Raw genomic sequence first — 72,089 nt, 5'->3', positions numbered from 1 at the left:
TAGTTGTACATAATCTCTTTTTTCCAAATAATGTAATATGCAGGTAACAAAAATGCATTGTTTTGCCAAGTTGTTTAACTCTTTTGTATTTAATTCTGAATTATTTCAAACTAAGTCTCCTAATTGAGTTCACATAATTCCATGTTTTATTATGATTAATTCAAATTTATAAATAAATTGGCATTTACTTTACCTAGGTTCCTAAAGAAGAAGGGAAAAACCATTGCCTAATCCATTAAAGAGACATCAGTTGGTGTGATTTGCTAATTTTAGGCTTTGTTATACAACATATTATCTATCTGTTTATTATACTACTCATACAACTAAAACAAAAAACACATTTCACCTCAATTATTAAAGTGCATTAGATAACTATATATATATATATGTATATATATGCATTTGTCATATTGAAAATGTATGTACAATTCCATTTGGCATTGTCTTTTAAGGAATATTAAAGAATGTACTAGTAGCAAAATGAACTTCTATCAGGGCAGACTGGTACATACACATATACACATATGTTTGAACTATTTGAAGATTAACATTGTTGCCATACCTATAGACATATCTTAATGACTGGATCAGGGTAAAATTTTTATTATTCTTTTCCTTTTTGATTAATAGTCATTTTTTAAAATATCAAAATTAAAAACAAAATGAAAGAACAAAGAAGCATGTATGTAAGACATGATATACATACTCAACTAATAACAAATTAACTAAATGGTAGAAAAACCTTCCCAATCAAATTTCATCAGATCAATGTCAGACATTCTTGAAACTGTTTAATACCAAGAGAAACACATACACATATACATATGCTTCATTTCTATATCATTTTATGTTATGGGTCTATTGAATTTGTTCCTATATTCACTTTTAAGTCCAGAGAAACACTAAAGAGTGGTTTTTGGAATTAGGTGGAAAAAGTTACAAAATTATTTATAATCTTTGATTCAGAGAGTCGATTAATTGCATAAAAACAAATATATGAAATTATTCATAGCAGAAATATTTATACGAGCAAAAACCTGGCAATAAAATATGTGGTTACTATTTGGTGAGAGGCTGAACAAAATTTTTACATGTGAACATAGTGAAATATCTTTGTACCAAAAGAAACTAGGAATAATAAAAATTCAGAAACATATGAGAAGATTTGAATGAAGTAATGCAAAGTGAAAGAAACCATGCCAAATGATTTTTGATTATATCTATTAATTCTTTGATTTAGGTTACACCAAGTAAGGAATCTCTTTCTTCAAATGCATAGAAGCATTGTGCATACTCTGGGCATTGAGAAGTCAAATGGCATGGCCAGAATCACAGATAATGTGTGTCAGAAAATAAATTTGAATTTGGGTCTTCCTGATTATGAGGCCATATTGACCAGTCCATATTGACTCTGACTTATAAAGACAAGAAGAATGTAAATAACAAAAGGCAACAAAATGTGGGTGAGATACAATGATAGATGTTGGTCCAAGATTATTAAAGTTAAACCCCACAATTGGCCTTTCTGAGAACAAATAATAAACTTAAAAAAGGAAAAAGTAGCCTTGTACTATTTGCTGCTCTCTATTAGGGTATTTTCTTAGCTATTGTGGGGAAATTGCATTATGGAGTACTTGATAGGAAGTACTTTTTGTGCCAAAAACCAAAATGTATCAGAAAAATTAACCTTAAAATAAGAACATTTTTCTTACCAGAGTCAGCCACCTATATAGTTACCTGCTCTATGAAACTGGATATTGATGTAGGTACATAAGTGAATGTGTTCTTAGGGCTAAAATTCCATATCAGGAAAAATTTTTCATTTAGTGGCAACACAAAAGGGTCAGAGAACTTAAAAAATACATTTTCTTCAAATGGCCCTGAAAGGTCTGATCCATATGCACAATTCTAGAGTTTTCAGTACTAGTAGCATTTTAAATATAACTATCAAGTCATAATTCCTAGTAACTGAGAAAATGAGATATTTCCTCACTTCATAGATAGATAATTACTTAACAAGAATTTTCAAACTTATGAAGTCAGATTAGAGTTTTCAGTAATCTTATTAAAAATCAAATTCACAACATCAACAGATCCTTCCTGTGCTGTGTAATTACTTTACAGACACTTAATTGAAATGAACTAGAAATGAAACTTGGCCTAGTACAGACATGTTCTGATGACTAAGACTCAGCAGGGAGGTGCAAGCTTACAAAAGACCTTACTCATCTATATACTTACAAGATTGAAAAATTGCCTCAAGGACAGAGTTTAACAACACACATACACAAATAAGTACATATCTACAGGTGTCCATACATGTACCTCTAATATATGTTTTTATTCACATTTTATGTGTGTATATATTTGTGAGTCTAACAATTTTTTCTTCAAGGTTTACAGAAATCAAAGTCTGTGGATAGGAACAAAAAAACCTATCTATTTAATATAAATTATTTAAAGAAATAAAAACATTAATATAAATTCACACAAAATTACACATTGCAATAATTTCTGAATCATGTCATACAACTAATAGCTGTAGTGTTTAATAGTTATTATATCTATAAGCAATGTTTTGTCTCGCTGAGATTACCTTTCAATAGCAGCTTAAGCATCTCTGCCAAAAATAGGAGTTCACAGCTTGAAGATCAGAGATTCTGTAAGTACTTTGAATACTTTGAGTGTAAACTTAGGAGTTGTCCACTCAAGACCATTCGAAGATGTTCTACCTTCTCTTTCAATATAGGGAGTAGTCTAAAATAAAATCATGCTGAGGTGAACTGACTCAATCAAGCATAGCTAAGACAAATGAACCAATCATATTAAAAGGTAAGGTGAAGCAAAAAAGAATTGAATGCACATTTATGTGTTGCATATAGATATATTTTTGGATGAAGTACAAATAAGATCAGAGATAATCTCCAAAGACAATTTTTTCACAAATGTCCTATGTTATTTTTTAATCTGGAAACCTGGAAAAAACGGTATAATTTGTGGAGGTATGATGATCTAGCAAAGGAAGAGAAGAAGTAGAAGTCTTCTAGGATAGAGGTCCTTTTTATAGGCAGAGTAACATGGGCTGAAAAGAGAGGCTGCAACAGCAGGTCATGAAGGGCAACACTGAAGAAGAAAAGGAAAGGGCAGTGGTGAATGAATCTCTAATATATTTATAAATTATCTTCTGAGATCAGCAATTCTAACAACAAAACTAGAAATGGATCTATTGCATAGAGATGAGATAGTAAAATTAGATTGGGAATATTAATAATAATATCTACGATTTATGTGGTACTCAGTATATACCAGGTACTATGCTAAGGTACCTTATAACTATCTTGGGAGATAGGTGCTATGGTTAGTCCCATTTTAAAGATGAGGAAACAGAGGCAAACAGAAGTTAAATGATTTGTTCAGAGCCACACAGCTAAGAAGCATGAGTAGCTATATTTGAATTCTGGTTTTCCTTACTCTAGTCCCAGGGCTCTGTCCATTGCACTATCTAGCTGACCCATAGCTTGGCTGGATGGACCAAAATTAATGAAAGGCAATAGTATAAGATAAGGTTGGAAAGGCAGGGTAGAGTGAGACTGTGATTGAGCTTGAATGCTAAGGTGAGTGGTATGCATTTTATTCAGGTCATAATAGGGAGCCTCAGAAGATTTTGGAGTAAGGTTACAACAGTAAACTATGCATCAGTGTAAAAAGTGGGGTAGAAACTGAGGGAAAAGAGATCAATTAGGTCAGGAAGACAATTAAAGGAGCAAGTTCTAAGGTAAAGTATAATCACTGTAGCCTTCTAAAAGAACAGTCATTTCGTCAATAATAAGCTCAGTCATACATGTAATAGAAATTCATGTTATTTCCTTGTAGAGTGTAATTGTTATTGTTGGAGAAAGCGCCTTCATTTGTCTTTACTGAATCCTCAGGAAGCCATTGACTGAACCTTGAGAATTCATTCTTCTAATTTAAGGTTTTGGTCATTGTTTTTTTAATCTATTATTTTAATACTTTTTGATTGAGGAAAAAGGGAGAGAAGGTGGGGGAATGGTACTGGAGAAGATAGAAGAAATAAACGCTACTGACTAGAATTGGACAAATCCATACTACTCCTAAGCAAAGTCCCCATTCCATTCTCCCTATGTAGGGATCAACCCTTTTTTTCCCATGATAAAAGGAATAGTTTCTTGAAATTTGCCTGTTTTCCACTAAAATAACTAATTGTTCTACATTTTTAATATTTCAAATTCTCACAATTCCATTCCTCTTAATTTGGAAACTGGGAAAGTTATTCTGAAAATCTAGCAAAGTTTTTTTTTTTTTAATAGAAGCTGCCAATGAGAAATTTTACCTTTAAATAAAATACACTTTATTTCTATAAGCATATATTATTTGGATCAAGACCTAGAAATCATTAAGGAGTGATAAACTTTAAAACTGATCTTGTCCTTGCTTGAGTTGAGAAAAATCCATAATGACCCTTCCTTTATTTATTGTTATACTTAATTTTATGTCTCATTTTGAATAAATTCAAGTAGCATACTAGTCAGTTTTAAATTTTTATTTACCTTTTCATTTTCCACTTACAGTCTGTACATCAAAAATACATTTTTGTATTTTGTAATCAGTATTTTCATTTCAGTACAAATTGGTAATATATTTGGAACATTAGTAGGAAACCCACAAAGCTAATCTTTAACATTTATAGCCATTAAACTTTGACTATCCAAAAACTTCATCCAATTTAAATGTTAAGCATTATATCTCTACATGAAATGAATAGGCCATTGAGTTTATCCTGAAGGACTAAGTGAAATATGTTTTCCAGTTCAGAGTTTTTAATCAGATAGTCATGGGCTTCTTCAGTTTAGAGTAAATATTTTAATCCCTTTTGAAGGAATTTTGTGGGAACAATTTTGACAGAAATACTATTGATATTAAAATTTCCTTTTGGTGGAAGTAAGTTTTACTACATTTCAATAATGGATATAAATATATACTATTCATATAAATATGTTTATGCAATTCAATTAAATAAGCACTAAGTTTATTAATATGAACATGGTTATCTTATTTACCAGGTCAGTCATCAGATGATTTTTAAGTGCATGTACCAGTGAGTGAAAGGGAGAGATTTTGTGGTAAGGGGTTGGGGGTTGTTACAACTCATGAAACTCTATTAAGGTATAAGAACATTTTACTGGAGTCTTCATAATAAAACTGAAGATCACTGGATTTGGAAACAGAATGTGTTCATGTTCAGATGTTCAGATGTTTTCAGTTGTGTGCGACTCTTTGTGATCCCATTTGGGGTTTTCTTGGCAATGGGGTGATTTGCCATTTCCTTCTGCAATTCGTTTTTCAGAAGAGTTGAATGACAGAGTTAAATGACTTAAGGATAACACAGCTAGTGAGTATCTGAGGCTGGATATGAACTTAGGTAGAAGTTTTCTTGACTATGCAATGCAGAACACCTGAGATCAAATTGGAACCCAAATACTGTGTGACCTTAGGCAAATTACCCTTCATGCCTCACTTCTTTTTTCCATAAAATAATGGAGCTGGAATAAATAATCATTATATCTATGATCAGCATTGGTGAAGAGAGTTTGACACCCATGGAATTTCACATCTATTACTGTGAATCACAATCTTCATTATTAGTTAGTATTTTTTAATGCTAGAACTGACTTAGAAGAAAGGAACTGCATAGAATCTGAAAAGGAGATAATCTTTTTTTTTTTTTTTCAATTGATTGGTCACTTGGCTGTCATTAAATCTTTATTTTGTGCCAAGTACTATCCAAGCCTAGAAATGCCAGTACAAGTAGAAAGTTCTTCACCTTTGGAAGTTTACATTCCAATGGGAAAGACAACACATAAAAAGAGAATTTAAAGGAAGTTTGAAGGAAAGAAACATTTAGAATTGGGTTTGTTAGAGAAAATCCAGAAAGAAAATAATACATTTTAATAGCCTAATCTTGGGCTTTACATGTATCTGTAATTTACAGATAGCCAACAATTACTTCATTGACTAGTTTCTGGAAGAAACATAGGCAGTATTTATTTACAAGTTGTAGGAACACCTGTCTATCTATCTATTTATCATCTATCATCTGTTGATATTTTTTCTGTATTGACATATAATGTGTGAGAGAAATCTTAGGGTTGGGGCAACAGGCTTTAACTTTCTTTCTTTTATTTAGTAAAATTTTAGAAACAATAGAGAACATGCTCCAGGGTATAATTTGATGTAATAAAAACATTTCTGCACTGGGAACTGAGAATGTATTGAAAAATTGAATACAATTATATAATCATATTTTCCTCTTTCTCTATTGGAATTTTAAGTACCCAAAATGTATCTTATAATTTGAAGAAAGTTTTTTTTTTTTTAATTTGTTCAACAACTTTTACAAAAAGTATCTGCTTGAATTTGGGCCTTTAAATATTTAGACATTAAATAAGAATACTTGGCACGTATTTGTCATTGTGACTTCTTTTAGGCTGACTATGGGAGTTGACTTCTCAGCACTGCCCCTGAAGAAGACCCTTGGCTGCAATCTGTGACATTAGAACTCTCTGCAGTCTTTATCCTGGACCTCTGAGACTCCAAGCTGCCAAATGATGTGAATTATGGTCAGTTAGATACCGAGCACTTCAATTCACCAGGGAGAGTGCTAGGACTGGGTAACTTGCTGTACTTCTGACCATTAATAGCCATCTTGACATGAGCTGTTCATCTTTTTCTTTTATTTTAATTGATGAGCCCTTATTGGGTCTCCAGAGAACCACAAGTGACTGAGACTAGTTGGTTTGGAGTAGTAGATTTTTATCATTAAATCTTAGTCTTTTATTTAGTTTTTTTTTTTTTTTTTCCTCTTGGCTATTAAAGTGTAACTTGAGCAGCATGAACTGCATAATACTTATTTTCAGCTTGCTGGCTTTTTTATATAGGGGGAAGGGATATTCAGTAGCAGAGTGATTTTATTCTTAATTGGATAAATAATCTGAATTGATAGGCAAATCTTAATACTTTTTCAGACATGAAATAAAGTTGGAATTCCTTTGATCCTCTGTCCACTAGAGTAGCATAGAGATTGTGGATTTGGATTGAAAAGAGCATTTGGGGGATGAAATATGACACCTGACATTTATAGAAGTTCAACAATTCTACAGATTTAAAGCAATTTTAAAAGTTTTGACTATAAGAACTTATAGAGCTAAATGAAATATTACATATTTGTGATACAAGAACTATTTTATTATGTTAAAAATTTTTGTTTCAGATGTTATGTAATTATTTTAAATGATTTTATAACTACTCTCTATCATAGTCAAGATTTGACAGCTATTTAGTTACTTGGCAGAAATGAACTGGTGGCTTCATCCTGTTCTCCAAGAAGCAGCCTACTTCACAAAAAGCATTGTAATAATGGGCTTTTATCAGACAAACTCAGAAGAAGAGGACTGAGAGAGATGGGCTTCAGTGATTGAATTAATGTTTCCATTCTTGAAATGATCCCTCTGGGCCAGTGTTAGGACATATCGGTGTCCTTAACAATATGCATATACTGCTCTCAAGGCTATTTGTTGTAGAATAAGGAAAAAAAAACTGCTAGAGAGTTTGAAATGTTATCAATCATGTTAGCTTTTTTTTTTTTACTCTAATGCATTAAATTTTATATATAATGCAAAATTTCATTCCTTAGATGTTGTCAAATATAAAACAATTAAATGAAAAATGAGCAGCATATATTTACATTAAGACAAACAAGCCCCCAGATTAAAAAAAATTAATAAAATCTTTGTTTTATTACTAAACATCTGTGGATCAGATCCTGCAATGCAACTTAGTTGAGATAGTAAGTCCTGATAAGTTTTAGTGAATAAAATGGTTTATTTACATAAACCTTAAGACTGAATACATGTATATGTGTGTATATATTGTGATGTGTTTATATATTTACATATATATGTACATATATACATATACATGTAAACATATCACACATCCACATATAAACACTATATTTTTTGTCAAGGAAAAAAGAATACCTTTATTGACTTACAGAAATGCAAGCAAATTGTTCTCAAATCCTTTGCCTATTTTTCAAGTGCCTTAAAGCCAAAGACTTGGTACAAGTGGATGGAATAAGCAGATCTTTTTTTAAAAAATGGGAAAAACTTTCTTAAAGAAATACTAAGGAAATTTCAGATGTGAAATCAGAATTACAACAAGAAGTATATCTGTATCATTTGATGGCTAATAAGTACTGGCGAAGGAGTAGTGGTAAAATTTCACTCTGGATGGGCTAGTTGCCTATTTTCCTACCAATACTTAAATATTCATCAGTTCTTTCACAATGATTAGAACAATATAGTGTATATTAGATGCTTAATAGAAGCCTGTTGGTTTAATAAAAACATGTTAAAAAAAAAAAGAGCCAGCTGATGTAATTGGGCTCTAGATTTATCTTGCTACATCTGTCAGTTACTTTCATCCATTATTCAAGTAACATTTTGCTAAGGACTTTCATGTAAAAGAATAAGAAAGAATGTTAAAGGAAAGACCAATTTGCAAAGATAAACTTAGGGAAAAAAAAAGATGGAAATGTTTTTGAGATAAGTAAAGAAAAATGAGCAAAATACAAGAATAAATGTAAAGAAAAACAAGGCACAAACTTCAGGAGGGAAGGGGAAAAAACCCTATTCAAGACAACATCCACAGAAGATAGACTTGACTGACTTCAAGAGTCCTTTGAGTACTTTAAGCACAGTAAAAGTTTAGACACCATAGCAATCAAACAAATAATGTCCACATCCTTCCTTACTATTAACAAATGATAAACTACCACAGCAGAAAGTTATTTAGTTGTAAACACTCTTTTAGGTAGTTTTGTTCAACTCTTTGTTAAGGAATGCACTTTGTGGAAAGCTGGCATGTGCTCAAGGGAATATATTTGTTGATTCAAAACAAAAATATATTGAAATAAAAAAGTGAAATCTATAATAAATGTCAAAATGTTTTATAAACTCAAGCTATTTGGTAGGCATTGTAATGATGTGATGGTAGTATCAAATGAAGAAGCTGCAGTAATATGTTATATATCCTTTTGAGTTTTGATATTCTTTCCCTTCCATTGAGATGATGGATAGATTTTGATACATCCAAATTTATTTGCTTAGTGTATACATAGTGACCAAAGGGACATATTTATATCCCAGAAAATTTTTCTTTGTATATGTGTTTAATATATAATACACACATATGTATTACATATATACGTCTTGTATACATGTTAGTATATATCATCTATCTACTTATCTGCCTGTGTGTATACATGTATAAAAATGCTTATAAATGTATATTATATAATATAGAATGTATATATAATGTATTATACATATACTATAATAATAAATTATATATGACATAATATATATAATAAATAATATATAATATAATATATAATGTATGTAAAATGTATAAAATATATAAAAATTAAGTATGTTTATGTGTATGAGTATAATTATTTATATATTGACATGTGTGGGTTTATATATTAGAGGTCAGATATATTTATATATTTGTGTGTGTTAAGATCCACATCTATGCATGTATATACTTATTTATATACAAAATATACACACACATACACATTTTTATGTGTGTGTACATACTCTGCAGAAACACAGTTGGAGCAAATACACTGTTTTTAACAGTAACAACAGATGAAAGAGAAAAGTCTTAGATCTCTAGCTGCTTTTCTTTGTAGGTCAGCTGTTCCTCAAGCCTACATTGAATCCTTCTTTAGGTAGTGCAAAGAGTGAATTTTGAGAGGCTCCAATAAGGGGAAGTATTTCTTTCTTCAGTTCTTTCTACTTTGTGTTCTTATACCAAATAAAAATGATTATGCTTTAACATTTATTTTTAGTTTTAACAATAACAGCCAGCATTCATATAATGCTTACTGTGTACTATACACTGTGCTAAGTATTTTAGAAATATTATAATTTTTGATCCCACAACATTCTACAGTTAAGAAAGTTAAGACAAAGAGAGATTAAGTAGCTTGCCCAGGTCATAAGTAAATGTGTGAGACTGGATTTGGATTCAAATCTTCTTGACTTCATTAATTCATTCATTTCATTCATTAAAATTAATTAATTTCAAGATTCCTCACACCCAGTTCCCTATTCTTTCCATTTCACTTTGCTGTCTCAATAATCTTAGTACTGTTTTCTGGTCTTTAGCAATCTTATAAACAGAACTCCATAGTTCCTTTACAGTGAATTTGTTCTAATGATCTTTTATCTCCAAAGTCACCCTTTTATCTCTTCAGATAAGTAGAATTTTCCACAAAGACCACTGCAGATTACCAGTATCTCTCAAGTAGCATCATGAGTCCCATTTTCCATCCCTGAGCATATGTGCTCCCAAAGTATAAGAAATATAGATTACTATATGCTCTATTAGGCACCTTATCTGATTAGATTTGATTTATCCTAAACTAATTTTATACGTTAATAGCAAGTTGCACATGTGCAATCATCTTTTTTTCATCCTATTCTACTACATTATGGAAATGCTTTTTTATTTCTTGATTTTAGAAGAAAAAAGTCTAAACTGAATTCAAAATATTTCATCCATCCCTCGGAGCTCAAAAAATCTGAAATGCTAGAGATCAATTATTAAAACACAAGTGGCTCCAAATTGTTGAAAAAACATATGAATCTAACATAATCTCTTAATTCCAATTTTGTTTGATAAGACGAAGACCATGCATCTTCTCATACTAAAATCTTCCCCCCTTGACCTCAATATCTGAACATTTTCTCCCAAGTTGCCCTTTAGATTAATCTAGAATGTCTGAAGTCATTGACTTCTGTTCCTAGTATCTATTCCCTAATTCTCTTCAATCAGCTCTTCTAACAGCCAGCATTCTCTTATTCCCATTGACTATTCCTATAAAGTAAATATGCTCCAAAGACTCCTATAATAAACCATTCATTTCCCACATAGAGCCAACTCCTCCTCAGGCACATGCCACAATGCCCTTTGAAATCTGTAGCACTAATTGTATTGATTTAAAAAAAAAAATTCTGCCAGTGCCTTTACCTTGCATATCTAAAGCATTTCAGAAGAATAGTGCCTTGAAGCAGACAGACTGATGAGAAGGATCTGGAAATAACCTCTTCATATAGTAAGAATGAGGTTTGGCCCTTATAGCGATATATTGAAAATGAAAGAGGCAACCCATAAAAAGCTCTTGGTGTTCAGGGAAAAGGCAATATCTATTTAATGTGAAATATTGTGGCATTATGGTGTAGGGGGTAGCTGTGGGAATCACAAAAGTAGTAGTGGTGGGATGAGAGACCCTCCCCAACTCTAATCAGCTGCACTGGCAGCTAAGGATCAATGTATGTCATTCCTGCCAGGTATTGATGCCCTCTGGAGTCTGAAGCCAGAAACTATAATTCCTGTGCCATAGTTTTTGACTTTTATAGTTATGGATACAACATCTGTTGTGGGGCAGTCCCCTACAGATGCTATGATGTTGCCTAGTTAACAATGTCATCTGATTACTACTACTAATTGTCCTTAGATGTTAAGTTCCTAGAATGGAAGGGCTTAAATGATCCCTGTTTTGTTTTTGCTCTTTTGTTCTAATATTTGGAATGTGTCATGGGGGACTAGACAATGGGAGTCCAGCATTCATAAGTAAGTATGTTGAACTCAGTTCCCACACAAACATCAAAGCATACTCAGATAGTCTATGACTATTTCCTAGTCCATTTACATTATGGTGAGGGAATGATTTTAAATTTCCTTCTAAGCTTGGAACTAAGCAATATTTGGTGACTCAAACTTACTGTTAGGGTACACCTGACTCAAGTCAGCATCCTGTTAGGTTTAGGTTTGATGTTGGAAGAAATGATCCCCTCCTACATCTTTCATTGGTTAACAATAATCAATTGATAGAAAAATATTTATTAAGTTCCTACTATGTGTCAGGTACTGTAGAAAATACTTAGCACGCAAATAAATAAAATAAATAAATAAAATAAAAGGAAGAGTCTGGACCCAATCTCACAAGGAAAGAAAATGCAGAAAAGGCAGAAAAGGAGTGGGGAGCCGAACAGGGGGTGAAGGTGTACAAGAATGGGGCATGGTACAAAAGTCAGAGAATTCCCATAATAATGCAATCAAATGAGAAATGAGGAGATGTTTAAGCTGAGCTCCCCCTTTCAGAGGGAGTTTTGAATCTCACTACCTAATCTTCCAATCAAACATTTGTTTCAGTCATGTCCTACTCTTCATGACCCCATTGGGGATTTTCTTGGTGAAATACTAGAGTGGCTTACCATTTCCTCTTCCAGCTCATTTTTATATATGAGAAAATTAAGGCAGACAGGGTTAAGTGACTTGTCCAAGGTATCACAACTAATAGGTGTATGAGGCTGGATTTGAACTCAGGTTTTCCTGATTTCAAGCTTTAACATACTATGCACTGTGCTCTCTGTTGCCCCAAACAGAGGGACACAGGTGATGATAGATGAAGTCCCCAGCCTGATGGCGCTTGCAAAATGTTGAGGTTTTTGCACTAATGAGATTCTTGGGCATTGGTAGAAAAGTCAGAATATTTGAGAAAAGGTTTAGTGTAGCAATAGCAGAGATGAGGGAGAGGAAGGATATTGTAGTACTTAGTCTGGGTAAATATATGACCTCTTCTTGCCCCACCCTCCCCATACTCTGTACATTTAAACACGAGCAGGGCACTTTATGGTGACTCATTTCTTTCAAGTCTGAAGGACCCCAAGCCAATATCTTTTTATTCCCTTAGGAATAAACATAAAATATAATTATGTTTATAATATAACATATACTTATAATATAACATATTACATGATACATGTATAACATAATATATAACAATAATATAACAATTAAATTTTATAATATATCTGTAACATATAATAAAATATAATAAACAGGAAACCTTATCAATATGACTAGAGGTCAAAAGACAAGGAACCTGACCTCCTCCCCTCTCCCCAATCAAATTTCAGGAACTATTTTGTTACTTTTTAGGAAAAAAAATTATCCTACATGTGTCATGGATGTTGGAGGGAAGGGAAGTCTGGTAAATATTGGCCCCATTACACTTGCTCTTTTTCCTCCCTAGTTACATTCAAGCAGGAAAAAAATAATTGCTGTAAGCCTCCAGATGAGAGAGCCAGCTGTCTACTCTTCATATACAACATATCATGAAATAAATGGTCTCCTGTCTATCCTCCAGCATTAGGCAAAGAAGTACTGGAGAAAGAATGTTCCAGGTTATGATCTGGTGAGCTTCAAAAAAAGACCCAGTTGAAATAGCTCATGCCAGTTTTCAGGCCACCAAAAACCTGAAAAATCTGCTTGACTCAACCCCATAATGGAGCAATCCCAAGATATTGGTTTCTGCAAGTAAGGGAAAAGGCTTTTCCCCACAGTTTTACAATATTTAAACATGAACTTTATAATAATAACTTACATTTATGCAGTGCTTACTGCATGTCACATATAATTATTAGTTCATTTGATCCTCACAACAACTCTCGGAGGTAGGTGCTATTAATCCCATTTTATAGATGAAGAATTGAGATAACCAGGGCTAAGTGATTTGCTACAGCTAGTAAGTATTTATGACAGAACTTGAATACATTTTCTTGACTTAAGACCCAGCCCTCTATTTATGTGCTATGGGATGTGGGTTGTAGAGGATCCAATTTAAATGGGAGAAATGTTCTTATTTTGGCTCTTGTCTTATTCAGTGAATATCCTTTTGTATTAATTGGTTAAAGGATACTAGGACACTAATCAATGATGATTGAGATTGATGACAACACATCAGAATGGGGCTTGAGTTGCTAGGAGTAGAGAGATACACTAGCCAACCAGAAGAGCCTTGAAGGCAGAATTAACTTGGCCAGCTTCTGGGATTCTTAGCCCTTCCTCCCCCACTAATTTATAGGATCCAGAGGCCAGGCAAGTCAGATCTCCCTACTGAGGGATCTAAAGCAACTATTAGTTTGAACCCTTCATTTTAGAGTATTATTCTTGAGGACAACCTACACACCCCAGTGAAAGGCAGCTTCAGGACTATACAAAGGCATTTATATGACCAAATAGCCCTGTCTCTCTAAGGCATATCATGAGGGCTCCTGTTAAGTTACACCTTTGCTACATGTGTTCTATAGGCTTGAAGTCGCTCTCCCCAAAGGACCTTATTTATGGAAGGTGATGGTGTGTCTCAGGCTTTGGGGGGAATGTTTCTGAAACAATTTGGTTTACCATACATATTAATAAATATATTTCTAATAGTTAGCTATATAGCTTGCTGGAAATCATTGAGGAATGTGCCAGATGCGAGCCTTGTGAGTTGTCATTTTAGATAACTCTAACCCTTCTCGGTCAATTATAGAACTCTAAAGAGAAGAAATAGTTTATTGCCTTCTGAGAATCTAACAATAATGCTTTGGGGAGTTGAGAGTGAACTCAGATCGGGGATAGTAAAGGAGGTAGGTAGTTGGGGTGAATTCTTACAAAACACATTTTTCACAAGTCGCATGCATATGTAGTTGATAGAAAGTTATCCTTAGAGTCAGGGATAAATTCTGCTTCTGATTTATACTGGCTATGTGACCTTTTGGCAAATCATTTAATCTCTCAGTGACTGCAAGAAATCATTTAAAACTATAAATTTCTAAAATAGCGCAGTACTTCCTTCCAACAACAATAAACAAACAAAAAAATCAAACAAATAAATCTATAAATTTCCTATTCAGATGTGACAGTATAATTGGTCTTATGCTGGAGTTCTGATAAGCAACTTTCTAAAGTTGCTAATCAGAGACTTGAGTTTGAGCTTGTAATGTCAGATTTTGAATTTTTTTTTTAACAATCAGCTTATAATTTTTTTTAAAAGTATTGATTGTCCAATGTGCTTTTTATTTTAATCTGTATCCTATATCCCATATAATTCAGGAACTCCCTTGCTACCTCAGGTTCTGTGCCTACTATTTGAGGATAATCAAAGTTAAACAAATACAAGTCTCAATGTACTCTATTCTTTACAATATCCTAAGAAACATAAATACAAGATCGAAAATTTTAGATAAGACAACATAGTAGAATAAATAAAAAGGGGAATTTCATCCACAGAAAGAAGATACAATTTTCAGATGCTTGTTGCCATTAATCTTGAGGATAACTAACTATGCTAAGGCTACATGCTGACTGGACTACCTTTTGAGGCTTTATTTTTTCATGAGCCACTATGCAACCCTTAATTTCCCCTCTATCTCCACAAATGACATTTCTCTCTGCCTCTGAAGCTGTCATTTACTACTACTTAGCTACCATGGGTTGAAGGTGCCCCAGATAACTGGGTATTTTTGCAAAGGAAATTTGTCCCTTATTTGGAAGGATAGCCATTTAATATCATTGAACTCAACTCAATCTCAGTTGTTGTTGCTTAGCACCACAGCTGCAGAGACATGAAAAGGGTCTTTAGGTGGTTATCAAAACACCTTTTCCCATCCCCAGCTAATCATACTCCCTATATCCATACAGGAACTACTCACAGCTCTTTAGACATTTAAGTTGAGATAAATAAATTCTTCTATTTCCTAGTCTCCATTAAGTTTCTGGAAGAGAATAGTGGAGTAATATGAATTACTCTGCTCCTTCTATAATTCTCAGTGGAGATTTAACACTGGAGGGTCCATGGGACAGAGTTTACAAGTGTTCAGTCTTGCTGCTATAACCAGCTCTTGGCTTCCTTAAACATCTAGGAGAGATTTGAAAAAGTATAAATGAAGATAAAAGACTAGTCAGAACTAAGCTTTTGCATTAAAAGAATGACAATCCACAATTTATAATTTCAAGGTTCAAGAAGGAACATTCTGAGTAATAAAGACAAACATCCAAAACATAATTTTGATTCAGGTTAATTCTTTTTTTTAAAAAAATGATGCTTATTATTTGTAATTACATTTGGGAACTGATCTTTCATACCTGGGAAGCTCTCCTTAATATTGGAATGAGTACTATTCACATTATGGGGTTTGCTGAAAGTACTGAGAGTAATTACACCTTAATTATGGGAAAGTACCTTAATGGTTTAGATGCAAAATCAATAGCAATCAAACTACTGTTTCCTAAGAATCAAATCACCCTTTATTGTTACCATCTCCAGTTGATCTGTCAAATCAAAAATGATTTTCAAAATGAGTTGACACTGGTCAGATCTCTTTTATAATCACATGCCAAGATGATTATGCACACACTGCAAATACAGAGGCCCTCTTCTCCAGTAGTTTATTTCTATGATGCTGCTAAAAAAAAAAAAAAAAAAAAAAAAAAAAATAGAAAAGCTGTGATTTTTGAGTACAGGTTCACAAAAAAAAAAAAAAAAAAAAAAAAATCCCGCCAAGCTGGAAAGTAATTGTAGGCTGTATTATTAACTGAAAGGCTGGCATCATTTCAGTATTAAAAAAAAAAAAAAATACCAGTTAAAGGAATGAGGAGCCTCCCCCCCCCCCTTTTTTTTTTTCATGAAAGAGCTTGTGTATGCATATTATGAGGGATTTTCCCGAGCCTTATTCTTAAACAGATTACACTATTCAAAGTCTCAAAGAATCAAAATGGTGCTCAGCTGGGGCAGTCAATATGCAGTCTAAACATGTGACAGATGCAGAGACAACTTCAAAGATGCCATTACAACTGCCTGTGGAGATATTTAAGGAGCCAGATGCTACTGCTTCATGTCTTCCAGAGCTCAGAATGTGTCCTGGGGTCACCTTCCAAAGGGAGGGGGTGTGGTTCCCTTGGGCTGAGAAACAAACCTCCACCCAGGCTCTTTGTGGTGGTTGTTTCCCCAGGTATGGGCCAGGAAAACTCTGGAGTCCTGCTCTCAGAGAGACCAAGTATGTGCCATTTATTATTCTTTTTAGAAGCAGCAAAGCACAATTTGAAGGCAATATGTATGCCTTTCATACAAGTCTCAAAAGCATAATTTATCCCTTCATATTGCCATGGAAGCATTTTATAAACTTTTGATATTATTTAGAAGATAAAGGGAGTCATAAATATACTCATTACTATTAACTGCATCCCCCCCCCCCCCATTTTCTGTGTGTGAGGGATAAATTATTTGGGAATACCTAGCATATTATTAAGTGTGTGTTTGTTTTCATCACTGCTGTTTACTCAAGAAGAACCTAAATTATAGAACAAGATTTACTGACATATTATGAGGTTAGTGGTACTTAGATAAAAGATGTACAAGCATCATTAGTTTCTGTTTTGTGAAGTTACCTTTTTTCTTTCCTGTTCCATTTTATTTTGTAACTTAAGTGGAACAGACTTCGAAAGTAAGCTGACCAGTTCTAAATATAGCCATTTGGGTTTATTGTCAAGTAATGGATGACAGGAAAATAAAGAGAATTTATAAGAGAAAAATTAACTTCAGCAAATAAAAAAAAAATAGGAAATATGAATTACTTTAAAACTGTAGAGGCATATTTTTTATGGAAAAAGATTTATACTCTTAGAGTTTATGCCTCTCATTATATGTACTGATGTATACTAGTCTATTATCTGTTCAATCTAGCCCTTAGAGAGATTATTTTATTAATTCTTAAATTGAAATTTGTGGCATATGAAAAAAACACTTTTCCCATAATTATCTACATGAAAAGGGATGGCTATAAGTGGAAAATAAATAGCAAAGGATATTTTTCTTTCTAATGTAAACATCTGGCAGTAATCCTTGCTTACACAATTAATGGGCATTTAATTGGCAATGATCAGTTTATTGCAGCAATATGAAGTGAATGTTTCCCCAGGAACAAACAGCTGTTGCAAGAATTTCACAGTGATTTAGCAAACACCAGGTGATAGCTGTATCCAGAATGAAGGGCTCTTTTTCCAAGCAAATAGCAGTGCATCAGGAAAATGAATGAGTCTGAGTAAAGTATGGCTGGAGAGATCTGACTGTCACTGACATTAGGATTTGTTTAAGAATCAAACATACTAAAACAACTGATTAACCATGTTAAATATTATCCATGGCTCTAATATAAAGAAAAAGAATAATTTGCTAAAGAAGCAAATACAAAGTTATCATAGCATAAATATACTGAAAAGTGATATTTTTGCTTGTTTTAGAGACATAATAGATGAGGAAACTTTATTCAGATTTTAATATTTCCTGCTCTTAAGCACCCTATAACTTTTGATAGTCATGATTCTAATTCTTGATTAAAAAGTTATTGAAGTCATTCAGCAGTTACTGACAATTATATTTTTACTTAATAGATTTTATTCAACTGTCTAAAATTAAATGCACCTCTTTTTAATTTGTATTGCTTGTGAGCTACTTTTCCATTAACGTTTAAATAAAAAGGTTTTTTTTTTCATTTTTCATTATGCACTCTTATTACTAATTTAATAAGATGATAATAGTTATGCAAACTTTCTGTTACTCCTCAGCTTTTGGTACAGATTAAATTTTACGTTTTAAATGTAGCACTCTGGCAACTCAATGTTATTTCCTAAAGCTTGGTTTCATTAGTGAGAAAAGTAATTTTATTTCAGTAAAATGCCTTTATTTACTATACTATTTAGTATTAGCTTATGCCAGAGTCTACAAACAATGAACGAAAATGAACAAAGAATGAAGGGCCAATTTATAGAACAATGCTTTTATTTTTCATGTATGCGTTCTACAGTAATTCATCTCCATGACAAAAGCAGACAATCAATCATCTTCTATTGTGTTTTTTTTTTTTCAATAAAATTACCTTGATGTAACAAAAGAAGGCTGCCTAAGTAAGGTAATATTCTTACATGTAAAATCAATAAATTGACCATATTTCAGAAAACCTTTACTCATTAATATGACAATGCAGTTTGGAACTTCACTTATCCATATTTATATTCAATTATTGTTGAATAGCATTGTTCTTTTCTCTTATTCTAGAAAACAATAAGAAACAAGTAAGCAGCCTCCAGGAATGCTTTATAGTACAACAGTGGCAAAACTTTATAACTTCATAGTGGTATTGTCCTGGCATTTGGTAATTCAGAGTGCAAAGTAGAAATGTTGATGGATTATAAAACAAAACTCTGCAAGTCTGAAACTATGCTGTAATGTGCTTTATGGTACTTATGTAACTAAAATTAAGCATGATCAGTTTATATAGCTCAGAGCCAGCTGATATCATAATAATAAATAACATATCTTTTCAAAAGGGGGAATATTATTGAATAGATTTCAACTTTATCTTTAGTTTCTTCTCTTTTGTAGAAATAGGCTATATAACTAACATGTCAAATGCAGAAGTACTAGAGCAGTTCAAATTCTGAAACAGGAGTGACAGCCCCAGGCAGCTAAATTGGCCATACATGTTCAACCAATGAGGTTGTATTTAACTGAAATTCTCCACCAAAATGGAAGTATACATTTAAGGTCAAAATGTTAAAAGTTTGTTGTAGTTTTCCAGCTAATGCTAGTTCCATGACTGAGATCAGCATTTCATTTCCATATGGCTTATGTGTACTACACTGTCTGGGTCATGGCTCTAAATTTCTCTCACAGAGATGGAATTACAGTAAAACTCTTAGATTAAAACATGAATAGTTTCTATATAACCCAGCAGAGTAACAGGATTAAGTTAAGCTAATAATACTGCATGTCATTAACTAGCACAAAATTCAGATGACTTTAGAACCCCTGAAGACTTTCTTTAATTGTATTTTCTTTTTTCTGAATTAATGAGGCCAGGCCATAACATGTTTCAAGAAAATGAAGTCTTTTGTTACAGAAATGCAAATGTGGTGGCATGGCATCTAAGATATTAGACAATATAGATGGTTGTGAGAATATTTTCATTGAATTATAAATGGACATCCCAATAATTCAGACATCTATTATCTAATTAAATTTTCTGAATGTTTTGCTATCATTTAAACACTTCATAGTATTAATTGTTTGGGAATTTATAGTACCCACACAAGTTAATAATCCACAATGTCAAGGGAAAATAATTCTATAGTTAGCATAGAGAAAGATAATAACCTTGTTTTGGTTGAAAATGTACTTATATTTGAAAACACAAAGCTATTGATCTGAAGAGTACAAACAGGCACTTCCAGAAGTAAAATTTAAACATATAAAAATAAACAATAATGTAAACATCACAGCATGGTATTATAAATATATACAGATTATATGCATTATGAAAAATATTTTCTTAAAAATTTCATAACCAGAGCATTAATTCTTTAAGAAAGTGTTTATCATAGCCAGTCTGCTTTAGATTCCTTTTATGACAAATTTATGTTTTCTTTGATTTACACTCCAGGAAGTATAATACAATGAAAAATAATCTAATGAGAATAAAATCAGGGAAAAATAACTATTGCTACCTAAGAGTCACAGAGATTTTTCTTTAAATTTTCTTTTTTCCAGAGACCACTAATGATGGATGCAATGGGCAAAAAAAGTGATTAGGCCTGACTCTAGAAGATGAGAGTTCAAACCCTGTATCAGATTAGCTATGTGACCTTACAGAAGACACAAACTTCATTTTTTCCAATTCTAAAATGGAGATACCAGTAGTATTTCTTTCCCTCCTCCCACCCCCTTATTGTGAGAATCAAATGAGATAAAATGCTTAGCATAGCATCTCACATATAAAAGTCAAATTATAAAAAAAATAAAAATAAAAAGATTATTTTAAACTCTTCAAAAACATTCATTTTTTTCTCTCCTCATCTATGTTCTATTAAAAAAAACTGAAAGCAGAAGAAATAATAAACTTAGAAATCAGATTATCTTTTAAAAAATTAAAGCAACAGTAAAATTGAAATTGGTATAGCTAGATGGCACAGTGGATAGGGCACCAGCTTTGAAGTCAGGAGTACTTGAATTCAAATGTGATTTCAGTCATTTAATACTTACTGTGTGATCCTAGGCAAGACATTAACCCTAATTGCCTCACCAAAAGTAAGTAAATAAATGAAAAATAAACAAATAAATAAACAAACTAATGGAAAGTCTAGGACAATATGAAGAATTTACTGTTGCTTTCCACTTCAGACAACATTCAGCTAACCCTTTTGTAGTCATCACAACAGATAAATTTTTCTTAATATTTTCCTTCCCTTTGCAAAAAGTAAATTATAGTGACATCTTTTTTTTTTTAAACAATATTTTTTATTTCCCAACTTATCCACTTCCATTTTCCTCTCCCAGAAAGATATCATTTAGCAGTGGTTCTCAAACTTTTTTAAATAGGGGGCCAGTTCACTGTCCTTCAGACTGTTGGAGAGCCGGACTATAGTAAAAACAAAAGCTCACACTCTGTCTCTGCCCCTCAGCTCATTTGCCATAACCCAGCGGGCCCCATAAACGTCCTCAGCTGGCTGCATGTGGCCCATGGGACATAGTTTGAGAACCCCTGAATTATAGAAAAAATTTAAAAAGCAACACACACACACACACACACACACACACACACACACACACACACACACACACACACACTTAACTTTATAAACAGGACTCTCAAAGATGCCCACCACTGCAAAGAAAGGAGAGAGTCCACCTTACATCTATTCTTTGGGGTAAAGTTTAGTCATTATAATTTCCCAACATTCAGTTTTGACTGCTTTGCTGTTCTTCCAATTTATTTTGTTTTGCAGTCATTGTATAAATAATTGTTCTGGTCCTTCATTTTGCATCCATTTATATATCTTCTCATTCTTCTCTTTATTCATCAAATCCATAAGTTTTTATAGCAAAAAATAATTCTACTATATCATGTGCCATACTCTTTTGATCTTGAACCAGTTTATATGTCTACTTTGTTTTCATTTTTTTGCTGCTGGAAGGAAAATTTAATTTAAATATTTTTGAATTTATGTAGTCTTTCACTTTTTAAAATTATATATTCTTGAGGTATTTATTGCTATATATAGATGAAAGGATTGAAGAGTTTAATAATTTTATTAGCCTAATTCCAAATTTATTTTCAGCATAGTTGGACAGCTTGATGAATTAATTTCTTTTCCAATAGTACATTGATGTTTTCATTTTTCTATGGTCCCTCTATATTTCATTGATTTTGCAAATGTTGGGGGCATAAATATCAACCTGAGTCTTATTTTATTTTTTATTTATCTGATTATGTGCATTCTTTCTTATGATGCTTCATAGTTGATAATTTTTAGAAGTTTCCTTATTAAAAATAAAAATTTAAAAAGCCAAAAAAAGTTTATTTATATACTTTGATAATTATCTATTTGAAAATATATTTTGTTCTTACACATTTCCCTTAGTTACTTTTATGTGCCTTTGATATCAGATTTTTTTTTCTTTTATAAACAGTATTTTTCTCTCTTAGTCAAGTGTATTTCTTATCTTAAGAGCAAAAATTTTTCCAGTCAGTCATTTAGCATTTATTATGTATAGGCATTGTGCTAAACTCAGGATATATAAAGAAAGGCAAAAAAAATTTCTTGTCCTGAAAGAACTCTTAATGTAAGGGGGGTAGACAAAATACAATCAACTATGTACAAATAAGATATTCAAGGTAAGTCGGGTGTAATTTCAGAGGGAAGGCGTTAAGTTAAACAATTGAAGAAGGCTTCTCACAGAAGATGGGATAAAGGCTAAAACTTGAAGAAAGCCAAAGAAGCTTAGACGCAAGGAACAGTAAAAATATTCAGAATGAGGAGATAAATATTATATAGAAAACATAGCAAATAGGCCAGAGTCACTGGATTGCTAAATATGTAGAAGGAAATAAAGTGTAATAATACTGGAAAGTTAGGTAAGACACCAGTCATGAGCATCAGAGAATTTTATATTTGATTGTTTAATCATAGATCAAATAGGAAGCCACTAAAATTGAATGAATGGATCAAGGCAATATTGTGAGATTAGCATTTTATAATGATCAACTTGACAGCTGAGTGGAGAATAGAGTGGAATGGGAATGAATTTGAGAGAAGGAGACAGAACAGGAGATTACAATTATAGTCATGGGGTGATGAGTTCTTGCACCAGGATATTTGCACTTTTAAAGGAGAAAAGATGCACATAAAAGCAATGTTATAGGTAGATGAAAAAATCCAACAGCTGATTGAATTGAAGGGAAGAGAAAATGAAGAGTTAAGGTGCTTCTCAAGTTTTGAGGCTGAATAATTGGAAGGTTCTTGGTTCTTTCAACAGTAATGGGAAAATTAGGTTGAAAGATGGGTTTGGGGAGAAAGTTAACAAATTCCGTTTGGAATAGGTTGAGTTTAAGATAGATGTGGAATATCCTGCTCAATCTGCCTAAAAGTCAGATGGAGAGGAGAGGCCAGCTGTCTGAAGACAAGAGGGTTGTTTTCATTTTCAGAAATCTTTTCAGTTTCTTATAACTGAAGTTATACATTTTATCTTTTTAATCTCTAATATCCTTGTTTTATTAAGATTTCATCATCTAGCTATAGTTTTGGAGTGATTGACTAAAGGAATCAATAAAAATAAATTTTCAAGCTATTATTAAGTGTAAGACACTGAGAATACCAATGAATTGACAAAACATTAAGGGAGTTGAAACAGGTTTCAACTATGTCAGATGGAAAGTCCCAGTGGTTCTTGCAGTAAAACAATAATTTGGAAAATAATGCATTTTTCTTAATGTCATTTTCAATGATAAAGCCACATCTACTTCTAATATTGATCTACCTGGCAGTTCTAAGAACTTTGATAGGGAGAACTTTGTTTTCCCAATATTGAGTAGTATTATCTGCTGAAAAGACAGTTTTAGTATCCTCAAAGGTCAGTAACAAGTTGCATCATTAAATGTTAAGGCATAAAGGCAGATGAACAAATACAGTAATGTAGACATATTATAAACATCAATCAATAAATAGCTTTGAAAAAATTATTCAAACAAATTGAGACTAAATAGTTTAATTCTAAATAGTCAATGGGCTAAATAACAAAACATAGAAACCATAGATAATTTAATCAAAGAAAATGACTACAGAATAATATATCAAAACTCTTGAGAATCAATCAAAGCATTCCCCTAAGTGAAAAGTCTTCAAATAATAGAAAAGAAATAGAACAATGAATTAGTCATTTAAAAAAAAAGGTTAAAAAATTAAATATATTCCATGTCACACAGAAGTCCGTTGGCTGAGTTGAGGGAGAGTTTTGAAACCTTTCTGTGACTTACTTCCACAGATTACAACTTTTATGCTTTCAAAAAACAAAGAAGTACCAGAGCTCAATGATGCAGAATGGAAATGGCACCTTGCCTTTCTGACAGATGTAACAGAGCTACTCAACTATTTCAATATGCAACTTCAAGGAAAGGGGAAGCTCATCTGTGATATGCAATCACATGTCAAAGCATTTGAAGTAAAATTAGGCCTCCTCATCAAACTAGTGAAGGAGGAAAACTTCTGCCATCTCCCCACAACTCAAAATCTGTTAGCAGAAAAACCACTGATTACATTCCCAAACAAAATATGTGTGGATTCATTGGAGAAATTGCAAAAGGATTTCCAATTTAAAGTTAAAGAGCTTCATCTCCATGAACAGGACATACAGCTTTTCTGTAACCCATTTTCTATTGACATTGAAAATGTGGATACAATTTACAAAATGGAACTGGTTGAACTGCAGAACTGTGACTCTCTGAAAGACGCATCCAAGTCAGGCAGCCTTCATAATTTCTATTCATCTCTCCCCTCTGAGACATATTCTCATCTCAGGAACCATGTACTCAAAATGGCAACCATCTTTGGCAGCACTTATGTCTGTGAACAGACTTTTTCTAGAATGAAACATTTGAAATCTCCAATCAGATCAAGACTAACGGATACACACTTGCATCACTTGTTATGACTAGCAGTGACAAATATGGAACCAGACATTGATCATCTCATTAGCCAAAAGTAGCCCCATAGTTCCCATTGAAATACTGGTAAGTTTGTTGATTTAACTGTACTTCATTTTAAATATTGTATTTGTTCCTGTTTTGTTTCTTCACTTCAAAATAAGATATATGCAGCATACATAGGAATTTGTTCATAGTTTTTTGTTTTTATTATAGTCCAGGCCTCCAACAGTCTGAGGGACAGTGAACTGGCCCCCTATTTAAAAAGTTTGAGGACCACTGCTCTAAAGTAAGATGTTTTGCTACACCCAATTGAGTGCATGTGTTATTGCTTCTTTTAGCCAATTCCAATTAGAGTAAGGTTTAAATGGTCCTTTCTGCCTTCTTCATCTTTCCTCCCACTCTAAAAGCTCTTTTTTGCTTCTGTTATATATCATGATAAATCCTGCCTCTTCCTTTTCCCTTCTCCTATACATTTTTCTTTCCCATCTGTTAATTATGGTTTAGATCTCATCTCTTCATATTCAACTCACATCCATGCCCCCAGTTTTTTTTTTTATTTCCTTCTAATTTTTAAATTCTTAGAAGTAACAAATCTCATCTTCCCATATTAGATTGTAAATAGTTTTATTTTATTGAATGCCTTATGATTTCTCTTTCCTGGTTAGCTTTTTTTTTTTTTTTTTTTTTTTTTGGTTCTCTTGAATGTTGTATTTGGAAACCATTTTTTAAATTCATTTTTGATCTTTTCACTAGGGAAAGTTCTTTATTTTATCAACTATCCATTTTTACCCTGAAGAACTATAGTTTCTCTAGGTAGTTGGTTCTTAGTTATAATCCTAATGCCTTTGTATTCTATAACATCATATTTATAGTCCTCCAATCCATTAATGTGGAAGTTGCTATTTTTGTTGTTGTTGTTGTTATTCTGTGGCCCTATGATAGTCAAATTGTTTCATTCAGGATACTTGCAACATTTTTTCCTTGATTTGAGATCTATGAAATTTTTAGGGATCATTAGGTTCTCTTTGAAGAGGTAATCAGTAAATTCTTTTAATTTTTATTTTATCCTCTGGTTCTAGAATACCAAGATAGTTTTCCTTGATAATGTTTTGAAAGATGATGTTTAGAACTTTTTGTTATTGGTGCATCATGGCTTTCAAGTAGTTTTGTAATTTTAAATTATCTCTATTGTATCTGTTTTCCAGGTCAGATGCTTTATTCTAATGAAATATTTCATATTTTCTTCTATTTTTCTATATTTTGATTTTATTTTAGTGTTTCTTGATGTTTCATGCAATCATTAGCTTCCATTTGCAAAATCCTAATTTTTAAGGAATTATCTTCAATGAATTTTTGTGCCTCCATTCCTATTTGGTCAGTTTTATTTCTTAAGAAATGTTTAATATATTTTCTTTTTTAAAAATTTATTTACTTTTTAATTCTTTTCTTCAGTGAATTTTTTGTGTATCTTTTCCCATTTAGCCCACTCTGCTTTTTAAGCAGTTTTTCTATTCAATTGATTTTTGTGTCTCTTTTTACCATTTGACCCTATCCTGTCTATGTATTTTCTTCAGTATTTTTCATTATTTATTTACCAAAATATTGACTCTTTTTTTTAATGATTTTCTTGAATCATTCTTTCCACCCCCCCATTTTTTCTACTTCTGTTATTTGATTTTTAAAAGTTGTTTTTGAGCTCTTTTAGGAAATAATTTTTGTGACCTGAGAATAGTTCAAATTTTAAGGCTTTGGATGCAACAATTTTGACTTTGTTGTCTTCTTCTGAGTTTGGGTTTTGATCTTCCCTGTCACCATAATAACTTTCATCAGATGCTTTGTTGTTATTGTGGTTGTTTTGGTTTTTGTCATTTGCTCTTTTCCTTCCAAGATATTTCTCAACTTTTGACTTTATGTTAAAGTTGGGCTCTATCCATGGATGAAGGGGATTCTGCCCCAAACCACAATACTTCAATTCATATTTTCTGTCTCTGTTTCTGTCTGTGTCTGCCTGTCTATCTGTGTCTATCTCTCTGTCTGTCTCTTTGTCTCTCTGTCTCTTTTCTCTATGTCTCTCTATGTCTCTCTCTGTCTCTCTGTCTCTGTCTCTCTCTCTGTCTCTCTCTCTCTCTCTCTCTCTCTCTCTCTCTCTCTCTCTCTCTCTCTCTCTCTCTCTGTATGCCACTATTTTCAGTGTTAATTGGGTGGGTCTGTAAGTTTTCAGTTCTTCCAAGTTGGTATGATCTACAGAGAAGTGTGTTTTTTACTACTTTCATGGCTTATGTTTCAGTCTGTAAGCAAACACAAGCACTCTTTTCCTTTCTGGAACTGTGACCAGGAACTGTCTTCACTTCTTGTAACTCCAAGTTCTGATATTTTAGCGTTTCTCCTCACTCTGGGACTGGTATCTGGGATTGTGACTTGGATTTGAGTAGAGGCAATGCAACTAATTCCTGCACCCGATGTCAGCAAAAGTACCCTAAAAATCTTCTTTTGATCATTTGTATGACCTCTTTACCCTCTGTGGGCTGGAAGCTACAGGAGCTGCAATTACAGTTTATTCAGTCACACCCTTAATCCCAAAGCCTGCTACTGGTTTGCTGTAGCTCAGCCTGCATTCAATTGTATTCAATGTGATAGACCTTTCCTGTCAAACTTCTAAGTTTTTTTGAGCTGTAAAATTATTTTATCTGATCCTTTTGCATATTCTGCTACTCCAGAGTTTGTTTTATGGCATATTTAAAGTTGTTCAGGGGGGAATTTAGAAGAGTTCAGGAAATTCCCAACTATTTCTCCATAATTTGGGCTTCCTAATTTTAAATTTTAGGAATTCTATTATTTGGATAAGATTATATGTATCTTATACTAAAATGTTAATTCTTTCCCTAGTCTTTGTTCTAAAGTTTCTCATTTTTAAATTTTTTTTTCCTTCTAGCCCTCTTATTCAATTTGTCAAGTTAAAGAAATTCTCCTTCCCTCCAAATTCCTTCTTAATTTCTCTTAAGAATTTCACTTAATCTTGTGGGTAAACTATGTATTCCTTTGAAGTTTTCTTATAGGTATTTTAGATTTATTCTTTTCTGAGTTTTTGACTTAGGTTTTATTGTAGAATTTTTTTGCGTATTCATTTTTTACAGCTCAATTTCAGAATAGATTGAACAATTACATTTTCTCCCTAATCTTTATAGGCTCTCCTACTATTAAATTTCTTTGGAGAATCAATTAATAAATAAAAAAAGAAAAATCATCAAGGTAGTAAATGATATAAAAAAGCAAAGAAAAATATTAGTTCAGAGATACAAGTGAATTTTCTGAAATATTTAAAGACCAATTTACATCTAATAATTTATTAGATTATTACTTATAATTATTACTCATAATTATAAATTATTACTTATAATTAAGAGAAAAACACGCTACCAAATCTTGTTAATAATACAAACATGATTCTAAAACACAATCAAGAAAATGGCAAAGCTAAGAAAGATATACAAAAATACATAATAAATATGTTTGCAATTAAAAAACTAAAATCTTAAGAGTAATGCAGAAATATGAAAAAATTATTCACTATGAGTAAGTTGGATCTATATCGGGGATGTAAGAATGTTTCCAAATTTAGAAAATAACAAAACTAACTATGTAGAGATGACAAAATGAAAATTATGCTTATATTATTAGGCATAGAAAAAGATATTAGAAAATTACATTAACTCATGCTAAATATTTTAATAAGTATAGGTATATTTAATATGATCAAAGTTATATATCTAAAAAGCTAACATTATTTATAATGAATAAATACTAGAAATTTGCGCAACGAATACAGGGGTAAAGCTAGGATGTCACAATTTGACATGATTCCAGCAATATTTTAATAGCAATAATTATAATAGAAGAGAAAATCAATGCAGGCAAAGCACAGAGAAAGAAAATGATTATATTTCAAAATTAATTTGCAGATAAAATACCAGATTGATGACATTATGAAGAAGTAACTTTCAGGGCTAGTCAAAATAATAATTAAATCAATTTGGAGAAACAAAAGTTTTGGAATCTTAAGGAAAATAGAGAACAAAAATATAAAGGAATAGTTATACATTTCCAGACGACAAAAATATTATATTAGCTATCCAGGTTATTTGGTATACCATAAGCAATATGGAAAAATAGGTTAGTGGGACATACAAAATAGCAATGAGTCAAACAATTATACTTAATTACATGTTCAATGAATTCTCAAACATAAATTATGTACAGATGGATTTTCTGTTCCACAAAATCTAATGAAAAACAGTTTGGGGAAATTAAATAATTTCGGACTAAAACCATACACAATTTTATCAGTTATCTCCAACTATATATGAGAAACTATGAGATACAGTGAAAGGAATGTTCCACTTAGAGTGCTGAACTTGGTATGACCAAGCTTAGATCACACTTCTATTTCCTGGCTATTTGACCTTGAATAAATTATGTTACCTCCACAGGTGTCAGTTTCCTTATTTTTAACATCATGGCACTCAGAGGACCTATAAAGCCCTTGTTTAAATCCATTATATTCTCTAACTTGAACCTAAAGGATCACACCATTTTTTAATGGAAGAGAATCATTGTAAATAACTTTCATAATTATGAAGATAGAAATTCTTAACCAAATGTATTCAAATCCTAGGAAATTTTAGAGATGTCAGATACCCCAATATATCCAATACTAAAAAAGTCCCCAATTCAATCTTGTCAATTTATTTACTGCACCTACTTGTATGTTTTAAAGTTATTTTGCTATTGTTATGTCCAGCAAAATTCAAAATTCAAAATTAAATCAGAATGTCAGGACATGAACAAACATTGACACATTTGGTCTTTGTATGAGCTGATTGCCATTTATACAAGTGAGAGTTTCTTAGGAGTCTGGCTAATTCCACAGATAGCAGACTTTTGATCACTATGAGAATAAGCTAAATGCCATCCAAGGAATTAGATTTTCATTGTACATTGCCTATTTCTTGTTTTCATCTATTCAAGTAATTATAATGCTCTACAATTACAAAATATAAATCTGGAAATGGAAGCAACAGATAACTGTCAAACATTCTGGAACCCCTGAAAAGCAAGACACTATCCCTAATACATTCCAGAGATTATATATTTTTTTTCCTATGGAAAAGGGAGAAAATGCCAAACTATCTTAAAAACTGCCATTACTCTACCTCCACATTTTTTAGGGAATTGTAATAGCACACAATCTCACTGCAGGCTTCAGGTTTTATAGCAATCCCCACTTTCCTTCTTACCTGAGTTCCCTACCAACTCTACAGAATATTCTTCAATAGATTTCATTTGAATGTATCTATTTAGTTTGTTTTATTTTCCTTTTCTTATCCAAAATGTGGATACTGATTTACTGTATACATGTTGAAATTTAAGTGAGGAGAAGAAACTACTATATAGATTAAAAACTGTCTTCCAATTAAAATTCTTAGAAATCACACAAATAGCTCTTATTAAAATTGCTTTATGAGTGGTCCTAATTAACTAAAAAAGGGACAGAGATCTTAAAAGATAAAATATAACTTTAATTACCTGCCATGAAAAGTTTTTAGACAAACCATATTTATGCTGCTAAGGTGAGAAATGGATGAACTTATTTGCTATTGCCACATGGCTTAAGGCTGGATTTTTCTAGAGGTAAACAAAGTCGAAACTTAATTGAGATTGCATTGTAAGGTGAGAGGGATGGGTGGGTAAAGGCTCAAATTGTACCTTCTTTGGTACAGTTTTCAAATAGCTTTTAGCTCTATTGACTTTCTTCTTGATCACTTAGGGGCAAAAAATCCCTTCATATAAGATTATAGCCCTTCAGATTTCATATATGCCTAAAAACCATGCCAGTCACCAGATTCTGTCCTAATGAACAGATGAGGTTTTATATGAAGATAGGTAGAGCATATATCTACTTAAGCTAAGTAGATATCTTCTCTCCTTATTGCATATTTGTGCTATATTAAGGTTAAGTAAACATTTTGTTTATTATTCAATGATCCACAAAACCAACATGTAGTCCTATTATTTACCTGGCTTTAAAAGGGTGTTGGCATCAGGCATACCCTCATAGAAGAGAATTTGTTGGTTGGGATAAAAATCACATTAAACATTTTTGATGAAAGATTGCTATTCTAGGTGTATAGGGAATTAAAATAAATATATTAGACAGAGGAATTATCCAGTAAGTTATGAAAGGAAATGAGCAAACAGTTCACAGGATTATATATCTAGAGATGGAAGGGACCCAAGAGACCGTCTTGTTTAATTTCTTCATTTTAAAGATAAAAGTAATTGAGACGCAAAGATATTAAATGCTTTTTCAAGGTAACAGAATTGTTCAATCTTGATTTTGGAAGAGGACCAGTGACATCACAGGGTGATGTATTGACTTGAACATGAATTGGATTTAAGTGAGGCAGGGCTGAGCAAAGTCAGCACCCTCAATTCTCTCTTTCAGAGTGTTTGAAGTTGAGTTTCAGGATTAAAGTCAGGATGATTGGAAATGCCTCAGGTTACAGTGGATTGACCTTGGTGTCTTCAGTGTTTGACCAATTCCCAGGTGCCTATTTCAGCTGCCTTCCAGATTATTGGAACAAATTGTTCTCATCTACCATTCCTACTTCACACTCTCTTAACTCACCTACAGATTTGAGACCTTTTAGTTAATTTTAACCTGATTTAGCCTATTTGCCCAGATGGTTTTATCCAGGCGTGGTTGTTGGCCCTACTATAACCTTGTGGAGCCAAAAGTGAGAATTGGGAGACAGTAGACACCAAAAATTGATGAAAAACTCTGAAAAATTCTGGACAAGCTCTCTTATCAGAGGTTCTAGTTTTCCTTGAACTCTGCACCATACACAATCACATAATTATTCTGTGAGAGATAAGAGTTTTCAGAGAGGAATAGAAACTATTTCCATGTGAAAGATTGCTCACCAAAACTAATAAGAAAACTTAAAATTAAAACAACCCTCAAGTTTTACCTCAAACCAACAATTTGATGAAAAAATGACAAAAAAATGCAAACAATCTATTTTGAAAAGACTATTTAAAGGATTTTGGGGAGGACAGGCATGCTTTGTTGCAGTTGTAAATTGGACCAACCAAACAGAAATAAAATTGAATTTTACACAGATAAATGAAAACATGCATAATTTTTGACACAGAAATCCCACTTCTAGTATATTTCCCCTAGGTATATTCTAGTCAAGCTAAGCTCTATAAATAAAATAAGTATAGTGGAACATTTTTGTGATAGAAAAGAATTAGATGCCAGCATCAAAAATCGAAAGGGGGAACATCCCACCAATGAAAAAGAAATTAAAAGGATAATTAGAAGCTATTTTACCCAACTGTATGCCAGCAAAACTGATAATCTAATTCAAATTTACTAACATATAAATTGCCCAGATTAGCAGAAGAGGAAAAAATTTACTTAAATAGCCATATTTTAGAAAAAATAAAATGAACAAGCCATCAATGAACTACTTAAGAAAAAAAAAACAAAAAAAAACTCCAGACTCAGATGGATTTACAAGTGAATTGTACCAAACATTCCAAACATTCAGAGAAAAATTAATTCCAATAATATGTAAAGTATTTGGAAAAACAGGTCCTGCCAAATTCCCTCCATGACAGAAATATGATACTAATAGCTAAACCAGGAAGAACCAAAATGGAGGAAGAAAATTACTGATCAATCTACCTAATGGATATTGATGCTTTTTTTTTTTTTTTTTTTTTTTTTTTTGGCTGAGGCTATCATGATTAAGTGACTTTCTCAGGGTCACACAGTTTGCAAAAAATTTTAAATAAAATATTAGCAAAGAGATTATAGCAACTTATCAGCAGGATAATACACTATGACCAATTAGGATTCATACCAGGAATTCAGGATTGCTTCAATATTAGTAAAACTATTACCATAATTGACTGTATCAATAATAAAACTAACAAATCATATAATAATATCAATAAATGCAGAAAAATCTTTTGACAAATTACAACATTCATTCCTATTAGAAACACTAGAGAGCATAGAAATAAAGGGAATTTTCCTTAAAATGATAAGCAATATTTGTTTAAAATCATTAGCAAACATTATTTGTAATAGAGAGTGCTGAATTCATTTCTAATAAGATCAGAGATGAAACAAGGATGCCCATTATCATCATTATTATTCAATACTAGAAATATTGACTTTAGCAATAAGAAAAGAAAAAAAAAATTAAATGAGAACAGGCAATGAGGAAATAAAACTATCACTCTTTGCAGATAATATGATGTTATAATTAGTGAATACTAGAGAATCATCTAAAAACCTACTTGAAGTTAACAGCATCAGCAAAGTTGCAGGATGTAAAATAAACAACGCAAATCATCAGCATTTCCACATATTACTAACAAAGATCAGCAGTAAGAAATAGAAAGACAAATTCCTTTTAAAATAATTATAGACAAAATTAAATATTTGCATGTCTATCTGCCAAGACAAACTCAGATACTATAATACTACAATTACAAAAGACTTCTCACACAAATAAAGTCAGATATAAAAAATTGGAAAAATATCAGTTGCTGATGGGTAGGCTGAAAGAAATAATAAAAATGACAATGTTGCCAAAATTAATCTACTTGTTTAGTGCCATATTAATCAAACTGTCAAAAATATGTTATACAGTTAGAAAAAGTACTAAGAAAATTCATCTGGAAGAACAAAAGGGCAATTATATCAAGGGAATTAATGAAAAAAAAAATGCAAAGGATGATGGCCTGGTGGTACCAGAGCTAAAACTATATTATAAAGCACCAGTCATAGTGAAAAAATAGATTGGTGGATCACTGGAATAGGTTTGATAAATATGACACAATAATCAATGACTATAGTAATCTAGTATTTTATAAACCCCAAGCTTCATCATCTGGGATAAGAACTCAGTACTTGACAAAAATTTCTGGGAGAACTGGAAAATAATGTCAGAAATTCTGCACAGACCTACATCTCACACTCCATTCTAGATTAAGATTGAAATGGATAGTACATGAAATGCATGTAAAGGGTGATAGCAATAGGATATTGGGAGGACAAGGAATAGTATATTTATCAGATCTTTAGAAAAGGGAGGAATTTCTGACCAAAGAAGAACTAGAGAACATGATGAAAGATAAAATAGATAATTTTGATTACATTTAAATTAAAAAGTGGCTAAACCATAAAACCCAACACAAACAAGATTAATGAAGAAGTACAAAGCTGGGGGAAGTTATTTTGCAACTAGTGTTTCTGAAGTACAAAGCTGGGAAATTTTTTTTTTTTTTTTTTACTGCCAGTGTTTCTGATAAAGGCCTTATTTCTAAAATAAATAAAAGATTGTGTCAAATTTGTAAGACTGCAAGTCAATTCCCCAATTGATAAATGATAAAAGGATTTGAATAGACAATTTTCAGAGGATGAAATTAAAGCCATCTATAGTCATATGAAAAGATGCTCTAAATCACTATTGATTAGAGAAATACAAATTAAAACAACTCTTATATACCACCTCACATCTCTCAGGTTTGCTAAGATGACAGCAAAAGAGAATGATAAATGTTGGAGGGGATGTGAGAAAACTGAGACACTAATGCATTGTTGGTGGAATTGTGAAATGATCCAACCATCCTGGAGAGCAATTTGGAACAAAGGCCAAAAGGGTATATTATTGTGCATACCCTTTGATCCAACAGTGCTATTACTGGCTCTGGATAAAAAAAAAAAAAAAAAAAAAAAAAAAAAAAAAAAAAAAAAAAAAAAAAAACTCATAAAGACAAAAGGACCCTTCTGTGTAAAAATGTTTATAGCAGCTGTTTTTCTGGTGGTAGAGAACTGGAAAATGAATAGATGCTCATCAATTGAGGAATGGCCTAATAAGTTGTGGCATATGAAAGTAATGGAATATTATTGTTCTATAAAAATTGATAAATAAGCTGATTTTAGAAACACCTGGAAATATTTACACAAAACAATACTGAGACAAGCAGAACTAGCAATACAGTACACTGTAACAACAAGACTTTGTGATGATCAACTATAAAAGCTTGGTTGTTATCAATTCAGTGATTCAAGACAATCCCAATAAAATTTGGGAAGAAAATGCCATGTGCATCCAGGGAAAGGACTATGAAGACTGTATGTTAATCAAAATACTCTATGTTTACTTTTTCCCCCTCTTTCTTCTGTTTTATTTTTCTTGGATTTTTTTACCTTTAGTTCTAATTTTTCTCTCCCAACATGATTCATAAAGAAATGTATATTAAAAATGTATATGTATAACCAGAAGAAATAAAATAATAATTAAAAAAGAAACAAACAAACAAAAAAAGACCCCCAAAATGGACTCATTTTAGCTTAAGATTTTGGAACTATCAAAGATATGAAAATAATTTTGTGCTAAGTAAAAAATGTACACAATCTTAAGAAAAAGAAGAGAAAAGTATTAGAAATAAGATGGGTGGTAGGAAGGAGAGGGATAGATAATAGAATAGTTAAATGAATTATGGAATATGAATCTGATGGAATGTTATTGCTCTGTAAGAAATACCAAAACCCATGAATCAAAGACATTTAAGAAATTTACACTAAATGACACAGATTGATACAAGCAGAATGAGGCAAACAATATGAAAGAATAAAATGAAAATGAATATTGTATCATTATAATAACCATATCCAAAGTAGGGAAAATATGAGAGAAGATACTTCCTTTCCCTTTACTATAAAAGTATGGAAGTAAGGGATTATGGAAATGGAATACTAAATATGATACTAATTAGTTTATCCCTACTCTACTATAACTGCCCCCCCATCTGTCTGTCTCTGTCTCTGTCTCTGTCTCTCTTAATCTTTATTACCAGGGATGACTAAGTGAGTTAGAGACAGAAAGGGATAGGCTCATATGTACACACATATATATACACACACATACATACATATATGCATGAAGAATAGTTGGTAAAATGTACATCATGTGACTAATAGCCATGGGATTTCAAATGTTTTAATATATAATAATTTCTCCTTTAGTATAAAACGTGATGACTCAGTAGTATAATTTGGACACATTACAAATTTAAGAAAATTAGAAATGTCCTTGCATGGGAAAGATAGACTAAAAAGTAATCAAAAATTAAATAATCTAATTCTAAAAAATGAGTGGTCATATAACAAATCACAGAAACAATCAATAATTTTATTCAAAATAATGACATTATGAGACAATATAACAAAACCTATGGGATGCAGCCAAAGCAGTTCTTAGGGGATATTTTATATCTCTAAATAGCTATATGAATAAAATAGAAAAAGAGAAGATCAATGAATTGGGCATGCAACTAAAAAAGCTAGAAAAAGAACAAATTAATCTCTATAATTAAATGCCAAATTGGAAGTTCTGCAACTTAAAGAAGAAATTAATAAAATTAAAACCAAGAAAATGATTGACCTAATTAGTAAAAGTAAGAATTGGTTTTATAGAAAAACCAACAAGATAGATAAAGCTCTGGTTAATTTCATTAGGAAAAGGAAAGAAAAAAACCAAATCACCAGCATCAAAAATGACAAAAAGACTAAAGCAATAATTAAGAGTTATTTTGCCCAACAGCATGACAGCAAGTCTGACAATCTAATTGAAATAGATGAATATGTACAAAAATATAAATTACCTTGATTAATAGAAAAAAATAATAAAAATAAAATTTTAAAATAGTCCCATTTTATTAAAAAAAAAAAAAATTGAACAAAATGAACTCCCTAAGAAAAAATCTCCAGGGCAGGGTGGATTCACAAGTGAATTCCACCAAGCATTTAAAATATGATTAATCCCTATACTATGTAAAGTATTTACATAGTATAAATAGGTAAAGAAGGAGTACTGCCACATTCCTTCTATGACACACATATGGAACTGATACCTAGACCAGGAAGAGCCAAAACAAAAAAAGAAAATTACAGACCAATTTCTCTAATGAGTATTGATGCAAAAATTTTAAATAAAATATTAGCCAAGAAATTATAGCAACTAATCAGTAGAATAATATACTACGACTAAGTAGGATTTATTCTAGGAATTCAGGGTCGATTCAACCTCAGGAAAACAATTACCATAATCAACCACGTCAATAAAAATAACTATAGAAATCATATGATTATCTCAATATTCTGAAAAAGCTTTTGATAAAATAAAGCAACCATTCCTTTTAAAAACACTAGAGAACATTAGGTTAAAGGGAGCTTTCCTTAAAATAATATGCAGTATCTATCAAAAACAAACAGCAAGCATAATTTATAATGAAGGGAAACTGGACACATTCCCAGTAAGATCAGGGCTGAAAAAAAGGATGTCCATTGTCACCACTATTATTCAACATTATACTAGAAATATTGGCTTTAGCAATAGGAAAATAAGAAGAAATTAAAGGAATCAGAATAGGCAATGAGGAAATACAACTATCACTCTTTGCAAATGATATGATGATATACTTAGAGAGTACTAGAAAATCATCCAAAAACCTACTGGAAACAAATAACAGCTTTAGCAACATTGAAGGATATAAAACAACCCACAAAAATTATCAGCATTTATATATATATATATATAATTGCTAAAGCCTAACAGCAAGAGATAAGAAAAGAAATTCCATTTAAAACAACTGTAGACAAAATAAAACACATAGGTGTCTACCTGCCAAGACAAATCTATAAACTATATGACAAACACTTGTAACACAAATAAAGTCAGATCAAAACAATTAGAAAAACAGCATTTGCTCATAGTTAGGTTACACGAATATAAAAATGAAAATTCTGCCTAAATTGGTCTACTTGTTCAGTGCCATAACAATGAAACTGCCAACAAATTATTTTACAGAGTTAGAAAAAAAATTAAAATTCATCTAGAAGAATAAAAGGTCAAGAATATCAAGGGAATTAATGAAAAACAAATACAAAAGATGATGGCTTAGCAGTTACAAACCAAAAGCTATATTATAAAGCTAAGAAACAGAGTGATAAATCAGTGAAAAAATTAAATATTTACAACACATTAATCAAGATTTACAGCTATCTGGTATTTGATAAACCCCCAAACTCCAGCTTCTGAAACTTGCTACTTCACAAAATTTGCTAGAAAATAATATGTCAGAAACTAGGAAAATACATCGGTCATAATAACAGCAAGAATGTGTGATGATCAGCTATGAAAGACTTGATTCTTCTCAGTGGTTCAGTGATCCAAAGCAATCTGAAGAGGCTTTGGAAGGAACATTCCATCTGCATCTAGGAAAAAGAACTAAAAAGACTGAATATAAATCAACACATTGTATGTTCACTTCTTTTTTCTGTTTTTTTTTTTTTCAATCTCTCCCATGGTTTTTCCCTTTTGCTATGATTTTTCTCTCCCAACATAATTCATAAAGCAATATGTATTAAAAATAAATAAATTTACAAGGAAATCTAAAAGAAAGAAAGAAATATGTGCCCCCCACTTTCAGGGTGCTCTATGTATTGTTCACAAACATTAAGAGCTACTATTCTCTGTTTCATGCTGTTAATTTCAAACTGTTTGTACATGACTCATATTGCTATGGCTTAATGTAGATAAAGGAACTCTAGTTCCTTTATAAGTACATGATACAGCTTCTTTACACAGAGGGAAATTATTAAGATAAAACATAAGATTTAATAAGCTGTTGACACCTTATGGAAGACTGAAAGTACTGACTTTAAAAATCCTTCATGTTATGCATATTATTTTAGCTTTTTCTCCAGTACAATATCAAAATAATGATGAATTTGGTGTTTGAACCCAATTATTTATTTGTTTTTTCTGCTTTCTTTGATTTATGTTATCAGCATAAAGATAACATCAGTTGACAACTACATAGAAAATATGGAAACAAAACCATTCAGTTCCTTATTGTGTATAAGAATATAAATTGTAAGGATAATTCATAGAAAAATTTGAAAATTATTAACTTATAATTTTCTTTAAGAACTGGAATCTAAATTTGTTTTTAATATAATTTTAATGCTCAACATTTTAAAATCTCTTTCACCTTATTTTGTCCTTAATCAGCCCATCAAGCCCCCATGGATTTGGGGGCCATTTCAAAATTCTGAAAAAGGTGTGTGTTTCTTCTGCCCTAGTTCCCTCATTAGAATATAGACTTCTTGAAGGCAGATACTATCTTCAATTGACATATTTATATTTCCAATGCTAGCTTATAGTAGTTACTTAATAAGTACTTTATGTGTCTTTCTAGACAATTTTAATTTCTTTAAATTAAAATATCACTTCTACATAAATTAAATAAACTAATTTAGAATAAAAATGCCAAGGAAGGAAATTATTTGCTTTGATTATCACTGATAGAATTCCAACATCTAAGATAAATAGGGAATAGTGGGAGACATATAATGGTAAGAATGATTCTCAATAGTTAAATGATATAAACAAAACCTTTTTGAAAAAAGACTTGTCAACTGTACATGACTTCTGTATTTGACACCATAATCTGGCTCACTTATAGTATGAAGAAGGCAAATTTAAATGATTCTGAGGTTTTTCACATTCTGAAAATTAATCAGGGTGTCAAAAAACAGAAATAGATTATTGTGGAGAAACTGTGAGGAGGCAAATACACTAATGCATTGTTAATGAATTATAAACTGATCTGATTGTTCAGGTTCAAAGGGGACACCCAAAATGGTGTGTTTTTAGGCCTGAAATGTCACTAGGTCAAGTGACAGACACCCAATTTTATTCTTCATGTGTCAACTTTAAGCATTTCATTACTCAATCATGAGTCTCAAAAACCCAGTTTTAACTGACCAACAGGCTATGACCTGACAGCCAGCAAGAGTTGTGGGCTTGGCATCCTGGTCATATAGAGTAAACTAGGTCAGGATAGCCTAAGGGAAGAAATATAACATTTCCAACTACAGCACTCTTAAGGCCAGGTAGTTGTAGGGTTGTTGCTATATTTTCTCTTTGAGTTGCACCACATCATGATCATTCTCAATATTAATTTGGAATTATAAACAAAAAGTTACTAAATTATCCCTACTATTTGACCTACCATTTTCATGACTGCCTGCCTATATAGCCTATGGAAGTTTCAGAGAGAAACTAAGTTATAATATGTACCCAAATATTCCAGTATTGTTTATGGTAACAAAAAAAAAAAAATTAGAGAGTTAGAGAATTGTCCATTGAAAGCAAAATGACTGGGGAAAAAAAAAAAAAGACCTGAATATAATAAAATGTTGAAAAAAGCAGGGGAAGATTTTCATAAACTGCAATAACAGGGCCAAAAAAACACAGTGAACAAAATAATTTAAATTTTAGAAAAGTAAACATTTTAAAAGAAGCTAAACTTAATAACTCACAATGCAGTAATTGACAATGATGCAGAGGATGACTCATCTCTCCCCATAGAAGAGATAGGTAACTATTAAAGTGGGATGTCATATATAGAATTAGATGTAATTATTTTTTATTCAATAATTTTTGTTTTAACTGTTTTTTTTTTTTTTTTTTTTTTTTTTTTTTTTTTGCTAACAAAGGAAAATTCAATCTGAAAGTTGAAAGGAGAAAGGAGAAATCCATTTCTAGAAATGCCTGTAATGGAAAGACAAAATGAATTAATTAAATGTATTTTTTCAACAAAAGGGACAATAACACAATTTGTTAATGATTTTTCAATTTATTTCTATTTATTATAATATTTGGTTTAAGTAAATCTAAATAAAATTGTACTGTATATACGTAAAATTATTAATGTATATTTCTTTTCTTTTAAAAGAGATCTTTTTCTAGGAATGACACATTTGACACCATTTTTCAGGGATATTCTTCATTTTTCCTAACACTCCAAAATGTCCAAGGTGAATAGATATATTTGGCAGCAACTGTGAGTTTTGCTATAGTTGTCATTGAGAGACATTGGTAATCCTTTTTTACTAAAGTGACAAAATAATGTCCACCAAAATGTTAGCAATGGGTGGACAGAAGGAAGAGAAAACAGCAATAAAGCAAAAATAGTTGCCTTTTCATAGAAGAAAAATGCTTTGGAACAACAATGAATAAAAGTGATTAGTAGAATATATATATATATATATATATATATATATATATATATATATATATATATATATATATATATATATATATATTTTTCCCCCTGAGGTTGGGGTTAAGTGACTTGCCCAGGGTCACACAGCTAGGAAGTGTTATGTGTCTGAGACCAGATTTGAGAACTCAGGTCCTCCTGAATTCAAGGCTGATGCTCTATCCACTGCGCAACCTAGCTGCCCCAAAATAATCTTTTTAAATTAACATCAAGGCTATATATAAAACAACCACCTGACTAGAATTCTGAGTTTAAGAGAGATGTTAAATGAGCTTGGGGAGACTGCAAAATTAGACCAGAACAACTGTTATTAAACATATTGGAGTTAAACATATTATATTGAAATACAATACATCATTTTATATATATGTTACATATATATATATATGTATGTATGTATGTATGTCTATATATGCACACACACATATGCGTCATAGAACTGGTGATCATTTTAAAAGTACTTATTAAAGGCTTTTATCATGTTTAATTTTATGTCTAATCCCTGCCTATCATTTTTTGTGAATTTCTTTATTCTCCTTATTTGCTAGATTGTTCCAATATCTGAAGAGAGGAGATAGCATTCTTGAAGTGGTTGACTTTTAAGTCATCTCTGAGGTGATTTTCTCTTCAATGGTTAGCTCTAAGTCTAATTTAATCAGTCTTTTCTTATCTTTGGGAAGTGCCAGTGAAAACTTTCAGTCTAGTATTTTTGACTGATAATCTACCTGCCAGCCTGTTCATACTGTTATTGTTAAATAATGATTTAGTTGTATTCTTTTAACAGAAGTATTAAATGTTAAAAATGAATTGAGGGCATTATATACAAATGCAGTTTATCAACCATGTTTATTTGATTCTACACTTTAACACTTGCCTGTGATCACCTTATTTTAAAATTTTAAACATTTTATTCATTTTTAAAATTTCCACTATAGTGGGAGATATTTTCTTCACAACATTATTTCTGCTAATAATAATATATTCCCACTCAGCCCTCAAGAGAAAAACAACTTGCTAAAATATTATGAGAATTCATGATGTCATTCAAAGTTCTAAAAAAAGAAATAAGAATTTTGTCACTGGCATTTATAATTCTTTTTGACAAATTCTAAAACAACATCGGGGTAGAAACATACAAAATTGCTCAAATTCTGTCAAAGTTTTTTATCAGAAGTTACCAAAATATATCAAGGAGTAGCTTAAGTAATTGTAATAAAAACATCAATAAAGGTCAATGGATAGTCAATTAAGATTAAATATTAATTAATTATTGATGACAGAAAACTTATTTTTTCCTGGCTATTTACAATTTATTCCTTTCTCACTGTAATAGAACATAAACTATAATATTAAATTATAAAGTCTTATTCAGAATGAGATAATTGTGTATTAATGAGTCTATAAAAAACATTGTGCTAAATTTATCCATACTTTTCTCTCACTTGAGCATTCTGACCAATAATACATCTTAAACTGGTTGTATGAAAGTCCATATAGTACAAGGGAAAGAGTGTTAGATCCAGAGTCTGAAAAATTTGTATTAAATTTTTGTTTTTGATAATTACTAGTATTAGTTTATATTTGTATAGAATTTTAAGGTCTACAGAGTACTTTGGATATTTTATCTTCCTTTGATTCTCATAATAATTTATGAATTCAATACTATAGTTTTAATTATTCCCATTGTACAGATGAGGAAACTGAGGTTTAGTTAATTGACAAAAAATGGACATAAAATAATCATCTGAGTGAGTCAAGTTTCTTCTGGCTCCAAGTCTACTGCTCTTAGACTGTATCATGATGCCTTTGAGGTATATATTCTTACCACTACCTTGATGCTCAAAAGTTTTCTTCTAAAAAAAAGACTAGGTCTACTTAATTTTAAATACAACAAATAACTTAGCACACTTCATTCACCCATTCATTCAATAAGCAAGAATTTATTGAGTGCTTATGATTTACTAAATGAATGAATTCACTACTCTATTGTTCTTTCTTCAATAGGGTAGAGGCTGTTTTCTTGTACCTATAGCCCTTTGTTGCAAATATTAACTATTGAAGTTTATTCTGTTGATTGATAATTTGCTTTAGGTAAGCCTTAATAAAAGAAAATTAAGGGAAAGAGGGCTAAGAGAAAGGAAATATATTAAGGAATCTAAATTCACCCCAATTCCTAAGCTATACTTTCCCATTTAGTTAAAATTTCAGTGGAGTTTTTGAGTATCCAACAAACTTCATGAACAATTATGATGCCATAATCCTGTGAAACATTGTATAACTATACTGGGCTATTTTTATTTTATTTTATTTGTGGCTTGTCTTGTATGAGCTACAAGAAATGACTACTTTCCTTTTGAATTCTTTTCCTTGTGTATATTTTTAGTTTTATTTTCTTCTCTCTTTTTATTGAAACAACAGATAGTAGACATCTATTGTTTTATACTCATGTCCTTTTGGTGTAAACTTCCAAGATTACTTCAGGACATCACTGTAGAGTAGAAACAGGAAAAATCAGTATCCATCATAAAAGAAAACTTTGGGAAATGAGTTAGACGCAACTGTAGCAGAGAATTAGACTCTATTGACTTCAGATCCAGTACTGATCTACTACCAGCTTTTCCATTTTTCTTACCTTCTTAAATTTCAGAGCTCTGAGAAAACCCTAGTTACAACATGGGCTTTTGATTGATATTTGACTCCTGATGTGAATCTTACCTCCATTCCCAATTAATGCATATCAGCCTATGATACTATCATAGATTAGGGGGTTAAAATGGACTCATCTACTCCCTCATTTAACAAATAAGTAAAATCAGGCCTTGAGAAATTAAATGACTTGCTCAAGGTCATATAGGTAAAAAGTGATGAGATAGAATTTAAGATCTATATCTTCTGATTCTATATCTAGAACATTTTTTCATGGATCATGTAAATTTTAAACATTTTCAAGTTTTAATTCTTTTGTTATTAGAAAATTGATCTACTTTGTTGGGAAAGACATATTTTAAAAAGAAGAATTTAAATTAATATCAAATAATATATTTATGTAGGAAAAGAAAAACCAGAAGAAGTTTAATCAATAGGACAAAAAGTAATTTTCACATTATAATGTGGTAGACCATCAATCACCAAATCATGTTTTTCAACATTTTTCACCAACGTGAACCTAGCTGAAATGTATTGCCACATCCAGAATATTTTTGCTACAATTTAATGAAAAATAGTTGAAATACTGTGGAATTGATAAAAGACAAAAGGAATTGTCTGTGTTTCTATCAATTTTCTTTCCAGTTTTGCCAATTATTCTTGATGGAAAGAATGTTCTTTCTTTAGTAATTATTGTTTCTCAGTTGATCAAATAATTAATTGTCACATTAGCTTTCTTTTGGATTTTTGTCTGTCTCTTCTATTAATCTAATTTTCTATTATTTAATGTATATTAAAGTAGTTTTTGAGGGTAATGATATATAATCAATATAGTTTGAGGTCTGGAAATGCTATTGATACTTATATTGTGTCAGTCCAATCTCAGGTCAGTTTAGTGAATTTGAGGACAAGATTCTAATTCTAGTTTAGTTAATACAAATTTTTAAGCTTCCATATGGGTGGAAGGAGAAGAAATGGGTTGAAGGGAAATGTCTTAAAAAAAACTTTTTAACATTCTATGCATAAAGGCATAAATCAAAGAATTTAAATCAAGTTCTGAGACTATAAAAATTTTAACAAAATTGAAATTATATGAAATATATATGTATATATACATACATATATATCTCTATATACATATATATATATATATATATATATATATATATATACACATACTAGGTGGTTAGGAGATAGATAAGAGATAGATGGTAGATTGTAGATAGACAGAAGACATAATAGATGAGAGATGGATAAATGGAAATCAGATGTACATATGTGTGTCTATATCTGTGTGTATGAGACAAAGAGATAGAAAAGCACAGAGAGACAGACACAGAGACAGAGAAAGAGAGGCATTTTTGGGGACAAGCAGAGAAATACTTTGGGAATATAAAATTTGGAATTTAATGGAAATAAAACTCCCAGAACCCACCATCAAAAACATGCCTATAACAGGATACAAAATAAATCCACATAAATCCTCGGCATTTTTATATATCACTAACAAAATGCAACAGCAAGAGATACAAAGAGAAATTCCATTCCAAACAAATGTTGAGAGTATAAAATATTTGGGAATCCATCTACCAAAGAAAAGTCAGGAATTATATGAGAAAAATTACAAAACACTTGCCACAAAAATAAAATCAGATTTAAATAATTGGAAAGACATTCAATGCTCTTGGATAGGCCAAGCGAATATAATAAAGATGACAATACTCCCCAAACTAATCTATTTATTTAGTGCTATACCAATCAGACTCCCAAGAAACTATTTCAATGACCTAGAAAAAATAACAACAAAATTCATATGGAAGAATAAAAGGTCAAGAATTGCAAGGGAACTAATGAAAAAAAACTCAGAGGAAGGTGGTCTAAGTGTACCTGATCTAAAGCTATATTATATAGCAGCAGTCACCAAAACCATTTGGTATTGGCTAAGAAATAGACCGATAGATCAGTGGAACAGATTAGATACAAAGGACAAAAAAGGGTACATCTATAGCAATCTAATCTTTGACAAACCCAAAGATTCCAACATTAGGGATAAAAATTCATTATTCGGAAAAAACTGTTGGGAAAACTGGAAATTAGTATGGCAGAAATTAGATATGGATCCACACTTAACACCATATACCAAGATAAGATCAAAATGGATCCATGATTTAGGTATAAAGAGGGAGATAATAAATAGATTAGAGGAACAGAGGATAATCTACCTCTCAGACTTGTGGAGGAGGAAGGAATTTATGACCAGAGGAGAACTAGAGATCATTATTGATCACAAAATAGAAGATTTTGATTACATCAAACTAAAAAGTTTCTGTACAAATAATACTAATGCAAACAAGATTAGAAGGGAAGTAACAAATTGGGAAAATATTTTTAAAAACAAAGGTTCTGACAAAGGTCTCATTTCCAAAATATATAGAGAACTGACCATAATTTATAAGAAACTGAACCATTCTCCAATTGATAAATGGTCAAAGGATATGAACAGACAATTCTCAGAGGAAGAAATTGAAACTATATCCACTCACATGAAAGAGTGTTCCAAATCACTACTGATCAGAGAAATGCAAATTAAGACCACTCTGAGATACCACTACACACCTGTCAGATTGGCTAAGATGACAGGAACAAATAATGATGAATGTTGGAGGGGCTGTGGGAAAACTGGGACACTGATACATTGCTGGTGGAGTTGCGAAAGAATCCAGCCATTCTGGAGAGCAATCTGGAATTATGCCCAAAAAGTTATCAAACTGTGCATACCCTTTGACCCAGCAGCGCTACTACTGGGATTATATCCCAAAGAAATACTAAAGAGCGGAAAGAGACATATATGTGCCAAAATGTTTGTGGCAGCTCTTTTTGTTGTAGCTAGAAACTGGAAGATGAATGGATGTCCATCAGTTGGAGAATGGTTGGGTAAATTGTGGTATATGAAGGTTATGGAATATTATTGCTCTGTAAGAAATGACCAGCAGGAGGAATACAGAGAGGCCTGGAGAGACTTAAATCAACTGATGCTGAGTGAAATGAGCAGAACCAGAAGATCACTGTACACTTCAACAACAATACTATATGAGGATGTATTCTGATGGAAGTGGAGATCTTCAACATAAAGAAGATCCAACTCACTTCCAGTTGATCAATGATGGACAGAGGTAGCTACACCCAGAGAAGAAACACTGGGAAGTGAATGTAAATTGTTAGCACTAATATCTGTCTGCCCAGGTTGCATGTACCTTCGGATTCTAATGTTTATTGTGCAACAAGAAAATGATATTCACACACATATATTGTACCTAGACTATATTGTAACACATGTAAAATGTATGGGATTGCCTGTCATCGGGGGGAGGGAATAGAGAGAGGGGGGGTAATTTGGAAAAATGAATACAAGGGATAATATTATAAAAAAAAAATATATATATATATATATATATAATAAAAAAAATTAAAAAAAAAACATGCCTATAAGAATATCATGTTTTTCTTTATGTAAAGTGTTGAATAATTAAGTATATAATGTTTTGAATGTCTGCAAGGATGATTATCATAATTAGCACAAGTGATTCTATTTGCACCTATATTTAGATGTAAGACAACAGAATGGGTAATTAGATTAAAAAGTTATATATTCAAATAATTGAGATCTTTAACTCAGGGTCAGTCCTGCTCAACATATCATTTGCCTACTTGTTTTAACTTAGCAACTTGCCATCTTCATCATAGCTCATAAATGTTTAAAATTCTGGTGTACACAATGCTATTGCAATTGTGTAATTGCAGCCTGCACTACATAAGCTATGAGAGTCATTGAAATAGCAATATAGGGTCAATGGCTCCTGGCTTATACTCATTTTACCCATTTTATCTTATTTTGTTTAATTACAAATGCTGAAAAAGTTTGGAAAAAGGGGAACACTGAATATCATGTCTTTTTATTTTCTTAACATTCTATTTTCTTATATCTCAATGATGTCAAATGCTGTAAAGGAAATGTAATTTAAAAATATTTAGTTTTCTCATACATCTTTGCCTTCTGAGAAGAGAACAGAACATATTAGATAGAAACCCTATCAAGTTGTCTCATTTGCCAAGAGAACCCTTTCAACTTTATCCCTGGCAAACTTGTATTATTGCTCTGAAATGTTGTTTGTGTGTAGAATAGATTAGGCCTTAGGTGAATACAGTTAATTCTTTCTATATGGCTGCTTGTTATGAGACTGCCTCTGACATACATCACATAATGGTTCCTGTTGATTGATCTAATTATATACACTTGGTTTTATTGGAGCTTTGTGAGTCTGGAGATACCCATGTTTGCTTAATGTTCTACAAGCACAATTCAAAACCCTTTAGGCTAACCAGGACTGTTTCCATAATCCTTAATTGGGAAAAGTAAGCTTTGAGAATGTTGAAATACCCTGCTTAAATTGAGCTCCAGGGTTGGTAAAGTCATCCATCAGAACTCTCTTTATAAATACTAAACCATATTTTTAAAATGTCCTTTCCCTCCTTATGATTATCAAATTAGAATGAAAGAACATTTTCATTTGTAAAGTACACATGCATATTTTCTGATGTTTGGATCTCAAATATGATGATGGTTGGAGGTGAGGCTGGTGATGCAGACAATGATTTCATCAATGGGTAAAACTCCTAGTATGGGTGAGCTTTTAATTGGTATAAATATGTGGGTTTTTTTTTTTTTTGGTAACTTATGATTTTAAGAGATATGTGAGAGGTTAAGTAATATGTTCATGTTTACCCAACTAGTATCTATTAGAAGAAAGACTTCAACCTCAGTCTTCTTGAATCTAAGGTTGAGGTTTATTTAACACCTAACATCCTTCTTTATAATATGAAGAAATACTGCATGTTCTTTTATAAAAGAAGAAGGAGGAGGAGGAGAGGAGAGGAAAAAGTAAGAGGAGTAGAAGGAAGAGGAGAAGAAGAAAAGAAGAAGAAAAAATGCCAAAGTGCCACTTTCTTATCTAAGTAATCCAGAAGTATGAATAGGGAAGATAATATTTAATTAACAATTTATATTAAAATGGAACTTCTTATAGAGAATTGCCACTTTTAAAAAATACATTAAATTGCTATTGTAGTAACATTTTTCAAGACTTAGGATTTTGCAAATAGGTATTCAATAAACAATGGGGATCCACAGCAGTGTAATTAACTCCTAAAATCAGGTAAATCTCTTTCTCTAAAGTCTAGAATCAATACATAGTAGAAACCCAGTGATATTGGAGAATGTCTTTAAGAAGTAGCTTTTGAAAAGGATAAAAGCCTTGATCACTGGGATGAAAGAAAAAATAATTTTTTTTTTTTGGATTGGGACAAAAATCAAATATGACCCAGAAATATTGAAGCAGTGAGGATTCTCAGAGTTAATATGTGAGAAATGCTTATTTTTAAATTACTCAATTATAGAAATATATTTAATGCATTTTATCACCATTTCAAAACTCTTAAACTCAATATTTGGTATCTCAGTGGTATTTAATAGCATGGGATGAAGTGAGATAATTTTTTATAAAGCACTTAAAATTGTGCCTGCCATAGAGTAGGCTCTTTAATAAAAATGTTTATTTCCTTTCTTTCCTACTTATACATATGTTGGAGGACAGATGATGACTAATCACTTCTCAAAGTTTGATCCTTAGGAAAATAAGATACTCTCAAATCAGATCATGCTGAATGAAATAATTTCGGGGGGGGGGAACCCAAGCAATCAACCAAACATGAACAACAAAAGACAAAGATATTGATAATTTCCTAATCCAATATGAAAAATTAATAAAGAATGTTACAGAGCTAAGTATTGCATATAGGACACAAGACCTGGAGTCAGGAGAAAATGAGATCAAATCGCACTTCAGATACTTAACTAACTATTACCTTGGGCAATTTTCTTAACCCTGTTTGCCTCAGTTTCCTAATATGTGCAATGAGCTGGAGAAGGAAATAGCAAACTACTCCAATATTTTTGCTAAGAAAGCCTCAAATGGGGAGATCACAAAGAATCAGAGGCAATCAATAATAACAGTATTACTTACTATCTGAATATCACTTCATTTTTCTGTGCCTCAGTTTCTCCACTTGTAAAATGAGAGGAGTGGACCAAATCTTTTCAGCACTAAATCTTGGTCTTATAATCAAATGAACAGTCACTCAATGGACTTTAAAAAAAAAATGACTTTGCTTCCTTCTTCATTTCGCTATTTCTTTCTACATATTTACAGAAATTTATAACTTTCTTTGGTTTTGTGTTGTCTTATAGATAGACATAGCTTAGTAAAAAAAGTACTTTAAGTTGAATAGTTACTGTGAGTTGTGATTCTGCTTTTTTCCCCCTTGAATATGAAAAAAAACAGGAGGGAGAAAACTAGCTGAGGAAACAGATCCTGGACAAAATTGAGCATTTTAAAGCTATGTTTTAAATCTGTTTTGGCAGTAGTTGTGCTGAAAACATTGGTTAAGTTAACAGTGGCAAAATGCAGTATGCATCTGTAGTTAGTAAGTTTGCTTTCTTATGTGCATAATATGAGCTTGTAATGGAAGTAATGTCATATAGTATTTAACTCTGACATTTAGTGTTTGCCCTACTAGATGGTCTTCCTTTTACTTAAGTGCCATTACTTTTATGTAGTCCATTTTCATTGCATTTAGTCCCATTTTAGTAATAATGCTTGCATGATTTACCAGGCAAATGCAATCTTTGCCCCGAATGGCACAGTGCAAGAAAAAATGGAAGCTGTTAAGAGGCTGAATGGCAAAAAAAGTATTATTGACCTATGCTGGCAGCCATGTGTTTCAATTATTTTCAAGAATCCATTTGTCAAATAAGTGAAGCGATGTGGGACGTCAAGTTCAAGCTGGGGTTAGTGCCTTTCTACATCTGATATGATGTATCTTCTGTAGCCATTTAATTGAATTACCCAATTTATTTTTCAAGCAACAATGCTCTACCAAGAGCCATGACATTAAACAATTAAATATGAGTTTAAAAGTCTGCATTTTGTGTAGTTCATCATTTCTTTGCAGCAGAGAGAGTGAGCCTAGGGGCCTGCAGATTTCTGATTCAGATACAGTAAAAGCTTAGCTTCTGGGGGAACACCCAAATTGTCCCAAGTGGGAAAGTATTGAGGAGTATAATAATGCATAATGCATTTTTCTTTTAGCTGACTAGTGCTACCGTAAATATTTAGAAGATCACTTCAGAGTTCTTAGAGAAATCATAGGTCAAGTAGAAATACCAAACTTTTATATTAACTCGACATTTAAAGCACCATGAGTTTTGGACACAATTCTAATTCAAGTTGATCCCTTTTGTGAATACAGAAACAAACCCAACTAAAATGCTGGAACCAAAAGAGACCTTAAAGATCATTTAATCCCACTCTTATTTGACAGGATTTTTTTTTTTTTTAAACAAGAAGTCAGAAATTTCTTTTAGAAATATTCTGATGAATCTCCACTGGAAAATCTCCAATAAAGGAAAACTCATTACTCCCTAAGATAGACCGTCTCATTTTTGGATACTTCTTAACATCAGGAGTTTATCATGTTAAACTGAACTTTGTCTTCCTGTGACTTCTACTCATTATTCTAGTTCTGTCTTCCATTTCCAACTAGATGAAGTCTAACACCTCTTTTCCATGACAATTCAAGAACAAAAGTACAACAAAATCATATGAAGCAATTATCAAAAAAGGGAAGTTGATATATTAAAATTGGTATAATATTTTGAGGGGGAAAAAAGTTAAATTCCTTACTAACAAAAATTTCTATATTTCCAGGCCCATACATTGCTTTTGAGAGTTAATGAAAAACAAAGTATTATTTCATGTTTCATGAGGAAACAACTAATTAACTGCTGTATTTAAGAAGAGGGAAACATCCAAATCAAATTTGCTTTCCCTAGTGCTTAAAAAAATATTTCTTTCTTGATTTCATTAAAGGTCTGGAATTTTTTTTTAAATTGGGGAATTAATTCAACCCCAGTTCCTGAGTTTTAAGATTGTTGGCAACCTAGACACAGAGATATGTTTTTTATCTGAAGAGAATAATTACTGAAATGCAGAGAACAGAAGCGACTTATATTTTTTTCAATTAACATTCAACAATTAAATTTTAATATGGTCAGGGAATTGTTCCGAGCCTTTTGTATGGGGATACTGCACCTTTAATTATTTGCCCTCTGGTGCCAAGCCTTTTCTTTGAGTGCTTCCATAAAAGCTTATTGCAGCTAGTTATTGAGCAAATTAGTACTTGAGTTTGGGTGAAAAATGTCTTTATTAGTCCTAAAACCAGAGTCACTGTGCATTCCCAGAAGGCGCGATTTTGTTTGATGAATAAATCTAGTAATTATCCTGCTGTTAGGGCTGTACCGCAAATGTCATAAGCAGATAAACAGAGGGAGTAAGCCTTCCGTAAATTCTCTAATTATCTATGTTGGACTACTTATCGCCTGCAGATGATTTATGAGCATATTGATATATCCTTAAGTATTTTCATTTGAGTTCACAGATGCAAATAATTAAAGCACTAGTCATTTACAAAAGAAGCTGCAGGTCAGGGTCATTTCATTATAAAACTTGGGCCTGATTCCTGCTATAAAATAAGACACAGGTAGAATTTTCTTGACCAGGAGTCTTCCTCCAGAATGGTTCATTTCCATACTCCTTTTGACTTCCCCATTACAGGTGTTCTCATAATTTCTTTCAAAGGAAACTTTTTCTCAGGACTTTCATGTCAAGCAATATACTTTAAGAACAAAAATAAAGTCACCAACTCCATTTTTTAATGACCTCTATCACATAGGCAGAATGATCAATATAAACTCATGTGAATATATATCTTGAGAGTGTTGCTAAGAATCATTTAGGGGGAAAAAAAATCCTAAAAATATTTCTGGGTGTCTCATCCATAGATTTGAGCAAGAGGAGTGCAAATCATTTTGTTAAAAAAAAAAAAAAAAAAAAAAAAAAAAAAAGTATTTTCCCTTGAAGAGAAATACTACAACTTGCAAAGATGTAATGTTTTCTTTCTTATATCAGTTGAATACTTAAAAATATATATATATTCTAATATCATGTTACTAGTTTCTTCTTGAAAATATAACACTATATTGTAAAAGGAAATATGTTATGTACTGGTGCACAAAAAGAAGAGTAGTTTAAATGCCTGGGGAAAAAAGAAAGTTAATATTATGTATAAAAAACCATTTAATTTTACATATATTCAGTAGATCAAAAATCCTAAATAACTATCACTATTTATTTGTATTGAATTGTGATTATTTTTAAGAGCACACAAATAAAACATATTAAAAGTGCTTTGGGAGGAAGTTTTTTTTTTTTTTTTTTTTTTTTTTTTTTTTAAGAGGAAAGGATTATATGCTGTGATTACTTAAAGAAAAGAGCTTTTAATTTTGGGAAATGTGTATGGGAGGCTATGCCATAATATCAAATGAAATGGTATGGGTAAATTATAAATCATTCCAAAATTATGACTGTTTGCTTATTGATTGATATTAGTTCTACAATGATGATGATGATATGTGGATTACAGATACTTTCATTGTTTTTCAAATCTGCTTGTTCATGAGATAATTTTCAATATTTTCTCTTAAATGAATGAATATCTTGTTGAAGATTGGGAAATAATGGAATATCTGATCACTTATGAGATGTTTGTTAGAAAATTAGAAACTTTCAAAAAATAAAAACAACTTAATATAAAATATTATGTGAAGTTGATATTATATGGCACAGTGCAAATTAATTTATATATCTATGTATAGAGAACTGTATCTGTCTCTCTATCCTCGCTGTGTAATAAAAAAATTTTTGAATCTTGACTTTGCTTTTGCTACATTATATGTAACACCTTTAAAGCATAGGAATCAGTTTCTTTATCTCTACAGAATTGTAATGTTCTCTTATCCTAAATATACAATATTATATACATTTGAATACTTTGCATATTAAAACATAAACTTCCTAAGGAGAAAATAATATAAAACATGTATAGAATAAATAAATACTCTTGAAAAAAAGATTAACAATTGATTTTATTATTTGAAAAACACTCCTTTTAGAGTATTCATACTTCATAAAATTATGAAAAATGATCAAAAGGAGTGAATTTCTGTATAACATTATTCACTATATTTTTCTCAAATTATTAATATTTGAGAAAATGTTTCAAAATAAATGTTCCTGAAAAATCATTTGAGTAACCAACAAGCCTTTATTAAGTGCCAAATATACATACTGTTTTATATTTATAGGCTTTGATGTTGAAGGTAGGTAATCAATAAACACTGGGCATTCAGTGGTGCAATTAAATCCTAACCTAAAATAAATCTCTTCATTGCATATTCCAGATAAATGTTAACAAAAGTGAGACAATCTTTGTTCTCAAGAAACATATGCAAAACTGTCAATATAACAGATGAGAAGGTAATAAGTAATTGGTAAGGTAAGGTAAGGCAATTGAACAATTGAAGAATAATGAAAAACTTCTTGAAAGAGGTAGCTATTAAGCATATCCTGGAAGGGACCTAGAAGTTCCAACCCGGAAAGATAAAGAAAAGGTATATTCTAGTCATATAAGCTAGTCCATATAATAGCACAAAGGAATGAGCTACTGTATCTGATTTGGATATATCACAATCATTTTGCCCTGTGGTCTATAAAAGATGACCAATGACAAAACCATGTCTAGTTCCAAAAGGCCAAGCAAAAGCAAGGAACTGAGTCTTCAGGATAGTTTGACAATTTTTTCAAAAAGAGTCAAAGAGTAACTAGAAATAGAGAGATCTTGGTCTACTACTTCAATAAGAATCAGTGACTCTCTAATACTTTTAATCTCAGGACCCTTTTGCATTCTTAAAATTATTAAGGACCTTCCCAAAGAGCTTTTGTTTTTGTGTATTATATTAATATTTGCTATATTCAAAATTAAACTATGAGTATAATTATGAAAATAATTTTAAATTCACTGATCTACTGAAATGATTTTGATGCTCCCAAATGGGCTGACTAAATTTTCAATTTTCAGATTTTTTCTCTTAAATGGAAAAAAAAAAAAAAAAAGGACATTTCTGTGAATTATACACCTTAGGAAATTTAATCTCAGGAAAAAATGTTTATATTACTTTTCATAAACAAAATAACAAATTTATCTTAGAATGAGCAAAATTTTCCTAAGCCAAAAAAAAAAACCTACCAAAAGATTAGTATTTTAATTTTTCCAAATACATAGAAAGATAGTTTTCAACATTCACTTTTGTAAGATTTTATGTTCCAAAATCTCCCTCCCTTACCTCCCCTCTTTCTAAAACAGTATGCAATCTGAAATGAGTTGTAGTTGTACAATACTTTAAAAGATATCTCCATATTTGTCCTGTTGTGCAAGAAAAATCAGATCAAGAAGGGAAAAAATCATGAGGAAGAAAAAGCAAGCAATCAAAAACCATGTAAAAATTCCCCTTTACCATCACTTTTTAAAACTTTCACTTGACTTTATACACTTAAAATAAATCATTTTACATATTTTCTCCTTTTCACATCAACACCCAGAAAAAATAAACAACAAAACAACCCTCTACATTCATTTCCATACCACTAACTTACTTCTCAAGCCCTTGTAATACGACTTCCCATTTGTCACTCCATGAAAAATACTCTCTAAGATCATTGATGAAATATAGTACTTCCCTACTATCTTTAGGGAAGTACTATATTTCATCAATGATCTTAGAGCATACTATCTGTAGTATCAAATATTATATACTTTAGTTTATTGAAACATGGTTAAACATGCTTTAGGAAGGAAAAAACATTTTAGTATCTTTACATAGAATAGTCAAGAGAAAATTGAGGCAGATGGACCAAATAATTTAATCTAGACCAATTGTCTAGTTTAAATGTGATGAAGTTCTGAATATGGGTACTAGCTGTGTGAATTAGAGGACATATATGAAAAATGCTGTAGGAAAAAAAGAACAAAATTTGACAAATGATTGAATATATGGGTAGAAGGAGAAGGTAAAATCAAGAATGATAACTAGATTGCAAAATTGGCCAATTTGAAGAATTAGAATATGAAAATTTGGAAATAAGGTGGATTTGAAGGGAAAGATAAGTTCTAATTTGGATGAGCTGAATCAGACATTTGTTTCCAAGAATCCAGTAGCCAATATGAGGTTCCCATGTGGTTCTAAGCTTGGGTAGACAAAGATGGGGGTGGGGGGAGGGAGGGATGTAGAGTCCAAACTCTGGTAAGTGGGAATCTCCAAGAAAGGACCATCAATCTAGTTCTGACAGGTTAGGGGATAGAACCATACATTTTTACAAATTGGGAGGACTTAGGAGGTGTCCAACTAGTACCAGGAAATCTGAAACTTAGAAATATAAAGGATACCAATTAGGTATCTGAGATAGGACATCTAGAGTTTCATTTTTTAGAATGTCAGATCTCCACAGCCCTAATTATCTCAGTCCTAATGAGAAGAAAAGGGGGGGGTGTAACCAGGGGAATTGAGGCAGAGCAATTCAAGGAACCAAGGCAGAGTAAATTAGGGAAACTGAGGCAGAATAATAAAAGAGTATGTGGCACAACAACATCAATGTATATTTTATTGTTTCTTATTTGTAGGAGGGGAAATTGAGGGATAGATTGTGAGACAAGCACTGAAATTATTAAGGAAGAAAAGAGAGTATGTTGGGAATTAGTAGATTATCATCAAATGGATTTGGTTTGGGTGATAAATTTGGATAGAGTAAACATCAGAGGAGGAAAGGATCCTGAATGATGATGTAGAAAGAGAGTCTGGAAGTGGTAATAGGGTAATTCAGACACCTACCTCCTTCCTATAGGTACCTAGTAAGTAAGGAGTAGAAGAGAAGGTGCAACAATATTGGAAAGGATGGCAATAAGAAAGTGTTATTCCAGGAGAGCCAGATGTCAGAAAGTGGCTGAATAAGAGAAGTCTAAAATGAAAAGAAGGATATTGATTATATAATGGAAGTTCATAGGGTACAATAGAAGAGTCAGGGAAATCTGGAGTAGGATATTGGGAGTAGAATTGAAATGAATAGAAATAAAGCAGTGGAAAGCTGGGGTTGGAGAATACATAATTCAATTGGTAGTTGGGTTTCAGTATTATAGGGATGAGTAGAATATTAGAGAATGAGAATATATGCAGAGGATGGAAAGATTTTTGCTGGTAAAAGCAGGTAATTAAGACATGGAAGGTCTGGATCCAAGCCCTTATGGTATTTGAATAGTCCTCAATTAGTTAACATTGATGTAGGTTTTTAAGATATGTGCTGTACATCTAGAAATCCCACTAGGACAGAGGAGAGGGCTTCCTGGAGTCTAGGTAGGAGACAGGAAGTAGTGTGTCCTAGGGCATCCAGAAACCTGCCTAAAGCAAAAAAAGTAAACAGTGATTGACAATGTTGTGCCCTGGGGTCCTCCATGAGCTTAGAAAGGAAACAATTCAGTTCTTGTTGAATTGAATTGAATTGATATGAATTGATTGTAACTGATTCATAGACCTATTTAGCAATATACTCTCCAAAGGATGTCTGTATTTTAAATTTTTTTAAATTTATTTTTGCTACTTATTTGGAAAAAAAAACCTAAATAAAAATGACTTCAAATCTCAAATTACTAAAGAAATAGAAATATAACAATTTTGTTTTTGCTGAAAAATCTGTATTTTTTGTATTTCTTTCAGTATAAATTTTGACACATGACATCAGCAGAACTTTGATTCAGCAAAAGTATCTCATTCTCATTTCTAAAATGTCAGTGACAGATTATGTGGTCCTTGCCTCTTAAAAACTGATGTCCAGTACCGAGGAAGCAGATGGGGGAAAATGTGAGAATAATTTCTTGTGAAAATGCTCACAACACTATTGCAAATGGGTGAAAGGCATTTGAAGTAGAAGAAAAATCAAGCAAACCTACAGGGAATGATTCCAAAGATCCAGAATATTTCTCCATTTTCCACAGTTTCCTCTCTCTTTTTAGCATTGGAGTAATAACCTTTATTACTTATCTGACTTTTTGCTTCTGGGCATTAATCTTTCTTCCTTTTTCTTGTATTCTTAATACTATAAATAGGTATGAACATGATGAGAACAATAACTTTTGGGGAAGAGTAATGCTGTATAGGTAGTTGTAAAAATAATTGCTAAGCAATGAAATGAAATCTCTTCTATGAAAAGTTTCATATGAAAATTATTCTGTGAACAAGAATAGCAAAACACTGCTTCTGTTAACGAACATATACACAAGCACAGATTTTTATCTAATAATAATAATTTATTTTAATAAAGATACATTCGTGTGTGAAATAATTAGTGAACTTCTGGTTGTTTTTCAGTTATAGCTGATCCTTTGTTGCCCTATTTGGGATTTTCTTGGCAAATAAGCTAGTTTGGTTTGCCATTTCCTTGTCATTCTCATTTTATAGATGAGGAAACTGAGGCCAATCAAGATTAAAGAACTAATATCTGAGGCAATATTGAAAGGCAAGTTTTCCTGACCCTCCATCTGGTACTGTCCATTGGGCCACCTAACTTTCCCTATCACATTACTAAACATAGACAATTAAAGAATGAGACAGTAAATAAATAGTAATATATGATCTAGCTGAAGACATTAAAAAGGAGTTTAGTATATTCATATAGGATATAATCATTAAATAAGATTTAAAGGAAAAGCATAAGCCAGGCCATGAATAATTAGAGAGAAAGGCAACAATTTGGTATGCTTTCTTATATTGTCCAAGATTTCCAGCTAGGCTCTTTGTTGGACAAATTATTTTGTGAATATAGCAGTAAGTATCCAAGAATGGGAGTTGTTACAATTGCATAATAGTCAATACAGGAGATTCCCATAGTGGAGTTTGTTCCAGTATAACAATCCACCAGTACTTCCTCTCTGGACATTTTAGATAAAGTGACATTATTGTTTGATTTTTTATAGTTAAATCTCTAAATGATTAAGGTGAAGAGGTGCCACTAGTAGTAGCTTGGAATAGTTTTTCTGAGAACAAACATTATATTAGTTCTGTAGAATTCTTGTGGCTGTGCTCCAAAGTGTCTTATTCTACTGATTGGTGCCATTTTCAAAATGAGTCCAGTGACATTGAACAATGGAGAAGCCCATGATAAGGAGTCTAGAATTTTTCCAGTTCCATTTTGTTACAGAGTATGAAGTTAAATGTAATGAAGAACAGGTCAAAATATAACTGAAACAAATTTACAATATGGTTTAATACTTGCTCAATATACACAAAGCCATTGTGTTTTCAAAAAAGAAGCACATAGAAATATTCTTTGGTTTCCAGTGTCTGAAACTGGAGACATATCTTAGAGGAGCAGATGCACAGCAATTTGTGCTGTGTAGATATTAAATCACTGTCAAAAGCTCATTTTTATTGGTAGTAAATTTACTTTCAAATTAAGCACAGGGAAGAAAAAATTAGATGCTAGAATTTAAATAGTAATACATCACCTTACCAGTGGTCATGCATATAATAGTGTCTGGAGAGCTTATTGTAGTATTACCATAAACTGAGTCAAGGCATACCTACCCACAAGGATAAATGCAGAAACATAGGCATTTAATTCCCCAGATCCCTACCCAAGTGAACATTTTTCAAAAGACTCAGCTTGCTAGAAACATCGATTTTTTTTTGTTTGTTTGCTATTGTGTGATTCATAGATTTTTACCTACATACAAAGATTTAGGCTCATTCCAGTAAGCATGGCTCCATTAGATCTCATAGGTTACCACAGCAAAAACATATGCAATATTCCTTGATTGTGTGAAAGTAAATGAGAGTTCAGGAATACAGGAAATTGTAAGTTGCAATTAACAAGATTACTCCTTATTATACTTGACAATGTGTCATAGAACCTTAGATATGAGTAAGGAAAAATCTTAGATCATTTTGTCTTTCCCTCTGCCAATACAGAGTCCTTCCTCTCCTCTCCAATCTCCTCATTTTTCTTTCTCTGGAATCTTTGCTGTTTCTTGCTTTGTGCTTTCTCTTTACTATCCTTGAACTATGATGTTACAGCATGCAAAATAATTCAAGTAGGGAAAAAAGCCCAATCACAGATTTATAAATTATCTTTCTTTATTATATCTCCTCTGCAAAAGTCCTTTTAGAAATTGGAGTTTATTTCCTGAAAAGAAATATGATATCCTGATGGTTTCTTTGGGCAGCTGTGTGGTATAGTGGATAGAGTTCTGGGCCTAAAGTCAGGAATAACTATTTTTTGGACTCAGACACTTATTAGCTGGGTAAGTCATTTAGCCATGTTTACCTCAGTTTTCTCATCGGTAAAATGAGCTGGAAAAGGAAATGGCAAACCACTCCAGTATCTTTTCCCAAAAAAAAAAAAAAAAAAAAAAAAAAAAAAAAAGCATCAAATCCTCATAAAGAGTCAGGCAAGACTGAAAGTGGTTGAACAACAATAATAGTTTGTTTACATATTTTCAGAACATTCAAGTATCATATTGAATCCCATTGACACCTGTCCCACTTATCTTGATCTGAAAGATCTCTTCTTAAGAATTTCTTTAGTATACTTTAACCAAAATATATGATCAGTTCCATGAGGCTTCAAAATTGAATGACTACAATGAATGTGAATCTTTTCTTATCCTTATTTATAGCTATAAAATCTTGACATTGATCAGAGTCTGAAAAATAATATTATAATGATTATCTTTTTATTTTAATACCCCATTTTTTAGACTAAGGACTTTTCTCACATAGTATGGTATTGGAAAAGATTATTAAATGCCAAAAGAGAGAAAAATAAACATATAAATTAGACATTCTAAAGTTCAAACTTATTGACCCTTAGAAGTATCTGGATAGATTTCAGGGGATCTATGAACTTGGATAGAGGAAGACATATTTTTATTTTACACTAACATTTGGTTTCCTTTGTAACTTTTTATATTTTATTTTTTAGGCATTTAAAAACATTATTCTGAGAAGGTGATCATAGGTTTCATCAGAATGCCAAATGGAGTCCATGATACCAAAAAAGATTAAGACCTCATGATGCAACTTAATTGAATCACAGGTCTCATATAAGTACTTCTGTACATGTACATATAAATATGTCTCATACAATATATTTAAATATACTCTATTTTTGTACATAAGCATGTTCTCTATATGGATAAATGATAGATACTCTATAAATATAAATTGAGATTAATATAGACATATATATGTGTGTGTGTATATATAATGTATGTATACACACACACACACAATATTTTTTATGTTACATGACTTTTTATGATAAGGTACCGAATCAGGTAAATACTTGCAATATAAACTCTTGTTGTGGTTGATGATGATGGTCCTCTGTGACAGATTTCATTTTATTTTTTTAAATTTTTGTTTTAATTTATGGAATAAAACAAACATTTCCATAATATAGTATCAAAATTTTAAAAATATATGATTGCAAAAGAAACTGCTAATCTACAATGTGCAACTTGCTATTCTTTTCAAATATTCAAGAAAATTATTGTCTAAGGTTAGACAGATAGTGTCAAAGATTGGAAGTGGAAGAAGATCTTGACTTTAAAAGGAAATAGTTTTTGTTTTTTTTTCCTTTATCCACTATGCAATATTGACTGTGTGTGTGCACATGTGTACTCACACAAGTATGTGCGAATAAGTACTAATAAAGTTCATCCTAGAGTAGGGAGTATCATATGAAATATCATATGACAAATATAATCTTTGCTTCAGTCTAAGATGAAATATTAATGATTGGGGGATGGGGTACAGTAGACAATCAGAATGCAGGGTTTTTATCTTTTCTTTAGATTATGTTCCTTCATTTTTGTACAAATTTTATTTATTATTTATAGTATTCCAAGAACCCCAGAAACAATAATAAAGATAACAGCAATGATAAAAGATTCTAAGATATGGAAGGGAATCCCAGAAAAGGAAAAGGCATTAATGGATTTAAAAAACCCAAAAAAACCAAAAACAATCAAACTAATTTGGGTTTTGAGAAGGCTGCATTTTCTAAGAATATACCAATTTAGGGTTGGGGAGATGATTAAATATCACAATTTTAAAGAAATAATCAGAAGGTCATTGTGTATAAGTGTTCATATAGATCACTTCCCTAGATATAGGGGAGGGTAATATTTAAATATAAGAATCTATATAATATACAGTTCTATATTTTAAAAACAGGAGACATTAATAACAATATCTATATAGTTATCCTTTCATCTCCTACCCTGCTTTAAACAGTAATTCATCTTTGGCTTCCAGTTGGATATTTTTGAATCATAAAATTATAATTAATCACATTATTAGAAGAATTTTATTTCCATTTTTTGTTATTTTTCATGACCTCTCCAAAATGGCATTGTAGAATATATGTGTGTGCATGTGTGTGTGAACTTGAGTTTGAGTTTGACCTGCTTTTTAAAATTCCTTTAACGTCTATTCATTCCCAAATTGATTTTATGTATGCTTTATTGAGAGTGACAAGTATTTTTGAATGTAGATGGAGGAGTGGATTTCTGAAACAATATTTGGCTTTTCTTCAAGCACTTTCAAATTCTTCAGTCAGAATCAATCTTTAAGTAGTCCATTCCAAATTTACTTTTGAACTAATTATGTATTGTGTGTGTGTGTCACACAGAGTGGGAGAGGGGGAAAAAGGAAAGAGAGAGAGGGATAAACAGAAAGAGTAAGAGAAAGAGAGAGAGAGAAAGAGAGAGAGAGAGAGAAAGAGAGAAAGTATGTGTGTGTGTGTGTGTGTGTGTGTGTGTGTGTGTGTGTGTGTGTGTTTGGAGTTAATAAGCTCAGATACTAGGGGAAAAACAGTGGAAAGATTATGCCACAGATAATTAATAAAAATCAATTAGTTTGTTAATGAGTACTCAGTCAGTACCCAAGGTGGTAGAAACCAGCTGGGGGAAAAATCGGTATCCCTGAATAGGACATTTAGAATGCCTAAGTCCTGCTGAGAATTTGAGAGGAAATAACTATGAAAAGCACTCCTTGGGTTAAAACTGGCTAAATTTCCTCTCGAGGTTGCAATTCCGTCAGCTAATAAATCTAGTAAAAAAGCGATTCACCTTTAGTGTATGCTATAAAGCATTTTCTGATGCCTTAAATACATAGCTCACTGCCCTGTATTAAAAACAAAACCCATAGTTGTAAATGTCAATGACTAAGACTGTTAGAGCTCTTGCATCTTTCTTGTGTTAGGAGAAAATCTGGAAACACCCATTACCTCTTAGATGACTTTTTACATTTAGAAATCTAAATGGCATAAAGTCAAACAGGAGCTTACTGAAAAGTACAAAATATGTCTTCAAACATTTCCTGGACAGGAAAAAAAAAAAAAAAAAGCAGAAGTCCAATGATAATAATCTACAATTTCATAGAAACTTTTCTAGCAAAAGAAATCCTTCTAGTGACTAATTCTATTCTTATTTTTTTCCTAGTTTTCATTTCATTATGTTCAAATTTGGATTAGTTTGAGAAGCTACATAAAACATACTACATAGATGAATGATTTACATAAAGACAAATTAGGTAAACTTAATTTATCATGGATTGACTTCCTTAGGATTTTCCTTGTCATATGCCTAACATAATCAAAATTATGTTACTTCTTTTAGAAGGATGATAGGAAGATAAGTGTGCTCCTGAAGATTGATAGTTACATTGTATTTATGTATGAAATTTTTGCTGCAAATCACTTCACTGAATCTAATATTTACTATTATGAAGTCAATATAACTGTGAGAGGGCATCTTTGCAATGTCTTAAGGATTGGGTTGCAACAATTACTATTTATACAAAAGTGTTCCAAATTGTGTATAGTGGATTAATGATGTGGAATATGGCACAGTGAGCGGCTACTGCCAATTTCCCTTAATAACTTCTCTTGCATATGAGTTATAGTCCCAGTAGTGAAAGCTCATTGATTTGCCTCATCGTAGAATATAACCAGTTAGCTTTCAGAGGTAACGTGCTCCTCTAATTATCTGCAAAGTTTCTGGATGGGTAGTGAGGAGAGGGAATGCAACAGCAAGTGGAGAGGGAAGCAAAGATTGAATAAGAAAGAAACAAGCTTTTAAAATGATTTTAGACTCTTTATTTAAATCAAACATGTTAACCCCTTCCTTGCCATCAATGTCTCTTTCTATCTACATAACTGAATATAATATACAAAATCTTATGTTTAAAAGCTGGCTATATATAACTAGTGAAAATAGTGTATAAAGAGCTCTTTACATGTATACACATATGCATTGTATATATATATATATATATATATATATATATGTATTTATTCATATATAGACATAAATATATATATATATAAACATACTGTGTGTATATATATGTATATATGTAAGCAAATTAGACTGTTCCTTCCTAGTATTCCCTTAAAATCATGATATTTGATCTTCTTTTCTAGTGTACATTTGTGATTACCAAGAAGGAAGGAATCTTCCAGGAACCATAAACTCATTTATTTCCCCTCAAAATTCATGACTCTTTTGAAATATTCTGTATTCTGCATTTAAAATACAATTATACTTTTATTTCAAAGCATGTTAAGGAATGAAGAAAGCATCTCATTCATTTTAAGAAGGTTAAAAATTGTCCCAGTACAAATGGAACAATTCTCATTGGCAAAGTGAGGTGGTTCTAGAATCCATTTGTTGTTAGATTTATAACTTTCTATTTAAAGTTCATTATTCAATCAAGCAATTAAGTAACATTCATGGCACTCATTAACTACTTGATTGACTTTTTCATCAAGCAAGAGAAACACTTAGTTGGTATTTAATAGTTCTAGAAAGCTATATATGTTGAAGAGAGGCATACTGACATGGCATATGGAATAGTATTTGTGTGGGGGTTGGGGGATGTTGAGAAAAAGGGAGGAAGGTGTTACAGACTCTAAAAAATTATGCTTTTGAAGATTTATACTTTAATCTCTCTCTATATATGACATATATAGATGTGTATATATTATGTATAAAAACAAAATATTTTAGAAATAAAAATTAAGTAAAAATTCACTAGCATATTAATTCAAATATTAATGAATTTCCTAAAATTTATTTTTTGAGTTAAATATAATCTATTACTTTCAAATTATATATTTTACATATTAAGTCTGCTCAACACTTACTTTTCTATCATGATCAAAAAATCCTAAATGACTTTTTGTTAAATAAGGAGTAGGATGAAAATATTGAAATCTTCATAACTAAACAGTATAGAAGCAGTAAGGGAGGAAAGATATAAAACTCTTTTTTGTCTATTGCAACATTCAAATATTATCATCACTATATATCATCCTCATCATTTTAATCATTACCTTCATATTGGAATCTACCATTTCCACTTGTGATAAAAATACAGATGCACTGGACAAAGAATTGTTCATTTCGAATTATCTTGTTCCTCTTTTGCTAATAGAGCTGAATCACTAATTCATTTAATCAACTTTTTTCTCCTTCCCAATTGGACATTTCATATCAATAGAGATCTACTTTATAAGTAAAATGATCTTACTATTTTGTCCATTATCCTTTCTATATGACCCTAAGCAGTATCTTTTCACAAACTAGGGTATGCAGGACATTTATTACAACTGACTTCTTGTGGAACTGATTTGATCATATTAATCATAAAGAGAAGTTTGACACATTTTTCTTTTTAGTAAATGCTTTATAAATTGATGCTTTTTCTCTGGAATGTGCTGTTTATTTACATTCTATCCCTTAGATCTATGTGGAGAGACACATTTGGGTAAACATTTCTTCTCAAATTTTTAATGACATCTTGAAAATTTGATCTTAGTGACATTTCAACTGAAGATAAAAATAAGTAGGTAGCTTTGGTCCATTTTCTGCTCTTACTGCTATAATATAATGTAATAACAATGATATAATAAATGTTTATTATCATTTATTTATTGCTTATTTATGTTTGTGTGCATTGTATATCAATTGGTTAACAATACACAGTTGTTTCATTCTCTTCACAATCTGAATATATATAATGGCAGAGTAGTATTTACTTCAAATCAACCTTATCTTATCAATATTTTCTAAATTGTTATATGTTTTCTTAGAGCTATGGAATAACATAGATGGCAGAAGAAACATTCATATATAAAAAAGAAGATTGCTGAGGTGGTCACTATCAATTGTAATAAGAGTCAGAATTCAAATCTAAGCCTTCTGAATCACCCAAGTGCTTCATAGTACTCTATGGCTTGATAGCTTTGAAATAAGTTGTTTCTTTTGAATCTAATATTCTTAATGATCTCAACATATTTATGCATTTATGCTGCAATTCATTTAATATCAATTCTATTTTGCAAATGTTTATTGTGTTCCAATCAACAAACATTTATTAAGCTCCCTTGATATGCGAGGAATTGTGCTGCATGCTATGGATACAGAGGCAAATTAATCAGTCAATAAATATTTATTAAACTACTATGTTTGAAAAAAAGAAAGAATCTTTGCCATTGAAGAGTTCAAACTCTAATGGAGAAGACAACATGCCAATAGCTACACACACATACACACACATACACACACATACACACAATATAAATAGCAAGTAAACAACAAAGGCAAGACATTAGTTTTAAGAGGGATTAATAAAGACTTCTTATAGAAAATGGGATTTTATTTGGGAAGCCAGGAAAGTTAAAAAATAGAGATAAAAAGGGAGCACATTCTAAGCACAAGAAGGATCTAACAAAAGTGCCCCTGAGAAATGGAACATCTTATTTTGAGGAACAATTGTCACAAGATAAAAGAATAGTTGATGGAGTTGAGGATGGGGTGGGGTAGAGGCCAATATATAAGAAGACTGGAAATATGTGTATGTATGTGGGGATGTGTATGTTGGGGGGCGTGGGTAGGGATATGGGAAGGCTAGGTTATGAAGGGCTTTGAATTTCAAATGGAGGATTTTCTATTTGATCTTAAATGTTAAGGGAACTACTAGAGTTTATTAAGTATGACATGATTACACAGATAAAAAGGGTTTGCCTTTAAAAAGGAAAGGGCTTCTTCATATCAGACAATAGTGAAGACAGAGATAGTGGCAGAAAACCCTTACTCTAAAGGAACTTTTATTGGTTTTTTTTTATATATAATATATTTTTCTTTCAAAATATTTTTATTTTACCAAGTTACATATAAAATAATTTTTTAATTTGTTTTTAAAATGTTTGAGATCCAGATTCTCCTTCTATCTCTGCCCATTGAGGCCTATGCAAAGTCTTACAAAACATTTCCATAAAAGTCATGTTGCAAAAACAAACAAACAAACAAACAAACAAAACAAAAACATGGATCTCTCCCCTACCCTGAAAAAAAATCCATCAAGGAAAAAAAATGAGGTGATAAAATTATCACTCTTAGCAAATGATGTGATCATATGCTTAGAGAATCCTAGAGAATCATGCAAAACACTACTTGAAACAAATTAAGACATTTAGCAAAGTGACAGGATATAAAATAAACTCATAAAATCACCAGCATTTCTATATTTTACTGACAAAGCCCATCAGCAAGAGATAGAAAGAAAAATTCCTTTTAAAATAACTGTAGAAAAATAAAATATCTGGGTGTCTACCTGCCAAGATAAATCCAAGAACTATATGAACACAAGTACAAAATACTTCTCACACAAATAAAGTCAGATGTAAACAATTGAAAAGATATCAATTCATGGTGAGTAGGTGAGCAAATATAATAAAAATGAAAATTCTACCTAAATTGGTCTAATTATTGAGGGCCATACCAATCAAACTGCCAAAAAAATTTTATAGAGTTAAAAAAATAATAACAAAATTCACCTAGAGGAATATAAAGCAGCAGTCATCAAAATGATTTGGTACTGGCTAAGAAATAGTGTGGTAGATCACTGGAACAGTTAGATATACTCTATACAATAATCAATGATTACAGTAACCTAGTATTCTATAAGTCCCCAAACTTCAACTTCTAGGATTAGAACTCATTATTTCACAAAATTTATTAGAAAAACTGAAAAATAATGTTAGAAACTCCACAAAGATCATTATATATCTACTTTTCATGATATGAAGGTCCAAGTGAGACGATTCCACTTTTTTTGATGGAGAAAATAGTTTATTATTATATTAGATTTATGTCATTGATAATAAAATATTCCCTCTAATATGATATCTTGCCTCTCATTTTCAAAGATTGTGATAACAAGATAGATGTATGTTCCAGCAGGTTCCCCTCAGGTTGGAAAGAATTTGGATTCTAAGTCCAGTGATCGAACGTATACCAATCCTTTGAGAAGAAAGTTAACTAAATTGGGTTGGTTTAAGGCTGATGATTTCCCAAGCCAATTCTCAAAGTTCTTCTACTTAGGCATAGAGAAATTGTAGTCTACATTTGTAGAAATAATTATAGTGACAAAATCATGAATCTTTGAAATGTTAACTATAAATCATAATTTATCCTTCCCCTGGGGTTTGTTTAAAAGTTTTGATTACAATATCCATAAACAAAAAAATAAAACAAACAAAAAAACAAAAAAACCTTTGAAAACTGGGACACTGATGCATTGCTGGTGGAGTTGTGAACGAATCCAACCATTCTGGAGAACAATATGGAATTATGCCCCAAAACGTATCAAACTGTGCACACCCTTTGATTCAACAATGCTACTACTGGGCTTATATCCCAAAGAAATACTAAAGAAGGGAAAGGGACCTTAATGTGCCAAAATGTTTGTGGCAGCCCTTTTTGTAGTAGAAAGAAACTGGAAACTGAGAAGATGCCCATCAATTTGGTGAATGGCTGAATAAGCTATGGTATATGAATGTTATGGAATATTATTGTTCTGTTAAGAAATGACCAGCAGGATGAATACAGAGAGGCTTGGAAAGACTTTCATGAACTGATGCTAAGTGAAATAAGCAGAACCAGGAGATCATTATACACTTCAACAACAATACTGTATGAGGATGTATTCTGATAGAAGTGGATATCTTCAATAAAGAGAAGATCTAATTCAGTTCCAATTGATCAATGATGGACAGAATCAGCTATACCCAGAATGAACACTGGGAAATGAGTGTAAACTATTTACATTTTTGTTTTTCTTCCCAGATTATTTTTACCTTCTGAATCCAATTCTCCCTGTGCAACAAGAGAACTGTTTGGTTCTGCACACATGTATTGTATTGAGGATATACTATAACATATTTAACATATATAAGATGCTTATATATCTTATATATCTGCTTGCTATCTAGGGAAGGGGGGGAGGGAGGGAAGGGAAAAGTCGGAAAAGAAGTGAGTGTAAGTGACAATGTTGTAAAAAATTATCCAGGCATATGTTCTGTCACTAAAAAAGCTATAATTAAAAAAAAAAAGACAAAAAACAAAAAAACACACACACCTTCATGTTAAATCCTCTGGATCCTCCTAGATCCTACAGCTCTGGGAGTAAAAAGATTACAGTGGTGCTTTGCCTTTGACCTTCCTAACTTTTTGGTGTCAAGATACTCTGACAGCTTCCCCAAGCCATCTTAATGAGCCATTCCTGTGATTTCTCTACTGCAACACCTTCAAAAACCTCCCTCACCTTCTTTAAGATTCACAAAGCAGAGAGAGAAAAAAAGATACCTGGTGGTCAAATAGCAAACATTATTGTATTTTTTTTTCTTCATTTAAAGAGATCACTTTTTTCACCTCACTATGAAAAGTCAAAGAAATATTTCATTTCATTTCCTAGACTAGCTGATCAGTGGAATAAGTTAGGTCCAAAGGACAAAATAAGCAATAACTTTAATAATCTAGTGTTTGACATACCCAAGGACCCCAGCTTTTGGGATAAGAACTCAATGTGTGACAAAAATTGCTGAGAAAATTGGAAATTAGTATGGCAGAAACTAGGCATTGACCCACACTTAACACTGTATACCAAAATCAGGTCAAAATGGGTTCATGACCTAGGGATAAAGAATGAGATTGTAAATAAATTAGAGGAACATAGGATAGTTTACCTCTCAGACCTGTGGAAGAGGAATGAAATTATGTTCAAAGAAGAACTAGAGATCATTATTGATCACACATTAGAAAACTTTGATTATATCAAATTGAAAAATTTTTGTACAAACAAAACTAATGCAGATAAGATTAGAAGGGAAACAATAAACTGGGAAAACTACTGGGCTTATGTCCCAAAGAGATCTTAAAGAAGGGAAAGGGATCTGTATATGCAAGAATGTTTGTGGCAGCCTTCTTTGTAGTGGCCAGAAACTGGAAACTAAGTGGATGTCCATCAATTGGAGAATGGCTGAATAAATTGTAGTATATGAATATTATGGAATATTATTGTTTTGTAAGAAATGACCAACAGGATGATTTCAGAAAGGCCTGGAGAGACTTTCACGAACTGATGGTGAGTGAAATGAACAGGGCCAAGAAATCGTTGCATACTTCAACAACAATACCATATGATGATCAATTCTGATGGATTGTGGCCATTTTCAACAATGAGATGAACCAAATAAGTTCCAATAGAGCAGTAATGAACTGAACTAGTTACACCCAGTTAAAAAATTCTGGGAGATGACTATAAACCACTACATAGAATTCCCTCTATTTTTGTCCGCCTCCATTTTGGATTTCCTTCACAGGCTAATTGTACTATTTCAAAGTCTGATTCTTTTTGTACAGCAAAACAACTGTTTGGACATGTATACATATATTGTATTTAATTTATACTTTAACATATTTAACATGTATTAGTCAACTTGCCATCTGGGTGGGGAAGAAGGGGAAAAAATTAAAACAAAAGCTTTGGCAATTGTCAAATGTTGTAAAATTACCCAGGCAAATATCTGGTAAATAAAAACTATTTAAAAAAAGAGAAATATTTCATTTCCCAATGGATATTTCCAGTGAGTAGCTTCTAGCTAAGTGGTATTTGTAATATAAATACAGAAATTTACTTTAGTCTGTTTAAATCACAACTTTTACAATTTGTTTCTGACTCAAACTGTTCCTCAAACTGTTTCCAAATGCAGCCCATATTTATTTCCACAGAGTAAAATGCTTAAGTTTTTAAAATAGATTTATAAAATTATTCTATGACATATTTTAAGAATTATTCAATCTGGATATTTCCTTTGCATGTTTCTCCCTATTTATGAAGTAATATTATTTTGCCCTATTAATTACTTGTAAAATGAGATGTATTTCATTTTAAATTAAATATTTTTCATTCAACACATATCCATTTTCTTTATATCTCATGCCTCCTATTTAAAAAGAGAAAATAAACCCTCAGTTATGAACACGTATAATCAAGGACAAACAAATTACAATATTAGTCATTCCCCCAAAATAGGTCTATCAGGATGTAGGAAGAATGTTTTCTCATGAATCCTCTGGAATCTTGGTGAGTCACATCATTGATAAGAGTTCTTATGTTCTGCTTGTCTTTATCATATTCTTGTTACTATATAAATCATCCTGCTTGTTTTGCTCTCCTCACTGCATCAGTTCATAGAAATCCTCCAATTTTTTTGTAATCTCCTTCATACACACAACATTTCAAACACAATAGTTTTCTGTCACATTTCTGTCACATAACTCATTAAACTATTGCTCAGTTGATGTGTACTCCTTCATTTTGTAATTCTTTGCCATCCCAAAAAGTTACAAATACTTTTATATATTAGTTTTCATTTTTACTACTCTTTCCCTTAATCTATGATATCTTCTATTCCTGTTTTTCTCTTCTTTCCTTTCCTCTTGTTTCCCCAGTGAATGAAACTTATTTCTCTATCCAGTGGACCAATTCAGATGAAAGTGAGGTTTAAGTACCTCTTCCTTCTTGTTTTTATAAACTTCTATTTGTGTATCCTAATTATGTGAGATGATCCCTTCATCCTTTTCTTCCTCCTTACTACACACCAAAATATTCTTCTTCCTCTCCTTTTCCAGTCTCTTACAATCATCAATACATAATAGAACTTCCTGTAAGACATCTATTGATGATAGTTTTGAGAAGATACATATATCATCTCCCCATATTGCATTTTAAGTAGTCTATCCTTGTTAATCCTCTCTGCTAACTTACTCATGTTTACCTTTCTGTATTTCTCTTAACTTTTAATT

This window comes from Sminthopsis crassicaudata, chromosome 1 (assembly GCF_048593235.1).
Source record: "Sminthopsis crassicaudata isolate SCR6 chromosome 1, ASM4859323v1, whole genome shotgun sequence".
In the NCBI taxonomy this organism is placed as follows: domain Eukaryota; kingdom Metazoa; phylum Chordata; class Mammalia; order Dasyuromorphia; family Dasyuridae; genus Sminthopsis; species Sminthopsis crassicaudata.
The sequence above is the reverse complement of the archived record's forward strand: the minus strand, read 5'-3'. Positions refer to the sequence as shown.